Source organism: Rhinolophus hipposideros, assembly GCF_964194185.1.
Source record: "Rhinolophus hipposideros genome assembly, chromosome: 5".
In the NCBI taxonomy this organism is placed as follows: Eukaryota; Metazoa; Chordata; class Mammalia; order Chiroptera; family Rhinolophidae; genus Rhinolophus; species Rhinolophus hipposideros.
In genome coordinates this window covers 59,922,564-59,994,652 of record NC_138051.1, presented here as the reverse complement: position 1 = coordinate 59,994,652, position 72,089 = coordinate 59,922,564, and positions in this window count along the sequence as shown.

The following is a 72,089-nucleotide window of genomic DNA, read 5'->3' as shown; positions in this document are numbered from 1 at the left end:
AATATGGCTGCTCGCGACCAAGGAATAGGGTCATCCAGGTCGCTCTCCCTTGCTTTCCACAACTAGTTTTGCTTCTTAGATGGATGACCTTAGAACCCAACGCTCTAAACTTTTCTGCCTCTTGAATGACTGTCTCGGCTGCACATGGCAAGATTCAACAGGATGCAGTGGTTCTGTGCCTGTTTTTTATTTATTTTGACTGGAGGGTAGAAATGTGACTAGATATAAGCATCAGAGTTTCTAAGTTGGGAGCTTATAGGTCTCCTATCCCTTGTACCCATTTTCTGGATATAGGGAGATATCTTAGCGCTGAGCCTGGGTTGCTGCTAGGAGATCTGAGCTCTGGCTCTTTTATTTATTTAAACTTAGGACAGAAGTGTTCTGTCCTAGACAAGTCACTACCCTTTCTGTTTTTTAGTTTATTAATCTATAACAATGAGACAGTTGGACTAGATAATATCTAAAGCGCCTTGCAATGAAATTTTATGAATCTGAGCCTGAAGCCCAGAGAAGTTAAGAAACTTTCTCTAAATTATGGAGAACAAAGACTAGAGTAAAAATCTGACCTCAATTCCAGTGCTTTGTCCATCACTCTAACCCATTTCACCAACCAGAGGCACTCCTCTAGTGCCTTCCACGTGTTAGGAGGATCTCAAACAGGTACAAGTCAGGGACCCAGTTCTCACGGAACGTACGAGAACACAGACACAAACAGAAAATTCAAGCCTGTTAGGTGGGTCCCCAATACCCGTTCTCCCCTTTCGCACATATGGCCAATAGAACTCCCAATTTGAACTGGGCCTGTAGTCACACAGAATAAAGCTGAATCTCTCAATCTTCTTTGCATCAAAGCATGGCCACATGATTGGGTCTGGACAGTGGAATGTGATCAGAACTGTTCTGTGCGACTCCTGCCACTGCCGTCCCTCACCTTATGTTCCCTTTTCCCCTTAGCTGGAATGTGAACATGGTAAGGAGCCATCTTGGGCCATGTGAGCGAAGACACTACCTTAGAGTTGAGCAACAAGACAGCAGCAGCCTGGGTCCCTGATGCCTGGAGCCAGGGCACTGTTTGAATGGTTATTCTTGCACTGTTTGGGAAGATGTAAATGTATTTCTAGGTGTTCAGTGAGGCAAAACTATTTTGGGGGTCTCTGTCACAGCTTCTAAACTCATTTCCTAACTAACATATGTGCCAGTTGAGGGCCAAAGGTATTCACGGAATAGAGGTGAGGTGAGGTGGCCATTCCTGTAAGCTGAGGTGATCAAGGTTCTTGTAGATGAAGTATGAGCTGGGTTAAGAGAAGAATGGGTGGAAGCAGAGAAAATCCAATCTAAGTGAAGCTCGTGGCGTTGAGCCAAGTCACAGAAATTGGGTATAAGTGGTCATTTGGAAAAGATTAAAGAGAAGATTTGTGTAGGATGATGGTTTCCAAACCCACTGATCATCATATCACTCGGGAGACTTAAAAACAGATTCTTGGGTCCCAGCACCAACTAACATGATTGCAATAAACCCAGGGTGGGATCCAAGAATCTGTATTTTAAAGCTTACAGATGATTCTGATGATGGAAAGCACTGTGTCTGCAATAAGAAGAAGCTAGAATGGGACCTGATCGTGGAGGGCTTTAAAAAACTAACTAAGAATCTATTGCTCCCCAAGACTGTGCTTGGCTCCATTCGAACTTTTAGATTGTGCTTTTAAAATTGTCAGGTAAAAGAAATTCTAAGAGAAAGCCCATGTGGTATCCTAGAAATAAGTCAGACCTAGGCTCTTATTCTGACTCTGCCCTTTGCCAACTATGTAACCTAGAGCATGAGCCTCAATTTCTTTACCAGGAAAAATAGAGAAAATAAGCGTTGCTGTGGAGATGAAATGGGGAAATGGATGTACAAATATCTAGCTCAGCGTAAACACCCAATGTCACTGAAATGGTAGTTGCCCTCCAGGCACGGTGTTCTTGCTCTGCCTGCTGTGTGGGAGGTGGAATGATTCGGGGGGTGAAGGTGGGAGTGGGGCTGGGGGTGGCAGTCTACAGACCAGGATGGCAGACCTGCCTCTGGCATCCACTGACCTTACACTTTGGGATCCTGGCACTCTGCTAGAAGTGGACTATGCCATCACGTGTCATTGGCCCCTGGATAAATAATTCAACCTTGTTATTATTTAGCACTCTGCGGTCACTGCTGGAGGCACGCCAAAGTCAGGCCAGGCCTCTGTAATGCTGAAGGGCTCTTGTGGACTCAGCCTTCAGCCTTGATTTCCATTAGTTCAGGATGGAGGAGAAAGGGCACATTTTGGAAGCTCGCAGGGTTCTGCATTGGGACTTGGTGAAAATAAAAGGGCCTAATTACTTTGGACTAAAGTACACAGGCATTTGACATTTTGAAAAATGGTTTTATGACATTTCTTTGATAGATCTGGACCAAAGGCAGCTACTTATACGTTAGGGAGATAACAGAAAGGAGAAGGAGAGAGCAAGCAAGGAACATCAGTATTTTAATAATATTCCCTTATATTTACAGAGTGCTTTATACCTTTCAAAGTAGCTTTATAGTCCTTACTAAATTATTTGATATTTACAATTACTCAACAAGAGAATGCAGGGGGTAAATAAATTCTGTCACTTACTAACTGGTTGCGCCCTGACAAATTAACTTCTCTGTCCTCAGTTTTCTCTTCTTTGAAATGGGGATACTGCCATTTCAAAGGCTTGTGGTGACAATTAAAATGAAATGCAAATGATAAACAAAAACCCTAGCAATAGCTACTACCACAGAGAAGAGTTTCCCTATCCTCTCAATATATAGATGAGAAACTGAGGAGAGAGAAATACTGTGAGTCCATACAGTGATAGGAACCAGTGTTTGGGAGATGCCTGGTCCAGGGGTTTTTCTCACTACAACATATAGACTCTTGAGAAAGGCTAGTTCACAAAATATTAATAAATCAAATACTGCTTGTCATATTTCCCCCCAACTTTCATACTGGGAGCAGGATCTGAAATGGATTTGTGAGGCTCCTAATAAACAGGTTGAGAGGCAAGTAGGAGGAGAGAGACCCACTGTGGAAGGCAACAGCCAGGCAGATGGGTGTGGGGAGAAGGAAGCTCATGGTGAGTCTGGCTGCAAGCAGTGTGTTCTCTGCCAAGCTTCCAGTGGGATACACTGGCGGGGGGCACAGAACGAAAAGCATCCAGAGCTAGAAGTTCCAGCACAAGGCTGAGAGAACCTGTCACAGCAATGCATCACTAAATCAAGGCTGGTAATGATCTTGACAGATTGAATGAAATGAATAAGATGAAATCCAAAAGAGCTAAACCCAAGGTCATGCATTGAGTTCCAAAACCCAATAGCACAAAAGAATGAATGAGAAAAACTGACTTGAAAGCAGAAGATACTTTCTACTTCCTCTCGGAAATGGCAGCCAATTAAAAGGCAACCTGACGTAGTAGAAAGAGTACTGGATCAGGAGTCAGGAGTCCCTACTCTGCCCCATTCTACATATGCTGTGAGTCACTTGACCTCTCTGGGCCTCAGTTTCCTTTCCTGGAAAATTAGTGGATTGGACTACTAGGTAATTCTCACGGTTTATTTTAACTGTAACACATAACTGTATCCCATTTTATCCAAGTCAAGAAGACTTGGCAGTTTCAGTTGGCTATAAGTTCAATAAGAAACACTAGTGTGCAAATAGTAGTTGTACAAACTTAGGGGGCACAGGTAGGACTACAGTGGTCACTTAAGACAAGGTAGTAGCCCAGCTGACCTCAATTGGCTGGGCAGACCTCTTTATAGTAGCCCATTTGGGGATAGGGCACACTTTGAGGGGTCTGAAGGAAAACTAGGGTCTGTCCAGAGAAAGCGCTTCAGGATTGCGAGAGATCATATTTGAATTTAGAAAAGTTGAGAAACTGGAAATATTTACTCTCAAGAAGAAAATTCTGAAAAGGAACACAATAGCTATAATTCCGATATCTGACAGGCTACAGCTCAAAAGATGAATCAGGATGATCCTGAGCTCTAACTTCTGCCAGACAAAGTGGGTCAACTTGAGCCCAACATGTGAATCTCCATACTGGAGCTGGGGCTAGGCGATCCATTATGCGGGGAAGGCAGGCTGTTACTGCAGGTGTGGCCAGCACCCAGGGACCAGGCTCCGGGAGGTGCACGCTGAAACCAGATGCACTCCAAGATCTCTTCTACGTCTGAGACCTGAGGATTCAAATCAAGGAAGGAGCCAAAGGACTGAAGACGAGGCCACTAGAAAAATGAGAGGAGCAAGGTGAAGGGAGGTAAAGAGGAGAGGGGGTTTGGCTGCCTCTGTAAGTGCCACATTAATTAAGTGGCCACAGCAGGCAGTGACATTAGACCAATTAGCAAGTGGGCAAGACACAAAGTAACATGGCCAATGGACTGCCCTGCACAACATGAATGTAGGACAACTGGTTAGGGTGGCAGCGATGGGTCAGCAAAGCTCAGTGGCTTCCAGTTTCTGCCAGCTTTGTCTTTTAGGTTGTTGGACCCCCAGAAAGCCGGGGTCTTATTTAGATCTTTCTGCTTCCCCATCAGTTAGCTCCTGGCACGACTTCAGGCACACCCCTGGTGCTCAATAAACACCTTGTCAAATGTCTGCATGAATGGACAAAGGAACAGCTGGGGCTCAATAAACAGTTCTTGACTTGATTAATTAATTAATTAATTAATGGAAAATTGACTCAGGCTTTCATTCTGATCTCAGGAGGGTGAAACTATGCGAGAGTAAGCTCACAATGGAGACAAAGATGGAAGTGATGAAAACTAAGGAAGAAAGAAACATGTTGGAGGAAAGAAAAGAGAGAGAGGTGAGGAAGAAAAACAAAATGCAAGTAAAGATCAGTGATAGAGGCCACCAATACTGGCTTCCAGGGCTGGCACTCCATCCATCCATCCACCCATCTATCCACCCATCCATCCATCCACCCATCTATCCACCCACCCATCCATCCATCCATCCATCCATCCACCCATCTATCCACCCATCCATCCATCCATCCACCCACCCATCCATCCACCCATCTATCCACCCACCCATCCATCCATTAATTCATTCCATTATTCCTTAATTCATTCCATTATTCCTCTATTCATTCCTTTGACCAGCCCTTTTCAAGGGCCTACTATCGTTCCAGCTTGTTTTAGAGACTACCTAAGACACTATGAAGCATAAAATTCAGCTACTGCTTCTAGTGTCTGTACCAGAGGCTCATGGGAAAAAATATTTTTCTTTTTTCAAAAAAGTACATACGATGCATGATGGCTCAGGATCAGATGCCAACTCCATAGTTTCCTAGGCCACCAGGGGTGGATTGGAGGGGAGCGCTAAGAATACTATTTAAAAAATGTTTCTCTAGCTGCCTCTTATTCATTCCGTGGCACCTCAAATTTCTCCCCATGTAGTTCTGAAGGTTTGCAATGTTTATGGGGGTCTCAGGGCACCTAATACCAGCCTGCTCATCGGCTCTACCTTGCTGAGCTGAGGTCTTCGGTCAACACCAATGGTATATGCAGTACCCACAGAGGGTGCCTGCCAAAGCCTGGCACACTGGGGTACCCCCAAGGGTCTTGCTGCTGCTGGTGCTCTCCTAGACTCGTGCTGAAGTCATTCATGCCCCACAACTGCCCAAGCCCCACATCTACCCGTGCCCCACACCTGCCCGTGCCCCACACCTGGCATAGGTATCCAGAGAGGCACTTCCCCGCCCAGGCAGCAGCTATCTTAGACCATTAGCAACTACAACCATCATTGTGAAGGTGATCTTTTATAATTTTTTTTTGTAGCCCTTTCCACCAATAAGGGCTCAGACAACAGTCCAATGGGGCTGAGCTAGGTCATTCTAGGCAACACTCCCCACCATGGGCCATTATTGTTCAATCTAACTTCTGTGATTCCTTTCTCTCTTCTCTTAGAATACATTATTTTCCAGAGTGTTTCTTGGTTCCTCATCTAAATAGACCCCTACTGGGCCTCCCAACAATCCACCAAACTGGAACAGCCCCACTCTCAAGGGATGAATCAAATGGGTTGCAGAAGAAGTGGTCTAGGTCCTAACTGATATGCAACCTGGATCACTGGTTTGAAGGTTCTGGGGCCTCAATTAAGCTTAGCAGGACAGAGCACAATGCAGTGATTAATTAGTGATGTCACACATATTGGAAGGACAGGGACACCACGTGTGCCACCGCGACACCTTCCCTGACCTAGGTTACTGCTTTCCTTAGAAGAATAATTACTGGATAGGAAGGGAAGGGATTTAAGATTTGTTTATACAAATATTTAATAGTGGATATCTCATTACATCATACAACAACCCTGAGAAAGAGATATTATTCAAAACCTCTTTTACAGAAAACAATCTATAACTCAGAGAAGACAGGTAATTTACTTAAAGCCAGACAGCTACCAAATGGCATAGTCAGAATCCATACTCAGATTTACTGGACTCTGGAAGCCACGCTCTATACACTCCCACCCCCCTACCCCCCGTGGATGGACCACAAGATCACTGAGAGCAGTGACGAGGACTTGGGTCTTATCCTACACATAGCTTTATCCAAGCACCGTACATAGACAGGCATTTTAGTAACTCCCCCTGGCAACGATGACTGGTAATGATGAAGACTGTGTGGACGGTGCCCAGGTCCCCATCGTCATAAAGGGTTGGACTTCACAGCAGTAGAGAAAGGGCTAGTTGCCCCCTAAGGCATCTTTATACGTAACAGATTCTGAGACTGACTCCTGATCATTTCAAAATGCACATATTCAGCAGCATTATCCAAGCCCCACAGGAGAACTCCACCAGGAGATTCACCCAAATGCTTTTTCTACATGCAGACTCTGGCTTGGTCCTCCTTGCTGACACCAACCACAGAGGACTGGTCACCTTTGACAGCTGGCTTTCTCTGGCCATTGAGATGTTTGTACAGAGTGGCTGGATTTTATGCCTACAGCTTCCCCGTGGCATTTTCCAGTTTAACAAAATATGACACACATATGCTCCAATTCCATATTTATGTACCTTCAAGTCTAGCCACTCCGATTAAAGAGTGTTAAATTTCCACGACAGGCAGGTAGTGTGTGTTCCTGTGACACTCACGTGTGCCCTACTCCATGACACACACCAGGCAATTCCCCCTTCCCTTATTCCAAGTTTCTCTGGGTGCAGGAAGGGGAGTTACAGACCAGGTGGCTACTTTTTTTGACCAATGGATCATCTCTGATGTACTGAGCACTCATCCCATGCTGATTACTGTGGAGAACACAAGAAAAGATGTAATTCGCAGGCGCTGCCCTATGAGAAATGATAAACCAGCCAGGCATGGAGCATAAAATTAAGTGCTGGATTTTGAGGGGAGGAAAAAAAAGAAAAGAAATGGAAAAGTCAGAGGTAAATGTTGACCTGGCATTTTCAGGTAAGGCTTCATTAAAAGTGGCGAGGGGTAAGGGTAGAGGTGGTGATTAAATCTGTGCCTTAAAAGACGCTAGGATTAGAATTTGGAGACAAATCTGGGCTTGGGTCTGGGCTCTGTCCTTCACTAGCTGGGTAACCTTCGCTGTGTGCTTTCTCTGAGTCTGTTTCCTAATCTATCAAATAGGGTAATCATATTGCCTCCTAGGACTGTGGTCCTGGCCATGCCCCCACCTCCAGTGCCCAGCGAATATTAGAATTACAACCCGATTCCTTGGTGGCTATTCTGATAACCCTAGTACTCTGAGAACCAAAAGTGATTTTTTTGTAAGTCATTTGGCAGTCGCATCTGCTGTGCCCTGAAGTATTTGGTGGTAGAAGCTGGCCTGAATTGATGAAAACCTGTTGAGGATCTTATTTGTCCCACGTAATGGGAATTGTTACAGATTTCACTACAGAAAACAATGAATGTGTTTGATTATGGCATGCTGCCTCAGACCCCATGGGTGTGACATACAATATACTATATATTATGTATTCCTATACTAAAATCTGAAGAGTTCTGAGTTCTGAAACACATCTGGCCATAAGAGATCTGTGTTACTGTATAGCCTTGGCTAAAAGGAGAGCAGCAGGCATTTCCAACCCACCAGCCTCTATGACCGTGGCATTAGCTGTGGAGAGCAAGCCTCACAGACTTCCTTCTGTAAAGGGCCAGGTAGCACACGTTTTGGGCCTTGTGGGCTACATATGGTCTCTGCTGTAACTATTCAACTCGATAACATAAAAGCAACTACCACACATGGGCATGGCTCTGTTCCAATAAAACTTTATTTACAAGAACAGACAGCTGGTTTTGGCCCATGGTCTGTGGTGAGCCAACCCCGATGTGAAAGAATGGGTCTGAGAAGTGGAAAGAGCTCCAGATGTCACCTACTCCATCCCATCCCCATTTCACATTCTGGTCTCCAAGAGCGGTAGGAAAAAGCAGAACCAGGTTCAGGGGCTAGGCCTGTGGCTCTCGCAATATCGTGTCATTCTGGTAAGTCCCTGTGTTAAGTCCCTGAAGTGAACTCTGCCCTGCTGCCTGGGCCTTCTGACACCTGGGAGCAGGGCAGAGGGCCAGAGAGCCTCTTTTGGATCCTGATCCAGTGCCAGAAGAGAATCTGAATTTCCTCATGTGCCAAAATGAAAATGCCAACTCAAAAATCAAAAGCGATGAGAAGCAGGAAACCAAGTCTCAGTGCTCTTCATCTATCAAGGCCATTTGGCTGACTGACTGGGCTGCAGGGTGGGTTCTGCCAGCCAAGAAAGACCAGAGCCAGAGTGAGTTGAGAGTGGCAGATGACAGCCACCTAGGGCCCGGGAGCAGGAGCAGCTCTGCTCACCATCTGCCATGCTCCTTCTCCCTCCTTAGCCAGGTGGGGGAAGAGCCCTGCCTTTTGGCCAGGAACCACAGGCTGCTGCTCCTCCTCAAACTTCACACCAAAAAGCAGGAAACAGATGCTCACTGAAGGCCCTGGGGTGGGGTGGAGTGGGAGGGCACAGCTTGAGTGGAAGCCATAAGTCTGTGTCTGCTCAGAGAAGGGCAGCTGTGGCAGGAGCCAGCCTGGGCCTGGGACACTGTGGAAAGGCAAGGCCCGGGAGGCAGCATCGGAATCATAGAGCATTAGAAGAAAGGAGCTTCAACAATGCTGTCTTTCAACCCCTGCTCCTATTTTACAGGTGAGAAGACCGAGACCCAATAACATACACTCATTAGCAGCAAAGTGGGAGCTATAAGCCATGTGCCCTGATTTTTCAGCCCAAGCCTCTTTCTAGTAACAAATACATGTCTTATCTAAAAGGCTTTTGTCCAGGGGAAATGTGTCAATCAGTGAAAATAGATATAATAGTAGTACTTATGTCACAGGGTTGTTTTAAAGGTTAAATGCATAACTACACAGTATAAGCTTTCCCAGAAGTGGGTTTCATCACTTGGGCCATCCTGTTGCTCCTCTTTGTTTGTTCAGACTGACTAATTGATTTTTTTCACGGATGAAAAGAGTGCTCTGACTGGTCATTGATCAGTTCAGCATAAAGACCTCTGCCTTTGTTTTAGCCAAGAGAAAAGGAATGATGTTATGCTGCTGGATATATATATATATATATTCTTGGACATATATATATATTCTCTGGATATATATATATATATATATATATATATATATATGTATTCCATACTCCATCTATATCCATTCTCTTTCTATATCCTCTGTCTTCTTTTCATATGTATATCTGAACAGTAAACTTCCAATGCCTTTCACACCCCTAAGAAGAGTGTAGGCAGATGGCACCCTAGCTCTCAGGAGCCATCACCAATTACCTGGTGGTTGCTTCCACCTCAATGCAACAGGTCCCAACCTGAAAGCATTGTATTCCTCACACATTGGAACCCTTTCTCAATTATACTGATGGAGACAGGATCAAACCGTGGCTAAGAATTCAGGATCTGGGAGCCAGGATCCTGGGTTCACATTTCAGCTCATTATTTACTTGTAGGAGACTTTGGACTAGTTGCTTAATCTCTCTGTACCTCATTTTCCCTGTCTGTAAAATGGCTACCATAATAATACTTGCCTTATAGAATTGTTGTGAGAATACACCAGTTAATACCCTACATATACATGTTAAATACCACACAAATGTGAGCTATTAGCATTCCAACGGCACCATTCTTACTTTTCCCAGGCCCAAAATGCAGGGCAGGTGTGGCTGCAAGTCAGACTGGGCCTTGACTCTGTGCCCCAAACGTGCTTTAACCTTCCACCTTTGCCTTTGTTTATGCCATAGCCTCCATCTTCCTTTCCATCCCACTTCCCTTTGAGTGGTCTCTTTTGACCTTTGCTGAGAGTGGGCTTTCCCTTCTCTCAAGTTTTACAGCACATCAACACTGCTTTTCTCAGAGGCCATCTCGGCATGACCTTGCATTGCTGGTTTCCTTCTGTTTCTGATAAAGAGGAAGAGTTAGCTTTCCAAAATAGTTATTTCAGGACTCTTGAATTTAACTTCTTACGCTTGAGTCAGCTCTGCTAATAAGGTCAGTCAATGTAGACAGTCACGCCCTGTTCCTATTTCCTCCCTTTAATGTTTAAAGTCACTGGTCATCTTTCAAGAGTGGCTCACTTTTTAAAATGAATGAAAACAACCTAGCAAAGGTCAAGCATCTGAGTTTAGTGGCATTTCCCAGGACACCTTGAGAATTGTTCAATACAGACAGACCTGTTGGTCAATTGATTGGCTGGGTGACTGACAGCCCTTCCAATAAACTGGGCCAGCTCACAGGGCAGGGGGGCTTGGTGTCCGGCCTGCAGCATACAGAGAAAGCAAATCTCAATTTCTCTAAGCCATCTACCCTAGTTTCTTTGATCTTCCTTCAGTTTCCTCTCTCCTTGGGGCACACTTAGCCCCAATCTGGCTCCTGCAAAGAACCGGTTGGGGTCCTTTTTCCATCAGGGCTGGAAAACCAGCTCCCAGGATTGCTACTGCAGCCTTGATGGATTCTGCCTGGCAGGGGGACTGTGGCCCAGTTCCCCAATCGATACTGCTCAGAGGAGGTCTTTTCAGAACAAAGCCAAAGAAAAATAGAAAGGGTTGTTTGCTTAGTAAATGAACCTTGCTAGATAGGGACTATATTTTCTTTTCCTTCTCTTAGCTACTTGTCAGTTACTCTAGTTTCTCTTTCCTCCTTTTTTCCTCCTCCTCTCTCCTCTTCACTCTCAAGACAGTAAAGGTATGGTATGTCCTTCAGTAACGAAGTAATAGCTTTTAGCCTGCTTCAAATCATTTTTGGAAGAAGATGTGAAAAATAAATGAATGGATGAATGGACGGAAGGGTGAGTGTGGGGACAGAGCCAGGAGTGCAGTTTCCAGGCTCTCAGCCTCACATGGAAAGGTGCTGGCTCAGGTAGTAAATGGCCATCATCTGTGATTGGATGGCCATGAGCTGTGGCTAGTTGGACGTCAGCAGTAACCAGTGAGTCATTGTCCACTAATATAACTGCCGTGGCTACACTAGCAGCAAATGGGGGGCTAGCAAGAAGATGGTGGCTGAGCCTGCAAGCGGTGGAGTAAAGGTTGTGGATTGTGTGGCTCCTGTTTCCTGTGTCTCCAACCCAGCTGGCAGCGAGAATATAGTGGTATGACTCCCCTATCTATGGCTCGTGGGTGTTCCTTTTTGGCCTCACTGTATCCTGCGTTCTTATGTGGGGAGTGGGACCCCGCAGGCTGCCCCACACAACAAACGGCACAGCAAGCAGGGTCTCCCACATGACACATGGCGCAGCGAGCAGGGTCTCCCGCATGACCGTGAGTCACAGCAAAGAAAGCATATGGCACTTGAGCTTGTCTGACCATTCTTGCAAGGGATTCTTTTTTCACCTGGTTTCCTAAAGTCATTAGGACAGGGACACATTAAATGCTGACCAAACTTCTGACAATGCTTTTTTCTTTAAATTGGGGGTTTCCTCATTCATATTTATGGGTTGGGTTTGACTGGCTTTTATATCCTTTCCGGGTACTTTATGTAGGTATGCTGTCATCAGGTGACAGGTCAGTTGTACCCCTTTGTGGCCTGTTATCCAAATGTCTGGTATTTCCATAGTCAAAGCTAAGAAACACAAAGTCAACTTATTCTATTCAACTCCTTTGTTTAACAATTGGGGGAAACTAAGGATTAGTGGGATTAGGTGACTGGTCCAAGGTTTTACAATGAGTATAACAGAGCCAAGGTTAAGGGGGGACAAACAGAATGAGTTTCCTGGAGGCTAGAGCAGGGTTATTTGGGATTAATCAAGGGCTTTCTGCAGTTGGAAGGGTAGAGGAAATTCCAATGATTGGAATCTCCAAGGAGCTCCAAAACTTAAGCCACTTTCCTCCCAGATCTCTAATTTCTAGTTTGCTAACATTTATGGGAAAGGATAGAGTGGAGGTTTCTCTTTCAGAAACCTTCTTTTTTTTTCAATAAAAGGGAAAAGAAACAGAAGATTTTCTTCTGTTTATTCCTACAGAAAAAAGGAGCTGGTTTGTAGGAACTGGGAGATAAAGAAGCTAACATCTTTGGGCAGCCCAGGCAACCACTGGAGTGCGAGAGAGCGTGGATCTGGATTGTTGAGGAGATGGAAACTAGGTCCTGACTGGTCCCTGGCCAGAATGCCTGCCTCTACCACCTCCAATGGCCTGGGCCTAAGCCATAGGCCTCCCTGGGCACTTAGAAATTACCCCACCCAATATAAATCACCTACCTGTAGCCTTAGTTCTGTTCTGAGTTGCTTTCCATTTGCTGGGCCCTTAAACGATCTCTCAGACCAGGACAGGCAATTTGAGGAGTTCCCGGAAAAACATCCCTAAAGCCGCCCTGAGTTCTGAAAATTGCCCTATTAGAGACTCATTTCTTTGCCTAAAGTCAACAACAGCACGCATTAGAATCATCTGGAGGACTGTTAAAACACAGATTGTTGTGCCCCAGCTGGTCTGGGGTGGAGCCAGAGAATTTGCATTTCTGAAACTTCCTGGATAATGCTGATGCCACAAGTCCTCTCATTCAGAACATCCTTGCCACTGGCTCCATCTTTCAGAAGTGGTGTGGTGAGGTAATAAGACCTGATTTGGAATTAGACATACCTTTAATGTAGGTATGCTGTCATCAGGTGGCAGGTCAGTTGTGCCCCTTTGTGGCTATCCAAACAAGAGTCAGGTGCCTTTGCGAAAGTCACTTGACCTTTCTGGGTCTGTTTTCTCACCTGTAAAGTGAAAGGTCTACTGAATAGGATATCCTTTCTCTGAATTTTGTCTTAAACACATTGTGAAATTGATGTGTGTTTGTTTGTTTGTTCCAGGGCTCTTGTTCCTACTGCATTAGAATCACCCAGAGACTTGTTAGAAATGCACAATCTTTATTCAACCATCATTTTGAGTAGAGACTGTTAGTTTTTCTTCCAAATACCATTCTCTCCTTTTTCCTTTTGTACTGGATTCATGAATATAGCTGGTCATATTCTTATAGCAACCAGAATGAAGACTACATTTTCCAGCCTCCTTTGCAGTCAAATGTGACCATGTGACTAAATCCTTCTACTGGGATGTGAATGGATACAATGTTTGCCGCTTTCAGTTTACGGCCCTTACACAGAAAGCCTGTTTCCTGCCAGTAGAGAAAGTAGTGAGCCAACTTCAGTCAAAAAAACATTTATTGAGCATCTACCACGTGCCTGACACTCATCTACGCACTTGGAATACATCGGTGAACAAGCAAGACAAAGATCCCTGCCCCAGTGGAGTTTATAGTCTAGCAGGTGGCGACATACGGTAAACATACCCTTTAACCAGCTACAGACACCAAGAAGCATGCAATATACATGGGATACTTGAAAGTGTGTGCTTGACCACAGTGCCCAGCAAGTCAGCTGGATTCTTCCAGTCTTCAGGGTGGTTTTCTGTGAAGTGGACCAACTGGCTTTGGCTGAACACACGTTGTGAGCTGAGCTCTAGCCCTGCACATGTGCCAGTGTAGACTAATGGCTAAACAGAGCCCCCCCTGTGCCACTTCACTCTTTACTAAATGGGTTCACCTCTTTTACCTCATCTGTCTGAAGTTAACCCACAAGGGAGACAGACGTAAAACCACATGGAGATCTAAGAGTATTTAAAAAGCAGCATACAAACAAGGCACCAACCTCAATGGCTCAGCTGTCAATAGAGGAAACAAGAGGTGGTGTGAAAGTGTGAACAAGGATAAATTTTAGCTGGGCTTTGACTGGGGAAAACAAACTTGGGAGGCCAAATGCTGTGAAGTATGAGGATTATAAAAAATTACCATTTCTCTGATATCCCAGGTATAATGTACTGGGTGCCACAGATACATTATCTTGCATCACCACAGCCAAGGATAATACTGAAATATTCAATGACCAGAAAGGCCTAGACACTGGCCTGTCAGAGTTGACCCTGGCCACAGCTCTGGCACCAGGTCTGCAGGCTCCTGCTGGGTCAGACATCGCCCTCAGGCTACTGATTCTGCAGCTGTCTGGGGGCTCCACAGGAGGCTGGCTGGAGTGTTTGGGGGTGAGGGAAATCCAGGGGCTTAGGGCAGTGGCTTTTTACCAACTGCTGTGGATACATTTGAACATTCTAACCACCAGAATACCTCCACCGATGTATACCAGCTGAGTAACATCCTTGCAAGGTAGGTGTTGATACCGCATCTCATAGATGAGCGTGCGAAGGCTCAAGGGCTGAGATTTCCCTGAGTGCCCATGGCCAGTCTGTGAAATACTTGGCGGAGAAGGAAAGGATGTCAGCTTTGCTGGGAGTGTATGAGAGTGGAGGGAGCAAAGGATTTCAGCTAGGAAATCTCCCCTGACAGTTTTCATCCGAGGAGCTTAGAGAAAAGCAGCCACTCATCAGATAGCTTATAAGGGGGATCTCAAAGCAGCTTCTTTCTCCCCAGAGAGCCCTAAGTCTCACATTAAATACGATGAAAACTCATCAGCCGTGCCCGGACATAGAGGCCTCCCTCCCCACGAGGGACAGCGCAGCGTTCTAGCTGCCCAGCTGGGCAGCCGTGTGTGCAAGGAACAGAATGGAATGGAATGTCCAGATATCATCAGGCAGAGAGCCATGGAACAGAACAGTTCAACGTGGCGGCAGGAAAAGCCTGGCAGAAATCAAACCAATTGGCCAACCGTGAGTATTTATGAAACACTTGGCATGTAGAGCATTACCCGGTGTAAGAGGTCAACTGGGAGTCCTTTCACTGGGTTTCGAATCACACAGCCAGTGAGGAGAAGGGGAAGCTGAGTGTCCCACCCCTGCTTCAGCCGCAGTACCTCTCTTTCGTTTGGTTTATACATTAGGGTACTGATTCCAATTGCACAAAATGGTCCCATTGCTGAATTTTTTTTTTAAGTTGGTAAACCACTAACCTCGTTCACTCACCACATTTCACTAAGGGAACAGAAGCACAGAGTTGGAATGCCTGGCTGTCACACGGTGTGAGTGGTCTCCTGATGGCCAGTCCAACACTCCGTCCATTTGGCCTCCCATCTCCATCATGTGCCCAACACTCTGCTAGGCTGAGGGGTGGAGGAAGAAGAAAATGATGATTGCCCTCACAGAGTGGGCAAAGTTCGCTGTGGAGAAAAGATAGAAATACCCAGGCTGTCATCCCTGGATGGATTATGTCTGGCAGGCAGTCCAGGCTGCAGACGCTCAGTGAGGGAGTGGTGAGTTGTTCTGGAATGTTGGTGATGAGGGGGTGACTTAAGCTGAGCCCCAAAGATTGAGCAGGAGCTGGAGGAGCAAAAAGGAGCAGGGAAGATATCGGGCAGGACCCTGTGAGAAAACCGTGTGGCAGTGGGAGGGTGGAAAGACCTTGAGTTGAGGACACCTGGGAAGTTAGTGTTGCCTCTGTGCCAGTAACTTACTGTCTCAGACCACAATTGTTCTTCAATCTTCAATCATGTAACAGAGAGTTAGATCAGAGCAAGTGTTCCCAAACTCTACTGGCCATGAGAATCACCTGGAGGCTTTTTGATAATGCAGGGTCATGCGTTCTGCCAGAGCTGAGGGAGGTGGTTCAAGTACTACTTTGAGAATCTTGAGACTCCCTGAGTTCCCTTCTGGCTCTGAAATAGTGCAACTTTGTGGTGCTTTCACTGACATTAGAATCTGTTCCCACAAAACTCAAAACAGATACTATTCTCTTATAGAGAGCAGGTCCTTGGCAGATGTGCCTGTCCAGAGCCTCCAGGAACGAGAGTTGCAACTTGCAAGGAGGGAAGTAGGTTCCACTGTCTCCTGATCCCTCCAGGCTCTGCAAGATGCGTATATATCTTTTCCTGGTAGTGATGCTTTTGCTCTTGGTGTTTATCCAAAACATCATAACTGTTGTTTGAAGGCTTCCATGCTTGGGGCTTCTCCTTGATTCCAACCATTCCTTCTCACCCCAAAAGCCTCACAGCCTCTCACTTTCACCCCATCTCCAGGGTGTGTAGACTCTTAACAGCTGGCTGATGCTTTAGGTTCAGCACTAGGACATATATTTTTTTCAAGTTGAAAATTATTTTTATTGGATATTTAATCCAAGCTCATTGGAAGAAAATTAAGAATTATATTTTAGAAAAAAAGAAAGAAGAGAAATCACCCCAAATCTCATTTTAATGATAACCACTATTAAGATTCTGAGATAGATTCTTCTATCTCAGACTTTTTCTATCTGGATGAAATCCTACCATATTTCTTTAGTAAATTCACTTTCCCATACTTCTCACCTCGTATGTCTTTGAACGAATAGACGCCCTTAGACAGGAACTCTCTTATTTTCTCACGAGAAGGCCTATGAATTTACCCCCATCGGTACATACACTCGCACCTGCCCTCCTCTTGCAATGGAAGTGGATTTTCTCATATCAAAAACCATCCCCTCCACCCACCAGGGCACTGGATGCCATCCTCTCTCTTCTCCCCATGACTCCACTCTGGAGATTACCCCAGCTCTCTTCCTTCTCCGGGTTCTCATTCTCTGGGTCATTCCCAGTAGAATTCGAACTTGCTCTAATATCGCCTTTATTTAAAAATCCTTGCCTTGACTGCTGTATTAGTTTCCTATGGCTGCTGTAAAAAAAATCCCCCACACTGGGTTGCTTCAAGCAATAGAAATATATGCTCTCACAGTTCTGGAACCTAGACACGCAAAATCAAGGTGTTGGCAGGGCCACGAACACTCTGAAACTTGTAGGGGAGAATTCTTCCTTGCCTGTTTCTAGCTTCTGCTGGTGGCTGTCAATCCTTTGCATTTCTTGGCTTGCACCTGCCTCTCTGCTGTTTCTAACCTCTGTCCTCGCATGCTTTTGCTCTTGGTGTTTATCCAAAACATGATGTGTGTCTCTGAGTCTATTCTCTCTTGTAAGGACATCAGTTGTTTTGGATTAAGGGCCAACCCTACTCCAGTATGACCTTATCTTAATTACATCTACAAAGACCCTATTTCCAAATAAGGCCATAATCACAGGTACCAGATGTTAGGACTTCAACATACCTTCTAAAGGGGGGGAGGGGGCAGAGTTCAACCCACAACAACCACTTCTTTTCTGTGCCTAGCCATCTGTTTCCCTCCCCATCGATACTCATCCAAATGGGTTCCATTTCACTATCTCCACCTCTGTATCTCCCGGTCTCACTCTTCATCCCGCCATAATCCCACTTGTCCCATGGCACCACTGAACTCCTTACATGGCCTGCAAGGTTCTTCTTCATCTGCCCCTGCCTACTTCTATGTCTTTATCTCCCCCATGCTCCCCTTCACTCACTGATCACTGTTTATAGTTACATTTCTTCCTTCTTTAGGGTCTCTGCCCTCCCCTAGAATGTGATCTCCAGGAGAGCAGACGACTTGGCTCTCTTTTTATGCGTGTACCCTCAGTGTGGTGCCACTAGGGTCTGAAGCTTTGCAGGCACTCCAAAACCATGTATTGAATGAGTACGAACACTGTGCTAGAGGCTCCGAGATCGTCCCAATGACCCCTGCCTCTAGTATTAATGCTATTGTATCGTCCCCTCCCACACTGAGTAGAGCTGATTTGCATTGTCACTAGAATATTGCAGAAGTAACAAAGTGTGACTTTTGACGTAGATTATGAAAGACACTGATCTTTGTCTTGTTCTCTAGGATCACTTTGCTCTGGGGGGAATTCAGCTGCCAGGTCCTGAGGATCCTCAAGCTGTCCTATGGAGAGGTCCTGTGATGAGAATCCATGGGGTGAGAAACTGAGGCCTCCTGCCAACAGCCACGTGAATGATATTCGTCTTAGAAACAATTTCATAGCCCCATCAAGACTTCTGGTGACCATCAGTAGCTCAGCTGACATTTTGACTATAACCTCATGAGACTGTGAGCCAGAAGCCACTTCTGAATTCCTGATTCACAGAAACTGGGAAGTAAATTGTTGTTTTAAGGCACAAAGTTATGGGGGTAATTTGTTATGCAGTAATAGATAATAAATATACTTATAAATATATTTTATTTAAAAGGTAGGATCATAATAAACATACTGTTCAGAAAATAACTTTTTTCATTTAAATAGTATATCATGAACATCTTCCATGACAATAAATCCATATCTAAAATCATTTTTAATAGGTGTTCAGAATTTCATTGAATAAATGTACCACAATTTAGTTAACTACTATTCTAAGTCTCAAAATTTTAACTATTATAATAAAAATTGTAATAGCCATTTTTGTAAGTAATTCTTTATGACATTCCTGATTTTCTCAGGATAAATTCTTAGAAGTGGAATAACTGGGTCAAATCATATATTTTGGGTTACATATTTTCAAACTGTATCTCCAGAAAGCCTGTATGATTCTTCTAGTAGAATTTGAGGGCACCTGTTTAATAGGCAAACTCTTCAAAAATTTTTATTGTTTTGCCCATCTGATAAGTTCTTTAAATGGTCTTTGATTATTTGAACATATATTTCTTTGATTCTTAATTACAGGAGCTTTGAAACAGTGAGCAAGAAGCCATGGGTGGGGAGGTCTCAGAGGTAGAGAGGGCTCTGCCAGGCCATTCTTTGGCCCAGGCTCCACCCCCACCCCAAACAGCCATTGGGAATGCCTGGACTTCTTTGGTTCTAAGGGATCCCCTTCTTTTTCTCTCCCCAGTGGTGGACAGAGCAGGAGTAAGGAGTTTCCTTCTTGAGGCCAGGCTGGGGTCTTGGTTTGCCCCTGCAGATGAAGGTGCTGGCATTGCTGGGCCCCCAGCCTGCCCACCCTGTCCTGCAGGCTGGCAGAGTGAGGGCCAGCTGTCTGATGTGGAGAGAGCTGAGTGGGAAGACGCCTGTTCTCACAGACTGAAGATAAACCACTGCCTCCATTTCCTCACTGCCGATCCATTCTACCAAAGTACTTGGGGAAAAGAAAACATATTTAAATTAGTAGTGCCACTGACAAAAACCTGGGTTAGCTTCAGGGTCACACTAATCCAGTTAGAGTTCCACTCATCATAAAGAAGATGGATGCCTCTATTCTCAGGGCGGCTTCCTGACCCTCCTGCCTGGGGTTTCCACAGTTGGGAGATCTCCAGTGGGCACGCTTCCCTCTACTTTCTGGGGTATAGGGAGAAAGCAGAGGAAAAGGGGAGAAGGGGATGAGTAGGGAGCCAGAGGGGAGGAAGGGTGAAAAGGAAAGGGAGAGGGGAGTAAAAAGGAAAAGGGAAATAGAGGGGAGGGAGGAGGAAAGCAGAAAAGAATAAAAAGGGAGGAAAAAGGAAAAGCAGTGAGGCAGATGAGTTATTGGAACATACACCCAATTTGTTTTCCAGTTAGTGTTATCGTCAGAACATACAACTCAACTCCCAGAGCTGGGGTGAATAATATTGGTTTTATGGTGGTGATTCCTTCAGGAGAAGGAACAGGTTTCATCATGCCCCAGAATAGCAGACTCTAATCGAACTGCCTCATTTTCCTCTCCCCTAACTTGCCCAAAGCCTATTTTTGAAAAATCCCTTCAATTTCCAGAGCGCTTCTGATCTTCAGCTCAGCCTGGGTACCCCAAGGAGCAGGAAGACAACTTGGTCTGTAGGATGGCTGGGCATCTCACACCTGGAGTCTCTCCCTCCTCCCTCTCCATCTCCATGCTCCCTTGGGTTATTCCAGAAGCCAGCTCAGCACTGTGGCCAGAGCTGTGCAGTTCTGTGAAGGCTTCTGTGTTCCTGGAGTCCCACAAACCCTCAAAGGCCCGACTCGTGCATCCAGACTCTCCCTAACTTATTTTCTTCTCAGGAATGGGACAGAGGGTGACTGTCTGATGGATGTTAGCATGTTGTGGAAACATTCCTCTGTCTTGGAGCTGTCCATTTCTGGAGCATGTGGGTCTCCACCTTCCCTCTAGGTAATGAGAATCTGACCACTTATATACCCAATGCCTCTTTACACATGTTCACACAGCTCACAGCTGTCTCCTTAGAGTTGTGACTGAGAGGAAGGGCAGAGGAGGTGCCCTCCACCCTCTTCTGCCTTGTTGGATGCTGGACCACAAGAAAACCACAACCCCAGATGAATGATTTGCTCAAGGTCAACAGGGTCGGACATGGGACCACCGCTCTGCCACCAGACCCCGTTCAAATCTTTGCCAGACCCCATGCTCAGGGCTGCGTTACGCTTTCCCTGGGTCCTAGGCACTTACACCTTTGTGGGCCCCTTCACCATAAAAATATATATATTAAAAATTATACTTTATGATTGCATTGGGATAAAGACAAATAAAATCCCAGCTGGATTCATTATTCTATATACATTCTTATGTTCATTTTCCCTTTTGATTTGAAAAGAAACTAAAATCAAAATCTTATCATGGCCCCTCAGCATCCCATGGGCCCCTCAGAGTCCCATGAGACTGACTGCTATCCTAAGGGGCCAGTGGGCCTGCCCTGGCGTCTCGCATGGAACACCTCCGCAGATACACCTCTGCCGCTTTTCAAAGTGCTTCCTCAGAGGTGGAGGGAGAGGAGATTATTATGAAAAAAAGATCTAGCTGATTAATAATGTAAACCAAATGTGCACCTCACAGATCTACAGCTGGGAAACACAAAAGCTACAGCTGATCCCCTGAGTAGCCACGGGGCTGGGGTTCAGGTACCACTGGGAGTTTGGGGCCTCTGCGTCTCACCCACCCCTTAGTCTCTACCTCCTCACCCGACCTGACAAAACTGGCATCAGGATCTGTGCAGTTCACCCCACATCTGTCTCGTGCCACTACAGAGAGAGCACTCTCCTCAGCAGTCCACATCAAGGACTTTTATCATGCAGATCAAGAAGACGTGCGTTGTGACTGGGGACAGCTCGAACCTCCCAAAATGAGACAGTGTTCCATTAAGAGACTAAGTTACTCTTTCAGTGCAAGCCTTTGAAGATCCCAGGTAATGGCGTCTATAATTCTACTGCAGATAATTGCAAGAGTCACAGCCTGTCTTTTTGCCTTCAGGGAGGAGACAACGAAAGCAGAGATGGCAAATGTGGGTTGCACATGCTCCCAGGTCCCCTGCCCAGATTGGAGCAGACATTTCCGCTCAGCCATGCACTGACTGCTGAGAGGAGTCGTCTTAGAATCCTTCACAACCCTGACAGTACAGTGTGTCCACCCAAGTTAGCTGCAGACCTATCGGCCATCTCTGATCACAGCCATTCACTTCAGTCCTTACTCCTTCCACTCTTTTTGTAACTTTCAAAAAATATGTTCATAAAAAACATATATGATCGTAAGGAATACAAACAGCACTGCATATTTTTCACCCTTGAAATAATTATAAGTATATATGTATATATATGTATAGACACACAGTATATACTTAAATATATAATTACTGTCCCTATTTTACAAAGGCAGAAAGTGAGACTCAAAGAGGTTAAATATTTAACCCATAACATAACTAACAAATGGTAGAACTGGGGTTTGAATCCAGTCTGACTAACCCAAGCCCAGAACATAGTTTAATAGAGATGTGAATTCTAGTAGGGATAAATTAATAATGAAACATTGATTCTGGAATTCCTGGTGATGGGGAGCTAGGGAAATCGACGTATCGTTACCCCAGAACTATGTCATGTGAACCTGCCTAGTGAGACTGAGATCTTACTTCGTTCTACATCCAAGGCTCAAGATGCTTGTGCCAGCTTTAAAAGAAAGGGGAGCAGGCTGCTATGGGACATGCTTCTCCAGAGGCATATCTGCCTCTCGGGAGATGCTCTCAGCTGCCTGCCTTTGGGCTTCTTGGGAGACCCTTTTAGAGTCTGGGTAAGAATCAGGTCTCCAGGGTGACAACTGTCAACAGTTGGCTCTCTTCTTAACCATAAGTACCCAGAGTTACAGGAAAGCTCACCACTTCTCTATTTCCACCAGTCATCTCCCTGCAGGAAACCTTTAGACCTGTAAGTCATGCACAAAAAAAGAGGTGAGAATGAAGTAGGGGAAAGGGAAGCAAAGGATCAGCCCCACTCAGCATCTGGGCTGGAGGTATGACCCTGCACTGCAGGGCCAGCCCTTACAAAACAGAGGAAACAAGAAGAGCAGAGTTAGGGGAGATTGTATTCTCATTTCTGCACCTCTTTCTCTGTCTCGGCATCTCATCCACATTCACAAATCTCCATCTGTGAGACCCTCTGCCCACTATGCCATTCCACTCAGACTTCTTTATGAGAAACAAGGTGGAGGTGAATTGGGGAGAGGATATTAGCACTAATTAAGCACCTGTTATTTGCAAGTACTTAATATATCTTATTTCATCTTTGGCCCTTTGGATTGGTTGTACAATATGAAGTTTACAATGGTGCAAACCAAGCTGAAGAGATTGAGTAATTTGCCCAGGGCCACACAGAGAGAAGGCAGTTAGGAGTCTGACCCAGATCCATCTGACTACACAAGCCAAACAAGGCCTTCCCTCCCCTCTCCCTGTCCCTGTCCCAGTCTCCTAACAGCCCATCGAATTAAGTATTCCCTCAGAGCTATGGCGTTGATGAGTTTTACCCTCCTAGGTAACATCCTCCCTTCCGTGGGTTTACCAATGCATCAGAATCAGCTGCAGGGCGTGTTAAACACAGTGCTCCCTACCCCAGATCCTGATTTGGAAAGTCTGTGGTGTGGCCTGAGAATTTGCATTTCTAAGAAGCTCCCAGCTGCTGCTGCTGCTGCTGCTTCTGCTGGTGGGGGAACCACACTCTAAGAACTGCTGCTCCAAACGATAAGATTGGGTCTCTAACGGTGGAGGTTCAACCTTATAAGCAAGAAAGTATCTGGGGCTTGAGGGATTTCCCCAGCCTCCCTGGAATCACACCAAGTGGACAGCTGCCTCCTCATCCCCAGAGAGGCTGCTTTTTCTCAAGCCTTTGATGTTCTCCAAGGTGGAGCCAGAAAACGTGCTGTGTAACCTGATCTTCGGGGAAGAAAACCTCAGTGCCCTGGTTGTGCTGAAGGCTGGAACTGCCAAAGCACACGGGAAACAAGAGGAAAAACCAAGACAGCAGCTGAGGAGCTGCTCCAGAGGCTGCGCTGAGCCTTTCATTAGCTGGAGTCCTATTTGTCCTCAGGGTGAGTCTGGCAGGGGGCTGACAGGCCAGACCAGCTGCGGCCCTGTCATAGCAGCTGCCCTGACCTGTCTAGGAATTGACTCAAAGCAACGAGGAGTTTAAAAGGCAGAGCAACTGCTCACCTCCAGGCAACCCTGCCAAGGGCTTGGGTGAACTCCCTCATTGACCCACTCAGGGCTCAGGAAGGAGCCACATGCTCACCCGTGTCCTAGGAACACTCTTCTTAAAAAGGTGGGAAAGCCAGGCTTGAGGCAAGTACAGAGGGGTTAGGTGAGGAGGACAACATCTGAATGACCAAGAGGCTCTAAAACCATCCCCATGCCCATTCTAAGAGCTGACATTTATTGGGCACCATGTCCCAGGCTCCAAGCAAAGCACATTAGATGGATTATATCATGTCCTCCTTACAATCACGCTATCAGGAATTTACTATCCTCATTTTGCAGATAAGGAAAGGGGGTGTCACGCGGGGTGTCCGGTGGGGTCTCAGCTACCACTCCCCACACAAGAACACAGGACATGGTGAGGCCAAAAAAAAACACCCACGGAGCCATAGATGGGGGAGTCATATCACTACATTCTCTCTGGCGGCATCTGCCTCACTGCAATCTGCTCTTGCTAGCTCAGCCACCATCTTCTTGCTAGCCCCCATTTTCTTCTAGCGTAGCTACGGCAGTTGTATTAGTGGCCAATGGCTCACTGGTTACAGCTGACAGCCAACTAGCCACAGCTGATGGCCATCCAATCACAGTTGATGGCCATTTACTACCTGAGCCAGGACCTTTCCACGTGAGGCCAAGAGCCTGGAAACTGCACTTCTGGCTCTATCCCCACAGGGGGGTTCAGAGAGACTGCGTAACCTGCTTAAAGCAGCTCAGCTACTAAAGTAGTAGAATTGTGATCTGAGTTCAAATGTGTCTTCTCCAGATCCCATACTCTCTGTGATACTGCCTCCCTTCTGAGATTGGCTTCCCACTGTTCATTCGTTTATCCATTCATTCATTCACACATACATGTATACATGCGTTCCCTCACTTAAACATTTTAGGCACTGGGAGTAAGACAGTTTTTACTCTCAAGAAATTCACAGATGTGAAGAAACACAAGCGATTTGAAGAGTGACAAGTTCCAAGAAAGGTTAAATAAGGGGGCTGTGGGTGTTAGATGAGGGCACCTCACTCATTTGGGCAGGGAAAGAGTCCCGCAGGCATGTTAGAAGCAATAATACTTGAATAAATGAATGAATGGGCTAATCTCCTGACCCCTAGTTAAGGGCAGGGTTAGTCTGGATTCCACCTGGGGGAGGGCAGCTCCTAAATCCTACTTAGGAGGCTGGGGAGCTTCCTGTTTTAGTGGCTCAGCTTTGTTGCACCTTGGAGTCAACTGGGGAGTTTTTAAAAATGCCTGTGTCCTGGCAATCAATCAATCAGAATTCTGGGTCAGGACTGCCCAGGTGACTCCAATGTGTAGCAGAGTTTGGGAGTGACTGTCCTGCAAGCTCTGCGGAGTGCTCCGATGGAGAACATAGCAAGCTCTTACCCACTTCTTGCTCCTGTTTCCAACGGAATGTGCCGGGGTTTAAGGGGAACTAAAGTGGGCTTCTGGTGATTCTGGAGTTGCAAGCAGAAGCATTTTAAAGGCCTGGGAACACTGGTTATGCCTCTGTAACTTCTTCCAGCTGCAGGTTGGGACTTCAGAGGAGGAAACGTGATTGTGAGAAGGAAATAGCTGGATAGATATGCAGAGCAAGATTGTAACTCCAGATCTACGTATATTTATCTTTAGTTCTCCATGCACACACAATTGTGTAGTCAGCTCTCTGGGTCTGGTATTATGGAAAATGGCTTATGCAAAAGAAATGCTTGGCTCCCAGCAAGGGAATCAGTGCATCTCAGGAAGACTTGGAAGAATCTTTTCAGGAAAAGAATGGAAATGACAACAGTGGCCATTTTTGAGCTCTTACTCAGTGCTGCACCAGGCTCAACACTATTTTTTTAATCCTCACACCAAATCCAGGAGGTAAGTATTAATAGTATTTCCATTTTGGAGATGAGGAAGTGGAGGCGTAGAGAGACCACCCAGCCAAAAAATGGGAGAAGCAAGATTTGAACCCAATTCCAAAGCTCTTCCTACTGTACCACCTGCCTCTTTTGGGTCAAAGGGAGTCACTGACATGGATAAGGGGAAACAACCTAACATTAGGGGGGATGAAGGAGGCCAGATACAACTGCAAAACCAGCAGCACCATCTGAGATGTGGTCATTACTCAGACTTCACTCTCCCAGGTACAGTTACGTTCTGGGTTATTTATGTGAGATCTGAAAGAAACCAACATTGGCGGGAAACCCACAATATGCTAGATGTTTAACGTACTTTATTTCATTTACACCTCACGTAACGAAGTAGGGAACAATATCTTCATTTTACAGAGGAAGAAACTGAGGCACAGAAAGATTAAAGTCCTTTACTGAGGCATCAGTACATGTTAAGCAAGAACTTCAATTCCAGAAAGGGCCGGGAAGAGTGGGCCTGCTGTCTCTATCTCAGAGTGGAGCCCAAGGAGTAAGTGGGCTGGGGGAGAAGGCAGCTCAGTCATCGCAGTGACTTGAGACCCCCCCACCCCAGACCCTCATTTTGTGCCTTGGTGCCCTTGGAGGTGGCCCAAATGCTGGGTCAGCTCCCGGGGAACAAGGCCTGGTGATCACCAAATCCACACATTTCATAAGTACACATCAGCAGGAGCACCTAATGCCGTCATTTCAAACAGGCTGTAAAGAAACAAGTGAGGAATAGTTTGGGCAACCTCATGATCGAGGCAGTTTGGGGGGAGGCTTCCCAGAGGAGACCGTGTTTCAGAACTGCTTTGCGGGGGGCAGGGGGGGTGATCGGGTCAGCGTGGTGGTTGGAAGAGGGGATTTAGACAGCTTGGTTTCTGACCTGGCTATGTTTACCAGCTGCATTTGCTAACTTTTCCCAACCTCAGACTTCCCATCCCTAAAATGGGAACGACCTTTCTTCATAGGGTTGCTATGAGAATTAAATGAGATAAATAGGTAGGGCATTTGGCCCAGCTTCTGGCTCATAAATGGTAGCTTACTGAGCAGTAGCAGGCTGATATAGAAATAAATGGTTTGGCTTCTGGACGTGAAGGAAGGGGCGCTATAGCTCAGAGATAAATGAGGCTGTTTCTGCCCACAGAGCTGAGAGGGGACGAATTCAGCACTAGGCTACCCCCGTCAGGATTCTTGGAGAAGAATCTCAAGAATTCATGGTGCTTATCCTCAGAGCCCTGAGAATTCTGCTCCCAGGTTCTAAAGGATAGATTCCTAATTTCCAAATGTGACCATTTCCCTGGGGCTCCTCATGAAGGGAGGCTGTGAGGCTGTGTCTGTCTGCCTTAGAGCTGCCGCCCACTCCCCACCTCCTGCAGAAGCGGGGGCAGCTATTACGCCACAGGATGGGATGGGGTGAGGGAGGGGGGTCTGTACCAGCCAGGGTGTGGTTCAGTACCAAGACTGTCTCAGGTGCAGCTGACATGAGGCAGCTTTCCAGAGCAAGCAGCTTGTCCACATACGGTGGTGCTGGTCCTGCCTTCCTCACCGAAATCCTGGCCTGCCCACCAAGCACCGCGGCAAGGCCCAGGCTGCCTGCTCTCACCACAGCAGAGTTATCCACCTCAAGCCTGCCCTGAATGTGAGATGAAAGAAACTGGTGTTGTCCTTTTTCAGAGAAGGCTTGGAAATGGCCTTCCTCATTAAGTAAGACCGTCTGCAAGAAGCAGGGACCACAAGGCATGACCTTGCTTTCAAAGAATGCAGTATTCCACTGAGAGCACAGAGGAAAATCACAAAGCATGTTATTAAGAATCAAAGGGAACATCCCAGACAATAAGCGCTTGAGCCATTTGAAGGAAACCAATCTCCAGAGACTGGGGTGCGGCCGGGAAGGTTTAATGGCAGATGTGGCATTTGGCCTAGGCCTTAGGTAAGAAGGACTTTATAAAGAGAGAAATGGAAACGTTTGTTTTGGTTTTTCCCAGATGGAGTGGCTGGCATAAGCAAAGGTGGAAGGGCAGGAAAGTGCAGAGTCTGTTTGGAGGCAAGCAGATCAATTTGAAGGGCAACTGAGGACAGGCAGGGAGGGGAGGCAGGTGAAGTGGCTGAGGTGGTGCCCACCAGGCCGTGCTGGGTGATTGAAGGGTGGTCTGGGATGATGGCAGCTTTGGGCTTGATTCTGTGGGCAGTGGAGAGTGCTGGCAAAGTGGTGAGTCTGAGAATGGTCTATTAAAGCTTGGCAGAAGTCCGCAGGGTAGCTTGTGGGGTAGGGGCAAGGATGGGACAACGCAGTGGAACAAAAAGGGAGTGTAGAGGAGGACCCAGGCTGCTTGTGCCAGTCACAGGCACACACAGCAGGAGAAAGTGGCAGTTGCCAGTGGAAGAACACCTGAGGGGTGACATGCCTCACTGCCCATGGGAGCTGAGGCAGAGGCAGGAGTCTGCGGGGACCCCAGCTTTCCAGCTAGAATGATTAGCTCAAAGGTGTCCTAGAATCATGAAAGGAAATAAAGTAGTGGGGGAGAGGGCTGAGTTTTCCAAGGAATAGGCAGGAAATGTGGAATGAAAACCACTGGGTTGTGGACAGGGAATGAGGATTCTGGAGTGTGAGATGGGTCTTGAGAAGGTTTCTCTGAGAATCAGAGGAAATGGGGCCACATCAGATGCTTGCTGGGGAAGCCTCAGCTCGCGTGCACTCCCGCCCCACCTCCTGGACTCCTCCCCCACCCCTCAGCCAGAAGGAGAAGCCCCAGAGACAGTGCCAGGACTTCCTGATGCCTTCCTTTTGCCCAAGTCGTCAAATTATTTCACTCCCAAACAATAGGAGCCATGTAATAATGACATTGTTGCACCTAACAACAATTGAACAGTAAAAAGGTTAATTACATTTATTTTTTTAAAGAATCTGTGCAAAACGAAGATGTTCACTTGGGCAGACTAATTGAAAGTTAATGTCACTAAATTGAATTTCAAATGAATTTTGCATCCATAGTTCACTTTGCTAATTTCATTCTCTGCATCCTGTAATTTGTTGACAGTGATTGATTTTTTAAGTGAATAATATCCATGTACCAGGATAATTTAGTATAGAAAATGCCACACATGATCATAACTTTAATGAATATTGTTTACTTAAATTTTCACCACCTACTTAGTTTGCAGGCAGCATTGGGTGATCAGAGCTAGCCCCAAGATTCAGGGGACCAGAATGACTGTGGGGACTCAGGAGCACTGGGTGATCTTTACACCAGAGGCCAGATGGGTTCCTGTACCTTTAAGACACCAGGTCACAGCTTCACATCATTCGTGGGCCATGGATCACTATTTTTATTTCCCCAGCATAAAGAAATCAGAAACACACACACAGATTTCTGAGTTTGGAATCTAGGAATTGCTTTTGCATAGATTACTGGCTATGTGGGTGATGAGAAAAACACCAGGCCATGGTGGATAATTGGAGGATGGTCTGGGTAGACCCTTGTATGTGGGGAGTCTACATACAAGGAGGGAAGGTAAAGAGAGGTTTTTGATAGAACCACAGCAGTGCTATCTGGATAAAGCTACAGCAAACACATACACACACACACACACACACACAAATCCTAGGACCTGAAATTCTCAAATTTCAATGTGTATCAGAATCACCTGGGTGCCAGTTTAAAATGTAGATCCCCAGGCTCCACTCCTGAAGAATCTTGGAAGGGGCCCTGGGCTCTGCATGTTAAATAAGCACCCAAAGTGATGCTAATGTGGGTGGCCCTTGATGACACTTTGAGAAACACTGTTCTTCCCTAAACATTCACCGTGACCTGCCTTGTGGGCTTATATTCTGGTGGGAGAAGAGCAGTAAACATAATAAATGAAGTATAGAGCACCCTGGAAGAGGATAGATGCTATGAGGGAAATAAAGCAAAGGAAGCACAGTGGGAGAGCAGGGGTCCATTTTTAACAGCGTGATCAGGTAGGCCTCTCTGAGATGGCGAGAATGGAACAGAGACTCACGGGAGGCACAGAAGTGAGCACAGACACCTGCGGAAGAGACTTCCAGGTGAGAGAACGGCCAGGGCAGGGCTCTAAGGGGGAGAACACATGCATGTTCAAGGACTAGAGAGGAGGCCATTGTGGCTGACTGGGTGGGCAAAAGATGAGAGAAGCAGGAGAAGGGGTCAGAGATAGAACGTGGGCAGGGAGGGGGCAGATCAGATAGGGCTTTTTAGGCCATGGTAAAGAATTTAGCTCTAATTTTGAGTTAAGTTGGGAGCCACTGAAAGTTTAGAGTAGGATGATCTGACTTATGTTTTAAAGGATTGCTTCAGTTTGTGTATTGAGAAAGGACTATAGGGAGGTAAGGAATGAAACAGGAAGACCAATTAGGAGTCTATTACAATAATCCAGGTGAGAGGTAACAGTGATTATATCAGTTTCCTAGGGCTCCCTTAACAAATTATCACAAACGAGATGGCTTGAAATGATAGAAATTTATTCTCCACAGTTCTAGAGTTCAGAAGTCCCAGATCAAGGTGTGAGCGGGGCTGTGCCCTCCCCAAAGGCTCCAGAAGAGAATCCTCTTTGCCTCTTCCAGCTTCAGGTGGTTCCAGGCATCCCTTGGCTTGGGAGTACAAATTTCTGATCTTGTGGCCTTCTCCCTGTGTCCCTATGTCTCTGATCTCCCTCTGCCTTTCTCTTATAAGGAGTCTTGTCATTGGATTTAGGGTCCACCATGAATCCAGGATGTTCTCATCTCAAGATTCTTAATTACGTCTACGAAGACCCTTCTTCCAAGTAAAGCCACATTCACAGGTTCCAGGCGTTAGGATTTGGACATATCTTTGCGGGGGTGGGGGGCATAATTCAACCCACTACAGTGACTTAGAACCAGGATGATAGCACTGAAGGTACTGAAAAGATTCTTGATATGTTTTGAAGGTAGAGCCAACAGGATTTGAGAAGCAGGAGAATTAGGAGTCAAGAATGACACCACGGTTTTTGGCTGAGCCACTGGCTGGATAGACTTGCCACCAATTGAAATTGGAAGGCTGTGGGTGGATCAGACTGGGCGGAGAGAATACATCAGAAGTTCAGTTTTGAACATCTTAAGTTTGAGATGAGTATTGGGCATCTAGGTGGAGGTGCCAGGTAAGCAGATGGATATAAACACTAGAAATAAGGAGAAAGTTCTAAGCTAGAGATGTAAATTTGTAAGTTACCAGCCTATAGATGGTACTTAAAATCATAAACTGGATGAAATTGTTTCAACAGTGAGTGTATCAGGATGAGAGAAGAGGCTCTGTGCCCAGGACACATGCTGGGCTGTGGACAGACATGAATTTAATGGTTCCTGCTCCCAAGTAATCCACGGTCCAGGGAGGGAGACAGATAGGTACAAAGATCAATGCCGAGAAGTGTCCCAACTGCCAGCCACCCTTTCTCCCAAACCAGCACACAGGCCACCATGGGGAATGACCACTCTTCCTCCAAGTGGCTGACAGGTCCTGGCTTCTGTTTTTGTAGACTTCCTTTAATGACTGGTTCTCTTGCCCATCCATACATATAAAAGAGTAAGAGCAAGAAGAGGGAAGGCCAAGCCCCTGGGAGTTGGGGAATTCCCTTATACTCTCTAGGAAGGACCTGGCTGTGTCACCTCAGGTTCATCTCCACTACAGAAGACAGTTCCCATTTCTGACTTTTCTTCTAAACAAAAGGCCAGTCCGATGCATCAACTCAGATCAAAATAACTCTGCTTACCTGAGCGACAATGTCAACCTCTGTCCATTTCTGCAGTCCCCATTCCTATTTGTTGAAAGATGAGAAGACAAATCTATTGACATGTTATCATGAAATATTTTCTCCCCAAATCCAATATACTGTGTGTAGTTCAAATCTATTTATACTTTTTAAAAATTAAAATCAATACTTCTGTTTGTAGCATAGCTGTTTGTTCTTATTGAGTTTGCCTTCACAATAAAGAGACTAACATGCGGTGTGAGCTTTCTCCATTCAGGAAACGTGTGTTTCTGCAAGTGGCTGGAGGGGGCCAAGGTTTTGGAATAGGCCAGAGCAAAGCCAAGGTCAAGAGTGTCATATTTTGTGGACTGTCAGTTCAGTTTTGTTCTATGGCCACAGAATGTAAGTCCTTGAAATTATGCATTTGGGGAGAAGGAAGATAGGAATTTGCCTACACTGCTGGAGTTTCTATTGGTACAACTAATTCATACATTTTTAAAAGATATGCATATGCTCATATGTGAACAGAGCCGACAGATCCTCACATATGTGCAAAAAGCATATTCCAAGAATACTACCTGCAGCACTTTAGTAATAGCATAAAACTACAAATAACCTAAACTTAACAATAAACACATTTTTGTACCATCTATAAAATGGAATACTATGTGTCTTATGAAAATCTGGATATATTAGTCATCTAGGCTGCTATAACAAACACCACAAGCTGAGTGGCTTAAAAAACAGAAATTTCTTTTCTCCAAGTTTTGGAGGCTGGAAGTCTGAGATCAAGGTGTCAGCAAGCTGTTTTTTCCTTCTGAAGCTTCTCTCCTTGGCCTGCAGTTGGTCGCCTTTTTGCTGTGTGTTTATGTAGTCATCTCTCTGTTTGTACATGTGTCTGTCTCTGTCTGCTGTCTCTTGTTAAAAGGACACCAGTCATATGGGATGAGAGCCTACACAAATGACCCACTTTAACTTAATTACCTCCTTTTAAAAAGATTTTTATTAAAAATATAGCTAACATACAATACTATATTAGTTTCAAGGGTACACAATAGTTATTCAACATTTATATACCTAAGGAAGTGACCACCATGAGTCCATCAAACATCTGACACTGTACTATGCTGTCACAATATTATTGACTACATTCCCTATGCTATATATTACATTCCCATGACTTACTTGTTTTATGCCTAGAAATTTGGACCTCTTATTCCCCTTCATCTTTTCCCCCCTTTTTTAATTTTTCAATTATAACTGACATTCAGTACTAGTCTATATTAATCTCAGGTGTGCAGCGTAGTGGTTAGACATTTATATAACTTAAGAAATGATCCCCCTGACTAGTCTAGTACCCACCTGGCACTATACATAGTTATTATCATATCATTGACTATATTCCCCTATGTTTTACTTTACATCCCCATGACTATTCTGTAACTACAAATTTGTACTTCTTAATCCCTTCACCTTTTCTACCCTGCTTCCCAACTACCTCCCATCTATCACCCCAACATATCTGGTACCTACCGTGTTTCTCCGAAAATAAGACCTAACCGGAAAATAAGCCCTAGCATGATTTTTCAGGATGACATCCCCTGAACATAAGCCCTAATGCATCTTTTGGAGCAAAAATTAATATAAGACCTGGTCTTATTTTCGGGGAAATACAGTATCCGACACCATACATAGTTATTACAATATTATTGACTATATTCTTTCTGCTATACCCTACATCCCTGTATGGTAGATGTTGAGGAAAATTTGCCTTCATTGGTTGATGTGAGCTTTTGTCTATTAGCTTTTGTCTGTTCCTGTATGGGAGGTGATTTCTGTGCTGTGATCCGGGGTTGAGTAAATTCCCCCTTTGGTCTCATCCTCCCGAGCAGGGGAGACATGAGATGATGTTTGCTGTTTTGTCTGTGCTGTGAGGTGACGGTTAGCTTAGGGTTAAAGAAATTCTTGATGAGAGGTTGAGAGAAGTCCCTCTTTGTTCTGTCTGTTTCGCCCACATCAACAGATAAAGTGAAGAAGTAGCTAAGTTATATCAGGACAACGAGACAGGCACGTTGCCAGGCTTTGGAAGACCTTGGGCTGATGGTCCCAAGCAAGAACAGTAGATATTGCTTGTCCAGATGAACTAGCCCTTCAGCTGGATAAGTAATATATTCTTTTTTTTATCGTTGACTGCCGGACCCTCCCGGAACTGGCTATTCCTTGAGAGGGGAGGCAGGAACACAAAACTTGGCTCTGGGGTGCATCTGAAGAGATGTATAAGACTGACTTCAGGTGGATTGGTTGATTGATTGCTGTTTCAAGTGGTTGCTATTCAGAAGATTTGCTGTTTCAGGACTGCTTTTCAGGATTGGATTGTTTCGGAGTAAGAGATGGGAACTTGCCTCAATGGACAGTAGAAACTTCTTTTGTTGGTGAATCGTCAACAACGATTCTCAATGGACAGTAGAAACTTCTTTTGTTGGTGAATCGCATCTTTGGGGACCTGTATGCAGTTTGCAGCTTGCAGTATTAGAAAACTTCTTAACTTCCAACAACAACAGCAGCAGCAGCAGCAGCAGCAGCAGCATTCTTGGGAACTAACAAGCAGCAGAGTGGGAGACACCTGAGTTTCTCTCAGCTACAGACCTGGCAAGGTTTGGGTTTATGACTTTTCCAGTGCTGTTCTCCCCCAGTTTGGTGAGCTTTTGACATCTACCGTAATAGTTACTGTGGGGACAAAACCCCAAAAAAACAGTTTCCAGGCTCTCGGCCTCACATAGAAAGGTGCTGGCTCGGGTAGTAAATGGCCATCAACTGTGATCAGATGCCAGCAGCTGTGGCTAGTTGGCCGTCAGCTGTAACCCGTAAGCCATTGGCCACTAATATAACGGCTGTGGCTACGCTAGCAGAGAAAAGGAATGGGGGCTAGCAAGAAGATGGTGGCTGGCAAGCGCGGACTGCTGTTAGGCAGATTATGTAGATCCTGCTTCCTGTGTCTCCAGCCCAGCCGCCAGCGAGAATATATTGGTTTGACTCCCCTATCTATGGCTCCGTGGGTGTTCCTTTTTGGCCTTACCGTGTCCTGCGTTCTTGGGCGGGGAGTGGGAGCTGAGACCCTGCACGACAGTTACTATCCTATAGAGCTTATTACGGCTTTTGGATACTCCTTACTGATGTTATTTGTGTATTTAGCCAAGTGACTTTTGATCAATAGTAAACATGTGTTGGGATCTCTTAAACTTATATGTGTGTGTACTCCTCTGACATAACATTGTTAGCAATGTATATAATTTAGTTTTTACCTTTATTTTCTGTCATTAGCACATTCGATTAATTGCTTTTGTCTTTTGCTATTAGATATTGCTAAATAAATTCATTAGCTCCACTCTAGCATGTGTCCCTCCTCCGTCTTTTCCCCAGTTGTCATTACAATCCCCATAACTACTTTTTAACAACTAATATGTACTTCCTAATCCCTTCACCGTTCTTACCCACACCTCCAAACTGCCTCCCATATAGCGGCCCTCAAAAGGTTTTCTGTATCTATGAGTTTATTTCTGTTCTTTTGTTTATTTTGTTCTTTATATTCCACATACAGGCAAAATCACATTGCATCTGTCTTTCTCTTTCTGACACTCCACTCAGCACAATACCCTCCAGGTCCATTCGTGCCACCCCCCATATGGCAAGAATCCATTCCCTTCCATGGCTGAGCAATATTCCAATATATAAGTACCACCTCCTCTTTATCCACTCTTCTATCAACACCAGGCCGCCTCCACATCTTGGGTATTGAACGTGTAAACAATGTTCCTGTGAACATATGGATGCACACGTCCCCTTGAAGCAGCATTTTGGGTTCTTCAGAAAAAATACCCAGAAGAGGAATTACTGAGTCCTCCTTTATCCCTTGTTATAGTCGTTGTTGTAAAGGCTATTTTGTCTGGTATAAGTATTGCTATCACAGCTTTTTTTGTTTTGTTTTGTTTTTTTCATTTCCATTTTCATGAAATAATTTTTTCCATTCCTTTATTTTCCATCTGTGTGTGTCTTTCAATCTAAATTGAGTCTTTTGTAGGCAGCATATGTAAGGGTTTTCTTTTCTCATCCATTCAGCTCTTCTATGTCTTTTGATTGGAGCATTCAATACATTTACATTGAAAGTAATTATTGATAGATATGTAGCTATTGCCATTTTATTATAATTTTGATCTTTTTTTTCATCTTTAAGAAGTCTCTCTAACATTCCTTGTAATACTCATTTGGTGGTGATGAACTAACTCCTTCAGCTTTTTTTTGTCTGGGAAGTTTTTTGTTTTTTTCCAATATACATTTTTATAAGCACATTTGATACATATATTATGTGTGTGTGTGTATATATATATGTATATATATGTGTATATATATATATATATATATATACACATATATATGCTATAAAATTCTGTTTTCTTTTTTTGGTTGAAGTGGAAATTTTTTTTTTTAATTACAGTTTATTGGGGTGACAATTATTAGTAAAGTTACATAGATTTCAGGTGTACAATTCTGTATCACATCGTCTATAAATCCCATTATGTGTTCATCACCCAGAGTCAGTTCTCCTTCCATCACCATATATTTGATGGAAGTTTTTTATCTGTCCTTCAATTCTAAATGATAGCTTTGCTGGATAGACTACCCTTGGTTGTAAGCCATTGCTTTTCATTACATTGAGTATTTTATGACAATCCCTTCTGGCCTGCAAAGTTTCTGTTGAGAAATCAGCTGACAATCTTATAGGGGCTCCCTTTTAAGTTACTACTTGCCTTTCTCTTGCTGCTTTTAGGATTCTCTCTTTGTCTTTAACCTTGGCTATTCTCGTTATAATGTGACTTAGTGTGGTCTATTTGGGTTCATCTTGTTTGGGACTCTCTGCACTTCCTGGACTTATATGTCTATTTCCTTCACCAGGTTAGGAAAGTTTTCAGTCATTATTTCTTCAAATAGGTTCTTGATCTATTGCTTTCAGTTATTGTATTCTTCACTTCTGACTGGTTCTTTTTTGTGGTTTTCATGTCCTTTTTCATGCTTGGAATCTCTCTGTTGAAGTTCTCACAAAGTTCCTTGAGCATCTGACAACCAGTGTTTTGAACTCTGTCTCTGGTAGGTTGCTTGTCTCCATTTCATTCAGTCCTTTTCCTGGAGTTTTCTCCTGTTCTTTCATTTGTGATGTGTTTCTTTGTTTCCTCATTTTGGCTGCCTCTCTGTTTGTTTCTGTGTTAGTTAGATCTGCTATGAATCCCCGTTTTGGCCAGCTGGCCTTATGGTAGGTGCCCTGTGGGCCCTTGGCACAGTTTCCCTGGTCACCTGCTCTGGGTGCTCCAGGAGTGTCCCTTGTGTGGGTTGTGTGTGGCCTCCTGTTATAGTTGAGACTTGATAGCTATTGGCATGTCAGTGGGTGGGATTGACCCTCAGACTGATTGGCTATAGGGTTTAGCCATGTTCACAGTTTACGGGCTGCTGTGGTGGGGGCTTACTTCACTAAGTGGGATTTGTCCCAGTGGGCTCTGGTGCCACTTGAGATTGTCCGTTATGTGTGCCACTTGTAGGGCTAATTGGATGGTGCTCTGCTGTGGTCTGAAGTTCTCCTCCAAGTATGTTTGTTCTGAGGCCTCTTGGGAGGGGCTCCAGTGCAGGACCAGTTCACCCACTGCCTATGACTGGCTGGGGACTACCTGGTAGGAGCTATAAAGCTATCCATGGTTGTTCACTGCTTATGTTAAAATTGGAGGCACGTAGAAGAGGACATACTGCAAACCAAGGATGGCTATCACCAGTACTGGGCCTGGAGAGCTCTGCAAAAAGCCAGGACACCCTGAGGCCTGCTGCCACCTGCCAGCTCCCTTAAGGTTCAGCCATTGATAAAGCCTTGTGCAGTATGTGATTTGGGTGAGGCAGGAACTCAGGGAGTCACTAAAGTGGGAAGAGTGGCAGTTACCAGAGTTAATGTAGACTCTGATTTGGTGCTATTGCTGAGTCTGAAGTTACTTAGCAAAAGACTCAGAGCACACTGAGGCCAATCACTGCCCACCTGGGGCCCTCTGACTTTGACAGATTTCCAAAAACAAGAGTATAATGTGGGCGGGCCTGGCTGCTGGGAGGTGAGTAGGGCAAATTCCCAGTGAGTCAGCATCAGCAGAGCTCACCAGACCAATCAGATTCAGATTTGGTGGTGTGGGGGGAGGGCTCAACACAAGAAAGATGTTGTCTGCCTGCTGGCTGCATGCAATACCCATACAGGGGTATTGGTGGCTGTCCTCCAGCCCTGCCCGAAGCTACACACCTCAGTCTGCTTCCATGCCTCTGATGCCTCCTGAGTCACCATCTCTCTGATGGAGCCCAGTGTGAGTTCTTGGGGGTGAGAGAGTCTGTGCACGTGCTGTTTAAGAGGATGTCTGGGTTTCCCTCAGCCTTTTGTCCCATCTGGATGGTCAGAATCCTCACTGTTTTTCACAGCCAGATATTATGGGGGATCCTCTTGTTGGCACCAGTACTCTGGGCTGGGGAAACTGGTCTGGGACTGGGGTCTGTTGCTCCTCTGGGGCAAATTTCCATGGCCAAGATATCCCTCCCAGTTCTCAACCACCAGTAGGAGGTTTGGGGACAGCCCATTTTGCATCTCCATTATTCCTAGCAGTCTTGATGTGACTTCTTCTTTATATTCTTAGTTATAAAACTTCTGTTCAGCTAGACTTCAGGTGGTTCTCCAGGTTGATCTGTAATTGAGTTGTAATTTTAATGTGTTCACAGAAGGAAGTAGGTACAGTGTTTATCTACTCTGCCATCTTGGATCTCTCCTTAATTACCTCTTTAAAGGACTTATCTTTAAACAGTCACATTCTGAGGTACTGGGGTTAAAGCTTCAATATATGAATTTTGGGGAACATAATTCAGCCTATAACACTAGACTAGCTCCATATATTCTGACTTGGAAAAATGGTCATGAAATTCTTCTTAGCAAAAGAAGCAAGTTGCAGAAGAGTATGTATGATCCTAATGTTGCTTTAAAAACAGTGTGTGTGTGTGTGTGTGTGTGTGTGTGTATGGAAAAACATCATCAAGGACACACACCAGTTAACAGTAGCTCTCTCTGGAGATTAGGACAGGAGTGCAGAGGACACTAACTTTTTATTTTATAAATGCCTGTATTATTTGTTTAAATTTTTTTTTATAACAACCAGGCAATAAGTTTGTAACTTAAGTTTTGCTAATCTAGCAGGAGAAAAAGAAGGCTTCTCTTTCTCACTAGGATGATCCAATGACAGTGTGCACCTCAGTACTTTCGTTATTATTATCATCACCATGTCAAGTGCCTACTATGTGCCGGATGTTTTACTACAAATCTCATTTGACCCCCACCATAATGCTGTAAGCTTCATATTAGCACCCCCATTTTACAGATGGAACACTTTGGGCTCAGAGAGGTTAAACAATTGGCCCAAAGACACACAACAAGTAATTGGCAGAATCAGGAGCCAGGCCTGAGTCTTTCAGAGACCATCCATTGGGCCACGTGGATGGCTTGAATCAAATATTTCCCTTTGTCAGAAAAACAAGTCAGTGCCTCCTGCTGAGCTTGTTGATGGCAAGGGATTTGTGACATTTCCTTTGAGAAGAGATATCTCCTCTTTAGCTAGTGGGGTCGCGACCAGGAGATGACCAGGATGAGTGCTCCAACTGCTACTCCTTCAAGCTAACATTCATGAGTGCCCACCATATGCCTGGCTCTGTTATAAACACTTAACATCTATAAATAGATCCTTCACAATAACCCCATTTTACAGATGAAAATACTGAACTATTTCACAAAGAGCTTACAAAAAGAGCAAGAATCTGAGTGAGCGTGTACCGCTGGCTTTATGCAGGTTGCTGACTAGTTTGGAGCCTTGCTCTCAAATACTCACAGGAAAAGCAGGAAAAGCATGAATGATACAAATACCTTGATAATCAAAAAGGATCAATTGACAAATGTGGGCCAGGTGGCAGTGGAAGTAATTGGAATCGCTCTTAAGATAATGTATGAAAAAAAAAAAAGAAAAGATAATGTATGGAACAGGGCCAAGGAATGTGCCTGGCACAGTGTGTATTGTATCCTCCTGGACAAGCAGGAGCTCAGTCTCAGACCACAGGCAAAGGGCCAGGTGCCTAGGATGGGCACTGGGCAAGGACCACACTGATCTTTGCTGCAGAAGGTGGGCTTACATCCAGAGGGGAAACTGAGATCCAGGGTCAAATATACAGTTCAATTAGGAATCAATCTGGGAATTCCAAACCAGAGCTGAGAGTTCAGATTTAAGGATCTGCAGTGAAGCCTGGGGGTTCTTCCTATTCAATGGGGCAGAGTTGCAGGAGGAGTCTGTGCAGTGGAAAGGAAGTTAGGATGATGGAGCTGGCAGGCTTGAGTTCATAGTAGCTCCGAACTAGTTCGGAACACAGACTGGTTTTCTTTCATTCTTAACTGAAGGAGTGTTATTAGTGCATTGGTGATATTTGAGGTGACTTGGAGCTCCATATATCCAGCCAACATTCTATTAATGCCCTCAGAGTATTGGGTCCAGCTGGTAATTTCATGGAAGAAGTATTGTTCAAAGCGATGCACAAAAGTAGGTCAGGGAGAAATAGACAAAATTCTCCAAGACAAAATGTGGAGCAACAGGGGTGAATGCAAAGTCATGCAGTGAGATTCAAAATATCATTACACAAGATGGCTGAAGGAGTCAGGCTTACAAGAAGATGAAGTTACTCACTTGGCCACAAGTTTCATGTGAACTTAAAGAATAATATGACACAGCTGCTAGGAAATCTATCACAAATTTAGTAAGCATTCCTACAAGCATGGTGTTTCGGTCAAGTGAGGTGAGGGTTCCACTGTCCTCAGGACTGGCAGGACTTCATCAGTTTATTGGGTCTGGCTGGTGAACAACAACAGTAGTTGTAAATCAGCATCCCAGGGGCTGGATCCAGCCTGCAGACATTTTATTTGGCTTACAGAATGCTGTAAACACCAAAAAAAAAAATTTTTTAACTCTGATAAAAATCAAAACTTTTCAACTAGAAACCCAGATTTCCAGCAACTTTGGAAAAGTTCAGCAGATCTAGCACCATCTTTTAGTGACAATTCTTGGTGGGATCTGAGTCATCTGCTTCCTTTAGGTCAAGCATGTGCTTGCCAGTTTGTCACAGCGCTCACCACTCCCTGTTGTCCGCCAGAAGCGAGACTGAAGGTTAGTTGCCTTTTATCATTGAGTTTGCTGAGAAAAGCATCTCTGTATCCATATCTCTATGAAAAGTGGAAAAATGAAAGAGTGAGAATGCCATGTGATGTTACTGTGCCTGTCGTCTATTTTCATTACTAGTCTCGTGTCTGTAGAAGTTTGCATGTGGGAAGGCTTGTTGGGGAAGGGTTACAATGGCCATAGATGTTTAGCTTGGAGAAGAAAGGCTCAGAGATGCATGATTGAGGAGTGCAGATATTGGAAGGACTATCCAATATCCTATCCAATTGGAAGGACTATAGAGCAGAGGGACTGACTGACCTATGTGTTACTCCAGTGCGCAGACCAGATAACAAGAGTTCCAGAAAAGCAAACGCTAGCTTACTATATGGATGAGTTTTTTCAGCAACCAAGCTTTACGAATAGGAATGAGTTGTCTAGGGAAGTGGAGAGCTAGGAGAAGTGAGGCAGAAGTTGTCACTGGATAGGATAGAAAGAACTAAGGAAGAAGCTGTGCATGGTCCAGCCATTTATTCACTGTGACCTTGAATAAGTTACTTAAGTTAAAGTCTGTAAAACAGACATTAAAAATCATACTTCCTTCTAAAAATGTGAGGGTAAAATTAAAGAATGCGAGTAAATTATTTTGTATAATATTTGGCATGTAGTAAACACTCAATAAATGTTAGCTATTACTATTTGCAATTGGAAGGTTGGGTAATTTATTTCTAAGAGCATTACCAAGTCTAAGTTCTGTTACTTTATGTCTTATTCGTCTCCATTTCCTCCTTCCAAGAAGTTGCTGAAAAGAAAGAAAATGAGTGGATTTCAATCTCATTTCATTTTATTGCCTCTCTCCCACTCCCATCAAGGCACTTCTAACTCATGAAATGGCCACGGGCTAACTATGTAAACTGCAGACTTTCTTTTCAGCTCCTTCTATGGCCTCTTCTTTTGTGCCAAACATCCTGGAAGCTAAGGTCTGCAGAAGATATTTTCATTTAAAAATAGTTGCTCATCTCCATTGCTTCAAATTTAAAGTTGATTGCCCTAAGACCTTTTCTCAGTAGTGGTGACATCAATGGGCTGAATCGAGTTCAAGATCAATCAGCTTTTTATGAAATGAACCTGGAAGACGCAGACAGACAAATATGAAATGCTGAGCCATTATACTGAGACAGAGACCTCTCCCTTCAAGAATGGGATAAATGTGTGCTGGCTGTCAGGGCTTGCAGTTTTATTGCTAAATTTGATAGAGAAGGGGAAATCGTGAAAGGAACACAAGTTGTTTCTTTTTCTAGCAGAAACTGGTAGTGGCAGACACTGTGAAATACATACCCATTCCTCCTTCCTTCTTGCTAGTCAAAACCCCCATTTTGTTTGGGATGTAAATGTGTCTGGTTAATCACACTTCCCCAGCGCCCGTTGGTGGAGCTGGTTCTGACCAATGAAACAGGGTGATTTCTCATTACATAAGCATGATGAACCTCTTACTTGTTAAGTCACTATGTGTCAGATGTTCTGTTACTTCCAGCAAACAGAATCTCTACAGTTCTCTGTGTTTTCTGTAAGATATTATAAAAATATAGTTAACATACAATATTATATTAGTTTCAGGCGTACAGCATAGCTATTCAATGTTTACATGCCTAAAGAAATGATCACCATAAGTCCAGCAACCATTTGACACCTTACTATGCTATCACAATGTTATTGACTGTATTCCCCATGCTGTACATTGCATCCCCATGACTTACTTGCTTTATACCTGAAAATTTGAACCTGATATTCCCTTTCCCCTTTCCTCCCTTTAAAAATTTATCCATTACAGTTGACATTCAATATTATTTTATATTAATTTCAGGTGTACAGCATAGTGGTTAGACATTTATATAATTTAAGAAGTGATCACCTGACTAGTCTAGTACCCACCTGGCACTATACATAGTTATTACCATATCATTGACTTTATTCCCTTATGCTTTACTTTACATCCCCATGACTATTCTGTAACTACCAATTTGTACTTTTTGATCCCTTCACCTTTTTCACCCTGCCCCAACCCCTCCCATGTATTATCTCAACAACTCTAGTACCCGTCTGACAATATACATAGTTATTACAATATTATTGACTATATTCCTTACGGTATATCCTATATTCCCATAACTACTTTTTAACAACCAATTTGTACTTCTTACTTCCTTCCCCTTCTTTCACTCCCAGCCCCAAGTCCCCTCCCATCTGGCAACCATCAAAATGTTTCCTGTATCTATGAGTTTGTTTGTTTTGTTTGCTAATTTTATTCTTAAATTCTACATATAAGCAAAATTACGTTGCATCTGTCTGACACTCCACTCAGCACAACACCCTCCATGTTCATTGATGCTGCCACAGATGGCAAGAACCCATTCCCTTCCATGGCTGAGCAATATTCCACCGTATATACGAGTATGTACCACCTCCTCTTTATCTATTTTTCCGTCGACAGACACCCAGGCTGCCTCCACATCTAGGCCATTGTAAACAATGCTTCAATGAACATATGGAAGCACAAGTCCTTGCGAAGGAGCGGTTTGAGTTTCTTCAGATAAATACCCTGAAGTGGGATTACTGGGTTCTTCATTGTCTCTTCTTATAGCCTTTGTTTTAAAGTCTATTTTGTGTGGTATAAGTATTGCTACCCCAGCTTTTTTTTTCCATTTTCATTTTCATGAAATATGTTTTTCCCATCTCTTTATTTTCTGTCTGCGTGTGTCTTTCAATCTGAAGTGAGTCTGTTGTAGGCAGCATATGTAAGGGTTCTGTTTCCTTATCCATTCAGCCCTCCTATGTCTTTTGATTGGAACATTTAATACATTACATTGAAAGTAATTGTTGATAGATATGTAGCTATTGCCATTTTATTATTCATAATTTTGACCTTTTTTTCCATCTTAAAGAAGTCTCTCTAACATTCCATGTTTACTGGTTTGGTGGTAACGAACTCCTTTAGCTTTTTCTTGTCTGGGAAGTTCTTTATCTGTCCTTCGATTCTAAATGACAGCTTTGCTGGGTGCAGTACCCTATGGTTGTAGGCCATTGCTTTTCATTACATTGAATATTTTATGCCAATCCCTTCTAGCCTGCAAAGTTTCTGTTGAGAAATCAGCTGACAATCTTATAGGGGCTCCCTTTTAAGTTAGTACTTGCCTTTCTCTTGCTGCTTTTAGGATTCTCTCTTTGTCTTTAACTTTTGCCATTCTAATTATAATGTGTCTTAGTGTGGGCCTGCTTGGGTTCATCTTGTTTAGGATTCCCTGTGCTTCCTGGAGTTGTATATCTACTTCCTTTGCCAGGTTAGGAAAGTTTTCAGTCATTATTTCTTCAAATAGGTTCTCAACCTTTTGCTTTCTCTCTTCTCCTTGTGGTACCCACATGATGCAAATATTGTTGTGCTTGATGTTGTCCCAGAGATCTCTTAAACTATCCTTTTTTTTTTCTTTTCATTTTGCTCTTGTGATTGGGTGTTTTATGCTACCTTTTCTTCCAAATTCCAAATTCCAGATTCGATCCTCTGCTTCATCTAGTCTGCTGGTGATTCCTTCTAGTGCATTTTTCATTTCAGTAATTGTACTCTTCACCTCTGACCGGTTCTTTTTTATGGTTTCTATGTCCTTTTTTATGCTTGCTATCTCTCTGTTGAAGTTCTCACTAGGTTCCTTGAGCATCCTTATAACCATTTATTTGAACTCTGTCCCTGGTAAGTTGCTTGCCTCCATTTCATTTAGTTCTTTTTCTGGAGTTCTCTCCTGTTCTTTCATTTGGGATGCATTTCTTTGTTTCCTCATTTTGGCTGCCTCTCTGTTTGTTTCTATGCATTAGGTAGATCTGCTACATCTCCCAGTCTTGGCCAGGTGGCCTTATGTAGTAGGTGCCCTGTGGGGCCCTGGCACAGTCTCCATGCTCACCTATTCTGGGTACTCCAAGAGTTTTCCTTGTGTGGATTGTATGTGCCCTCCTGTTATAGTTGAGCCTTGATTGCTGTTGGCATGTCAGTGATTGGGAATGACCCTCAGTCTGACTGGCTGTGGGGTCTGGCCACATCTACAGTTTATGGGCTGCTGTGTGGGTGCCTACCCCACTGAGTGGGATTCACAGCAGCAGACTCTGGTGCCTGTTGAGATCACTCTTTGTGTGTGCCACAGTAGGGCTAATTGTGCGGTGATTGCTGGGGTCTGAAGCCAAACTCTAAGTATGTTGATTCTGGAGCCTCTTGGGAGGGGCTCTGGGGAAGACCCAGGTCACCCACTGCCTGTGACCAGCCGGGGGCCACCTGGAGGGCTACAAAATGATCCACAGTTGTTTGCTGCCTGTGCTAAACTTAGAGGCATAGGAGAGAAGCCACACTGCAAACCAAGCATGGCTGCCGCCAGTACCAGGCGTGGGGTAACTCCACAGAAAGCCAGGACATCAAGAGGCCTGCTGCTACCTGCCGGCTCCCTTAAGGTTCAGCCACTGGTAAAGCCACATGTAGTATGTGAGTTGGGTGTGGCATGGTCACAAGGAGTCACTAGAGTGGGAAGAGTTATGGTCACCAGGTTAATGTGGACTCTGGTTTGGTGCCGGTGCTGAGCCTGGAGCAACTCAGCCAAAGTCTCAGAGCACACTGAGGCCAGATGCTGCCTGCCTGGGGTCCGTGGGCTCTGATAGCTTTCCAAGAGTGCAATGTAGGAGGGGCTGGCTGCTCACAGAGAAAATGCCTCCCGCTGTGTGTGTGTTGGGTATGGTGAGTTCCCAGTGAGTCAGCTGGGCAGAGCAGCGGAGCTCACGAGGCCAATCAGATTCAGAGTTGGATTGTGGGGGCGGGCTCAACAGAGGAAAGATGGCGCCTGCTTGCTGGCTACACAGGAGAACTCCTCACAGAGAGAATGTTGACTGTCCTCCAGTCCTCCCCCGAAGCCACACTCCTCAGTCTGCCCCTGTATGTCTTCGAGGCCCTCCAAATCACCCTCCCTCTGCTGGAGCCCAAGGTGAGTGCCTGTGAGCGAGTGAGTCTGTGCGCGGGCTGTTTAAGAGGATGTCTGGGTTTCCCACAGCCGTCTGTCCCACCCAAATGGTTGGAATCCCCACTGGTTTTTAAAGCCACATGTTATGGGGGCTCTTCCTCCCGGCAACAGTACTCTGGGCTGGGGAGCCTGGTGTGGGGCCTGGTTTCTCTCACTCCTCCTGGGGAATCTCCGGGGCCGAGATATCCATCCTGATTCTCAAGTGCCACAGAGGGGTTTGGGCTGGTTCAGTGTCTTTGCCCCTCCTACCAGTCTCGACATGGCTTCTTTATAATTTTAGTTATAGGACTTCTGTTCAGCTAGACTTCAGGTGGTTCTCCAGGTTAATTGTTCTAGAATTTAGTTGTAATTTTAATGTGTTCATGGAAGGACACAGGCACAGTGTTTATCTACTCCCCCATCTTGGATCTCTCCTCTATAGTTCTCAAATCCTTAACTGTGTGTCCAACAATTCAATTCAAATCTGATACTATCTACCTAAAGTTAGCATCAGACATCACAAGTTGAGGGCTCAGTCTCACAAGACTGTATGCACGTCAGACTCCGGTCACGTGTACTTTTGACCAACCAGCTCTAAATCAGGGATTCTCATGAGCCCCTCCTCAGGCTTGCTAATTTGCTAGAATGGCTCACAGAATTCAGGAAAACACTTTACTTATATTTACCGATTTATCATAAAAGCTATAACTCTGGAACAGCTAAAGAGAAGAGATGTATAAGGCAAGGTATAGGTGTGTATGTGGAACATTTATTCCCTCTCCAGGTGCCACCCTGCCAGTATTTCCTGTGATCACCAACCTAGAAGCACCTCGAACCCTACTGTTTAGAGGTGTTTATGGAGATTTCATTACATAGGCATGATTAACTAAATTATTGGCCACTGGTGATTGAACTCAATCTTCAGTCCCTCTCTCCTCCCTGGAGGTGGGGTGATATAGGGCTGAAAGTTCCAACCCTGTAATTATGCCTTGGTCTTTCTGGTGACCACCCCCATCCTAAAGCTATCTAGGGCTCCCTCACCACCAGTCATCTCATTGGCACATACAAAAGACAGTATCGTTCAGGAGATGCCAAGGGTTTTAGGCATTCTGTGCCAGGAATCAAGGACAAAGACCAAAGATTTATTTTTCATTATACCACAGAATCCTATCTCATTCATAGGCCAACAATTTGTTACGTATTTCCATTAATTTTCACTGTGTAACAAAGTATCCCAAAACTTAATAACTGAAAACAACCACCAGTTTATTATTTCTCTTGACTCTATGGGTTGACTGAGGCTCAGTTGGCTGATTCTTCTGCTCATCTCTCTTCGGGTCTCATGTGGTTGCAGTCAGACAATCCAAGATGGCTTCACTCACAGGCCTGGCACCTTAGTAGGGACAGCTAAAAGACAGGGACCACTCTTTTTGTATATATGGTCTTTCCACATGGCTAGACTTTTTACATGGCCGCTGGATCCCAAAAGTAAGCATTCCAAGAGGGCACATTCCAATGTGCAAAGATTTAATTAAGCCTTTGCTTGCCATCTCACTTGCTAAAGACCCATTGACCAAGCCCAGAGTCACTGTGGGAGGGGACTCCACAAGGACCACCAAATTAATAGTCTACCACCCAGGATGTTGTAGAAGTGATATATTTTTTATGTAGAGGGTAGGTCTATATAAACCCCCACATCCCTTCTAAATGATGGATTCTTTTTACAATGTTTTTACATGATTTCACGCTTCTTCCCTTTCTTACTCTTTTTGTTTTCCTTTCTTAATAACTAACCTTCACCCTCCAAAAGCAAAAAAAAATGTGCCAAATTCCTATAGAAGTATCCCAGTGAATTAGGATCTAGGAAGCAGGATCTGAACTCTTTAGTGTTACAAACTGATCGCCTATTTTGATTGGGGCTCAGTTTTTAAAAGTAGGGACATTTCATATTAGAATTCAGATTTCCAGTTTCTCTTGAAAATTGAAAGAACAAGCAATTCCTGGGCCCACATTCTTCTGCGACAACAATAGGCAAGAGCTAAGTTGACGCTCGCTCCCTTTTTAGAAGGGCCAGGTCTCTCCAGTTTATCATAATCCCTACTACTCCATATTGTCTTGCTCAAATTGGAGCCACACGTTCTAATTTGACTTGTCTGCCTCACTTATTTCTATTATCTAACCTCTGAGGTTTTTGAGTTGCAATCCCTGATTTAAGTTTACTCTGAATTTTCTTTTACCACTCTCCCTCCCCAATTTATCTCCTCTCTATAAACTGTGCTCATTGTTATTTTCCATTCACTCACTATAATTCCATTATTGCACCTTATCTAAAGCATTTCCCAGTTTGAGCTTAGCTCATCAAATAACTTGTGTTTCATTTAAGCAGTGCCAAAAATCCCACCTTCTTTTAAAAGACCTGTTTGATGTAATAATGATAAAGCAGTAGTGGATTCATCTGGATTCAACTGTGTTTAAATCCAGGACCCCAAATTCTACTCCTCCTTCATAATGTCTCAGGTCAAAGTTTCGTTACTGGATTCTGGATTATAGAAAGACGCCTAAGACACAAGGACAGAGTCTTCATGTAAAGCAGTACTCTATGATGTGAGGACCAAGAAACAACTGAGTCCTTTTCAAAGAGACGCATTTGGTCCAAATTTGGAGACTCACCGAGGGTGGTGGTTCTCAAACTGTAGTCCTTAGGGCAGCAGCATCTGCTAGCTTGTTAAAAATGCAAAGTTTTGGGCCCCACCCCTACCTAATGGATCAGATACTCCTAGGAATGGAGCCCAGCAGTCTGTGTTTTAACAAGCTTTCCAGATTGTTCTGAAGCACACTGCAGTTTGAGAATTACTGACCTAGAGCCATCCACACCATTAGGACTTGTGGTTCCCATTTGAGCGAAGCAAAGTGGACAGCTCCCCAGGGGGCAGCTGGTTCTGCTGCCTTTTTTATGTTTTCGGAAGTCCTCCTGGCGGCAAGTTAGTGATTCCTGAAGTGGCTCAGCATCAGCACAAGCTGAGGAGCAGTGTTTATCCTGTATTTCCCCTTACCCCCATTCTGAATCAATAGGTTTGGGCTGGAGCCTGGAGGTGTGCTGCTCCCAGGTGATGCTAGAGTACACTTAGGTTTGGGAACCACTTGTAGAAAGTACCTGCTCATGGGTTCATCTCTTTCTGCCTCCCACTAAGCACAGGTTGGGGCAATCTGACACTCAAGTTCCTAGAAAACCCCTTTCAAAGCCTGTGGATTCTGCCACTGATTTTGGAGGGCCACTGAGTGACACCCGGGCATCTGCGGAGGGACACACCTGCCTGCACACTGCACCACTTCCGCATGCAAACTGCAGCTCTTCCGCCCACATGCCCACATGGCAAAACTATTTGGTCCGCCTGCCCTTTGGGGCTTTCTTGTAATATCATCTGACCCATAATATGCTTTCTGCCTGGCCACAGGGGATTATTTGCAGACCTTCTGGAGGGTTAATAAATAAATGATGGGCTTCTTTCTGGCCACAGGAAACCATCTCAAGGTCAACAATGTTGCAGAGCAGGGCTTTATTGAGCTTGCTAAGATTTGAAAAACCATCAGCTTCCACTAACCACATCACTTCTTTTCTGAAACTTTGAAGCTTTGCTGCTGCAGAAAGGAGTGCAATTAAGCCTCGATAAAATTTTAATAGTGGGAATTATGCACTCTGCAACCAGCCTACAATTAGCCGTTGCTATGCTACGGGCAGAACCCAATCATGATAATGAGGCAAACAAAGGGAGGGAATTAATCAGGGCTGTAAGGTTAGTGCACAGCCAGTTCCATCTCAGAGCACTGATTTCTGAAACAGCAGCTGGGCCCCTGGGAAATCTCAGTCCTATGCAAGGTTAGATTAGCTGGTGTGGGGTGGGTGTGTGTGTGTGTCACCTAAGTAAGAAAGGCTATGTGCTGTCTCACTCTTAACCACCACCATGAGGACGCGTTCATTTAAAAAAGTGATGATGCCCTTACTCTGTGCAGGAAACCATGCTAGATTCTGTGAGAGACACAAGCCCTGCCCTCTAGGTCTTTGCTTTCCCAAGTGTTGTCCTTGGACAAGCAGCATGAGAAGCCCCTGGGAGCTTGTTAGAAATGCAGAATCTCAGGCCCACCCCAGACCATCTGAATCACAGCTGGATTTTAGCAAGATCTCAGGTGATCTGTGGACACACTGGGGTTGAGACACCCTGGTGCAGGAGATTTCAACCTAGTAATAATATCAGTTGTTGTTATTACAATTATAATTATATAATATATAATTACTATTTCTTCTGCCAGGTTCTGTGAGAAGCATTCTACATGTGTGATTATCTCATTTAATCCTCGCCATAACCCGGTGAGGTTCCCCCCATTATGTACGTGAAGAAATTGAGGCTCAGTGAAGTTAAGAAACTTGCCCAAGGTCACTGAACTAGTAAGAGGAAACAATGATAATTCCAGGGTTTCCTGGTTATAAAGCTGGATCTTCAGTCCCTGGTCCAGAATGCTCCCAGTCACGCACATAGTTGGAGGGTGAATAATTCAGATCAGTGTATGACAAATGGTCGTGAGTTAAAACAAGAGGATAGTTTTAACAGATTATAAAGGGGTCATGGTCCCTCTTGGCTGGGGTGATCAAAGAAAAGAGAGGGCCATGTGCTGATAGCAGCAGAGATTGGAGTGATGCTGGCAGCTTCTAGAAGCTGGAAGAGTAAAGGAACAGATTCTACTGTAGAGCCTTCAGTATTTATTGAGAGGGACAGCAAAATGAACAAGGCCCTGAGCAAGCAAGTGATAGCTCATATTACCTGAGGCCCACGTGGCGGGCCCGAGCTCAGTGCTGTACCCGCGCTGCCCTTCTGACCCACTACAGCCTCGGTCGGAAGTGACGAGTCCCCCAGTCCCTCAAAACCCACCCTGTACATTATAATCACTGGGGGAGCTTGGGAAAGAAGAATAGGACCTGCCCCCCTCAAAAAACACAGTGTGCACTATTACTGAGTTGAGGGGGGGTCCTGGTCCAAGGCAGTGAGCGTCTCAGATGAATCTGGGCGGAACCTCCCATTTTGTTGAGGACCTTCAGCCAAACACCACCAGGAACACTTCTGTAGTTAAATGAGTGGGACTATTTTTCATTGCAGAGAGGGAGAACGCACCGTGTGGGGGAATTACAGGTGCATTCTCCCCACCAGAGGGTATTAGAAAGAACCCCTTATAGCACATGGGCTTTGATGGGGGATCTGGGGGAGGGTCGAAGGAAGTGGGGGTTGCTCTAGATTGGATAGCTTCAGAAAGCAGGACAATTCTGACTGGATATGTCAATAAATATCATCGCTAGAGAGGAGAGATTAGAATGAAGACCAAGTTGAAATTGGTGGAAGTAGCAGTCACTCATCTTGGCCAAGAGAAGGGTGTAGTTGGTATTTGGTGGGCGGTAGAGTGACCTTGTTTTTGTCTGTGCTTAGACAAAATCATTAAGTAGTCTTGCATCGTTTCATTTTATGTTGGTTTCAGAGTAAACTTGGCTGAGGTTGGTCTTCTGTGAAACTGTTTATATCTAATAGGAGCATAACCTGGCTTAGCAGTGTCAGGCCAGCTTCCGAGTGTCAGGGGTTGCCATTTTTCTCTTCACCATTCCTCATACCCTCCTTGCCATCCCCCAGCCCCCATCCTCCCCCACCACCAGCAAAGGAAAGAAGACAGAGTAGAGGGGGAAAGGAAAAGTGACAAAGCTTCAAAATTAGGGAAGTGAAAAGAAGAGGAAAGAGAAGGAAATGATAAGTGTGGATGTGGGGGGAGTGAGCCTTATGGATTCTGCTTCCCAGTTCCATGCTGAACCATATCTAAGCTGAATGTAGGTGGTAGGACAGGAGGGCCCTGTAGCCCAGCCCTCACCTGTCAGCATTGAACTTGCTGCCTGTCTCCCCTCCCCTCTCAGAGGGAGCGCTCTTTCCTGTGTGGCATTGGGGAACTGGTGACACTCAACTCGGTCTGAAGGGACACTGCTTGTGGAGGGGGAGGTCGGTGGGCAGAGTGAGGATCCGGGGAGCTAGGCCTGCAGGTGTGTGTGTGTGTGTGTGTGTGTGTGTTCACTCTGGCTTAGAGAAATCGTGGCCAGTCTGTTTCCTGGGCAGGATGATACCCAAGGTGTGCGTGCGGGCGTCTCCCTCTGAATCTGGAGCCTGGTTCCAGAACAGGTGTCTGCAGCCTCCGGCCTCCACTCCAACTTACCAAGAGGAGGAGGAGCGGGCTTGCTCGGGAGCCTTTAGCATCCCTACCTGGCTCAGGGGCTGCTGCCTGGGAGGTTGGTGCCCTTCCTCCACTCTGGGGCTGGCTCTGTGGAACTCTGATGACTCCAGGAGCTTGCAGGCAGCAGTGTCCAGGTGGCATCAAACACCTTTCTGTTGCTGTACCTTTCTGGTCTTGGCTCAGGCTTTCCCTCTTCCTGGAAAGCCTACTCCGCCCTATTCAGCCTTCAAGACTGAATGCAAATGCCTGCCTCCCAGACAGAATCAATGGTCCCCTCCTCCATGCTCCCAGAGGGAGGCCTCTGCCAGACTCTCCTGAAATACTTCTCATGGTGTAGTCATTACTATGTGTTCCTTACCAGAGTGTCTTTCTTACTGGACAGGAAGCTGGCTTATTTATTGCTTGGTTCCCAGCACCTGGAACTTGGCCAGACCATAGCAGACATTTGGTAAATAAGTGTTTGGGAAGGGAAGGGAGGAGAAAGGACTTGGTTGCCATTCTGAATACCCAGCTATGTCCTAGGAGGCATGAGGGCTGCAGAAGCCCTCCCTCTGTCAGCTAAGTGTGGGCCTGATTGCTGTTGAAGACAGACAAGGGTTCATCATCTGGGTCACGCTGCAGCTGGTCCCCCTGCCTGCCCCTTTCTCTTCCCATCTTACTGGAGCTTTGATGCTGGAGTCAGGAGGGAAAGAGGTAGACGTGGGAGACACCTAAACGCAGAAGGAATCTAGGCCGCAGAAAGTGGCAAGTGTCTTGGGGTTAATTCAGAAAGGCGTCAAAGGAAGGAGTGATTGGCAGGTGGCTCCCCTGTTAATACAATGTAATCCGCAACTCCTGTTGCTCTCTAGAACCAGCTTCTCATTGAAGCCACAGAGAAACAAAACTAAACCAAAACCTAAAGAAAAGTTCCCAGGGCAGTAAGATGGGGAAATTGGGGATGAGGGAACGTATTACTCACCCCCTGAGCTCCTGTGGGCAGAAGCAGAGCTATTTCAGCACTGGCGTGGGGCAGCTGGCTGCTGGGGCGCATGCGGGCTGTGGCCTCCTGGCCCTTGTCTGCGCCCTGCAGGGAGCGCTGTGTGCAGTGACATTTAAGCAGAGCTGGGTCTCCTCTTTGCAAACTGGAGTTGTGCAACGTTTCCGTGACGCAGTTTAGCACCTGGAGGTTCAGTGGAGATGCTAAATGGAAAGGACGCTCAGCATACGGGTAATGGCTCACAGCACTTATCGTTGGTGAGACGCATACAGAGAAGGGGGAGAGGCAGCTAAGGGAGGAGGGATTTCTTTTCTCATTTTTTCAGCTCGAGATGAATGCAGTGGTCCTCTGGCCATGTCGGGAATCACAGAGGCCTCATTTCAAGAATTCAGAGCTGCCACCACGGGGAGCGGGAGCAGGGAGAAAGTTGGGAATAACACTTGAAGTGTCCCCCTGAGTCCACCCCTGAGGGGCATCAAAAGGCATCCAGGGGCAAGCCTTGGCCCTCAAGCTTTCAAAGAGGCGTCTCAGAATAGCGGAGGGAGCGGAGACTTGGAAGTGAGACAGGCCAGGGTTCAAACACCGGGTCCCTGGCCTACTGGTTCTGGGATCTTAGACCAAGCACTTGACATTCCCAAGCTTCTGTTAGAAGAGATCCTGGCCCTCCTCCAAGGCTGTTTGCATTGGGATTCAATTAGCACAGATGGCCTATGAGAAAGGACGGAGCAGAGACCTGCCATGTGGGAGAATATGGAGAGGCCCAAGAAGGGAAGTCCCCTTCCCTTCACCCCCACCCTTTCTCAGGAGCGGAGCATGCCCTCCCAGCACCCTCCCTGCCAACACACCAGACAGCCTAGTTTCTCACAAAGTTAAATATCCAGGGATTCACCTGTATCTAACCACTCTGTGGGTGTGACCTTGGCAAAGAGGAAGCAGCTGGCTGGAGGTGGTGGTTGGTCAGTGAGTTCTAAATATTGACTCTCTTATGTGTACAGCAGGACTTCTAATTTATCCTAAAGAATAGCCACCCCACTGCAGGGAAGCCCTTGAGCTGGTGCAGGCTGGGATTGGTGAGTCTCTCCTTCCTCTTCACGATTTTATCTACCCTAATTGCCTCTGTCCAGACTTCCAGCCTCCAAGTTTTCAGCTTCAAGTGATTCATCTCAAAGGCCACCCCCATGAGCCCCTCATCTGCTATTTAATTGGAGAAGGGGCTGCTGGAGGCCCAGTGCCTTAATTGCATTTGTTAATGGGTAGGTGCAATTATCCCCGCCACACTCCTGCACACTGCCAGGCAGCCTGAAGATGATTAAGGGGATCTTTGAAACTCCAGCTCCCCACAGCCATCTCCACTAATTGAGCAGTGAAGGAAATGATATTGAGCTCCCCCACTCCTTTCTTTAAATTAACTCCTGGCTCCAAAGCCCCCCTTGGAGCACTGTGTTGGCCACATGGCTCAGAGTTTCCATTCCAATCCCATCCGTCACCCATCACTTAGGCCCAGGGCCCAGGCAGACCGTCAGTGGGTCTATCCATCACCCACAGACTGGGAGTGGGCCAGGAGAAGGGGGGGGTACCTTCACAGTCCCCCGGAGGGTGATATCATTCAGCCTGACTGTAGCACCTGATTTAACTGAAAGGTGCCCTGAAGGTATCCCACTGTCCTCTGACTGTGGCCACCTGGTCTCAGCCCCAGTCTGGGCTGCCATAATCACTGACTGGCCTTCTGTTGCCTGATTTAGTATGTTCTCCACCTGAAAGCCAGGGTGATCTGCTTGACTCATAAATGGGGTCAAGCACGAATGTTAAAAACCCTTCAACAGCTTCCCAATTTATCCAGAATGCAATTCAAGCCCCATGCCCTAGCCTGCAAGGCCCCAGGTGTCCTGGCACCTGGTGCACTCTCTGTCCTCAATCTGTATCCCTTTAGCCCTTGCTTCCTAAGCTCCAGCTACACTAATCTTCTCATTCCAGTTCCCAAACATAGCTCTTTCCAGCCTCAGGGCCTTTGCACATGTTCTTTCCTCTGCTTGGAGAATTTGCCCTCGTATTTTTCATGGTCAGCCCTCCTTCTCATCCTTCGGGTGTCCATTTAAATGTTGCTTGAGAGAGGACTTCTGTCCTGTGACTGTCATATCTTAGGTAATTTTCTATCTTAGTTTAAAAACAAAAACAAAAACACTTGTTTGTTTCATTCAAAACCTATGTCACATTTTCTCATTATTTTAGTTTTGTTCTTTTGCTGTATATTTTTGTGGTTGTTTCTGTCTCTCTAGACTATATGTAAGCTCCACGAGGTCGGGATCCTTCTTTTAGTTCACTGTTGTAACCCAAGTGTCTGTTGGAGTATTTGGTACATCCTTATTCAGCAAATTTTAATTAAGCACTTACTATATGCCGGGCACTTTTTTAGGTACTGGGGATACTGCAATGAAAAAAACAGGAGAAAAATCTCTGCTCTCCTGGATCTTACATTCTAGAGGGGACAGAAGAGGCAGGCAATAGACAATGGAGATAATAAGTAAATCATATAGAATTTAGGAGGTGACTAGAGCTCTATCTACTAACCAAGGCTAGGGACGAATAATCTCTAAAGAGCAAAAGAGAACGGGAGTGTGTGTGTGTGTGTGTGTGTGTGTGTGTGTGTGTGTGTGTGTGTGGAAGGTCAGTGAAGAGGGTAGATCATATTGAGACATGGGTGCATTTTGTACCCATGAAAATGAAGACTGAACTTACAGCTTCCTTCTTCTTGGTGTCTGTCTCCTACCTGCTGCTGCCCTTAAGTTGGCTCTCACTTCTCTAGGTAGCACCTCCCCTTTCAAGCTTCTCAAGTTTCCTTCCTCATTCCCCACAGAAACTCCCACCATGCATCCCATCACGGCATGGTGCAGTTAGGTGAGCTTGGCTTTTGATCTCTCTGGCATTCAGTCCCCTTTCTTCTGGAAACAGCATCCCAGGGTTTCCTTGGAGACCATTCCCTCTTCCATGGGCTATAGGTTTGGTAGGACTCTCTGTGCCCTCTCCCAGCCTACAGGTTTCACTGGACCCAGGCCCTCCCGAACCTGAGTCCTAAGTGGAGAGACAAAAAGATTTAAAAACAGAAGTTTGTTCATCCTGATGAAATGATTGTCCATTCATTCCTGCCACCCAGACCCTCCATGCTGCTCTGCTTCCTGTCCTTCCCAATCAGGAATCTCACTTTTCCTTTCCTTCCAGAGCTGCACCACAGCCCTTTGATACATTCTTTCAAGGTTAAGAAGGTGGGTGCTGGTTTCTGTTTCTGGCAGCCAGCTTCCCACGCTGACCCGGCAGTACTCACTGATCCAGACGGGTTCTCTTGTTCCTCAGTGGGTGAAACTGGGCTAGACACCCATGTTTTTGGGCCTCAACTACCTTGTCAGTAAAATAAGGACAACAATAACATGCTTCTCTTGGGGTTATTGTGAGGATTAAAGGACTTGAAATGTTTGTGTATGAAATGCCTGGTAGTCCTGCCCCTTGCCCTCCCTTCTCTTCCTCACCCCCTCACACAAGTCCAGGAGGAATTGTGGTGAAGGAGAGACAGCAGGTCCCACAGTGGTTGCTATGGGAACCCCCGCTACAGGGGCAGCATCCTGGAGGGTGCCCGCAGATGCTGGGGGCCGACTGCAATGACTCTATCTTTTGGAGCAGAAAGACCCAGCTGTTCCTGTCTCCCCGGGTCCCAGCGCAGCTCAGTTCACAGAACTCCAAACAGAGCAGCTGTTCAGCCTGGGGAGATGGGAGGAAGAATGTACTCTGTGCAGCTCTCTGCTTCCAGTCTCAGGGGAGGCTGGGGGAAGAACAGCACTTAGCTCATAAGTCTCAGACTGGAAACAGCCTTCAGGAGCCATGATGAAGTCAATCGAACCAACAACAAACCTTCAGTACATCAATTCTGGGAGCCCAGCCCTGAACTGGGTAGGCAGTGAGAGTGTCAGAGAATCAGAAAACCTTAGTGGAGGACCTCAGTGGAAATAAAAATTGAATCAAAACAGCAACTGTGATGATCGTTTGTGGAGTGCCTACCCTTGGTAAGCACTCAGCTGAGTTTTACATACATCTCTATAGCCCATACCATAAACTCTGCCAGAATGTAGCAGTACGCCCTCTTACTCACGTGGAGGCGGAGGGAGAGAAGTTACAGCGCATGCCCGGCTGTCACCTAGCCAGGAAAGATCACCTAGTATGATCTGATCATCTTACACCCTGTTCATTTATTCACTCAGACCCAGAACTCGGTTGAGCACCCAGTATGTTTTGGGCTCGGCACTAGACATGCTTGGAGTTGAGTAGGAGAAGCTCATGTGCATACAGGTGGCGATGATACCGGTGCGAGCCCTGGGGCAGGGCAATGGCAACGCCTTGAATGTCAGGGTGAAGTGTGGTGACGTTGGCAATGCTGGGCTTTGAAGTCTGGAAGAGTGGTCGTTTAGCGCAGGAAATATGGAAGGGGGGAGGAGGGAATTTCACACGGTGAGCCCAGGGTGCGCAAAAGCATTAGGTGTGGGGCAGGGCGGCTTCCTCCAGGAGGCCTGGGGCTCTGTGCCAGGGGCTGAGGCCAGACCACGAGCTGAAGCCAGATAGCCAAAGGCCTTATATTGGATGCCAAACGACTTGAACTTCATCCTGTAGGAAAGCGGAGGCTTCTGAAGGGTTTTAAGCAGGGTTTTAAGCAGTGGTCAGATTTGCCTGATACCCCAACAACCCCTGCTCTTGTGTGTTGGAGGGACTGAAGGGTGGGCCCAAACAGAGGCAGGGAGCCAGCCAGGAGACTATTACTGCTGTCCAGTGGTCCAGGTGGGCATTAAAAGGACTGGGGCTGTGGCAGGGCTGGGGAAGAGGGACAATTGGGAGAGATATTCCAGAGATGAAATCAGTAGACTTACTGGCAGGAAACTAAGGACAAAAATACGTTTCTTGCCAGAAACCTCTGGGTGTGTCTCTCTATGTTTGTGTAAATAGGTGTGTGTCTGTGTACATACGTGTCACGTGCATGCATGCCTGTGCATACATGCCTGTGAGGCTGCTTGCTGCCTGGTTACACATTGGGGCTACGCCTGCATCCGTGCATGTGAGTCCGTGCGTGCGCAGGCACACCCGCACGACTGTACTTGCGTGTCCATGCCTGTGGCCTGTGTGTCTGTCTGCTGCTCCCAGGCCAGCTGTGAAGCCCCCACCTCCTGCTGTGCTGGGGGCTCCGCGCAGGATTCTGTGTGCCAGGCACCCCGAGGGACGTCAGCTGCTTTAGAGGCTCCCACTGCTGACCCGAGATGCATCTTCCACGCCTGTTTGATGCTGCAGCGTGAACCGTCAGGCTGTTCTTCACAGAGAGCAACTGGGTGTGGGAAGAAGGAAACTCAACATCAGGATTCAGACTGGGAACTAACTCTGCCCCTGCTCCAGCCCTGGCCCAGGGACCTGCCCCCATACACACAGGCTTTGATTTGTCAAGTGCGTTTCCACCCACCAGGCCAGGATGAGGGGCAGCCTGAAGGGGTTCTGGGAACAGAGAGATGGGCATGGCTCAGGGCCGGGCCAGGCTGGGGAGCTGTCCCCTCTCAGGCAGCAGGTTCCCACAGCTGGAGGTGACCCTTGAGCTACGTAATAAGCTGCCAATGGGCCTACCCTGATGGACAGAGGAGCCCTCCCTCCTTTCTGTCCTTTCTTCCCTCTTTACTTCCCTCCCTTCTCTCTCCTTTCCTTCCTTCTTCCTGCTCTCTTCCCTTCCCTTTCTCCTTCCCTAACCACCATTTCCAGAGGACTCCGAGGCTGCAAACTGACTCCCATGAGTACTGACTGTGATATTTTGTGATTATGCGATTGTAGGCAAGTGTGCCCCTGTTTTCAAAGGTTATTCGTTAGGATTAAGTACATTGAGGCATATGAGTACACAGCAGTCCCAGGCCCATCGGAGGAACTCAATACATGGGAGCCACCAGAAGTATTGTGATGGTTGTTCAGTGATCAGTAAGGCATCTTCCCATCTCACATCGCTTCCACTAGTGGGAGACGCAGGCAGATAAACAAATAGTGCAGTAAACGTTTTATAAAAGGTGGGATGCTAAGGTGCCTGGAGGGGCTCAAAAAAGTAAGGGCCCACTTTTCCTAGGAGAGGAGTAGGATCACGGAGAGCTTCCTGAAAGAGGTGACTCCTGAGACTCAAAGGTCAGCTGAATTTCACCGAGTCTGGGGAATGAGGGCATCCAGGCCATAGAGGATTTTGCTGAGGTGTGAGATGGGACTGCAAAGACCCCGCAGTGTGTCCGGCCTCAGCTTCTATGTGGGAAGCCTGCCACAGGCAGCCATGCCAGGCAGGGCCTACGGGTGATGCGTACCACCGGAAGAATTTAATCAGACTAGAAGTGCTGGGGCTGAGAGACCTCAGAAAATCGTTCTAGGCCAAAAGATCTTCTCCACTCATGTGGCAGGCTGCCTGTGGTGACTGCCCAGATGCCCCTTCAATGAGAGTCTTGTTGGGCGGGTGGTAGCAGGTACCACAGTCAGCCCTTTCAGGATTACCTTAGCTGTCGAGGCAGCCACGCCCCAGGTCACACCGCGTCCCCTGGTGGCCCACATCCGGTGACTGACTAATGCCAGAGTATAAAGATCTGGCCACTGCAGCCCCAGTCAGGACGACTCTGAAGGGCTAATCTTGGCCTAGGACTTCTCCGAGGGGGCAGCTGAGGCTATCCTGAGCCTGTGCTGTGGCACACCGCTCCCTCTGCCCCTCCTCTTCCTCCTCTTCCGCCCCACCGGTGTGCACCCCAGGTGCTCTGCTTCCTGACTCCATCCAACTCCCTCTCAGAGCCCAGTGCTTAACCTTTGGGCTGAGCATTGTTTCTCCCGACTCCCCTTCCAATACCCCTACCTCTTTTTATTTTTTCCCCTACCTCTTTTTAAAGTTAACTTCATTTTTATTGAAGTAGAACATGCATATAGAAAGGTGCACAACTCACCGAATTATGTATCACTCACATCTTTGCAGCGACCATGCCCTGTAACTGTCACCCAGATCAGGAACTCCCTTTGCGCCCCCCTCCTGCGCACAGGTAACCAGTGTCCTGACTCCTACACCACAGATTTAAGGCTTGCTTGTTTTTGAACTTTGAATTAATGGAATCTTTCGTGTCTGGCTTCTCTCACTCAGCATCGTGTTGGTGAGATTCATGCATGTTGCTCAGGGAGCCACAGCTCATTCTTCCTCACTGCTATCCACATTTCCACCGTCTAAATTACTATATTTTATTTACCTATGCACTGCTGAGGGGCATTTGCGTAGTTTCCAGTTTGCGTCTATTACAAGCAGCTCTCCTATGAACATTCTTGTACATGACTTTTGGTGCATTGATAAAAATATCTCTGGTAGATATACACCTAGGTTTGGGGTTTGGGGGCTAGGTATGACTATGCTCACCCTCAGTGACACTTCTGAATTGTTTTCCAAGAGGGCTGTACCAATTTACCCTTTTACCAGTGTGGGTGAGAGTTCTAGCTGCTCACATCCTCACCAGCACTCGATATTGTCAGTCTTTTCACTTTTAGCTATTCTGATGCAGTTCTAATTTTCCGATTGGCTAAGAAGGTTGAGCATCTTTTCATACTTATTGGCCAAAGGGACATCCTCCTTTGTGAAGTGGCTGCTCTGTTTTTTGACTTATTGATTTGTAGGAACTCTTTATATATACTGAATACAGTCCTTTGTTAGGCCCCCCTTCTCCCTTGTTGAGATTCAAGTATCCCCAGGGGAGTGGGGATGAGGCTCAGCATCATGAACACCCGAGGGATACCTACCAAATTGCTTTCTCCCCTTTCTGGGCCTGGGAAGCCCTTCCAGAAAGGAGGCCTCCTCAGTGAGGCTGCATTTCCCTTCCTCTTACCAGTCTTCTTTTACCTGAGAGAAACTGAAATACAAAAGAAGAGACACAAAGAAGACCCTGGAGCAAAGTTCTGGAGTTCTCACAGAAGGAAAGTGGAGTCAGGGGAAGAGTTTAGGCATGAACAAGCCCTTCTGGGCACAAGTGGTGAATGTCTGCAGTTTGCCTCTGAGTAGAAAGGATAGCAGAAAGGATATCAGCAGAAAGGATAGCAGGAGCTCCCAGGCTCCGCATGCCTGGCAGGCAACCGAAGGAGATGGAAACACCTTTCCCCCTTCCAGAGAGACAGAGTCCTCAGCCCAGATGGCATTGGAGGAGACAATGAGAAGGAGAAACCATGGGGCCACACTGTCTTGGGGGAGATGTGACCCTGCTGTAGACAGTTCTCTCTCTTCTTTATCCCCAGATCCCTGGCCCTCAGCAAAGTAAGTGCCCCAAATTTGGCCAGCAGAAAGTAGGGGACATGTGGAACTTTCTGAAAGTAAGCTCTGTGAGAGGAGGGTATAGATGCCATTGGTATGGGTTGAATGGATGGGATTCAACAAGCCATGTAAATAGTAATAGCTTCATTTCTTGACCATCTACTATTTGCCAGGTGCATTTACATACTACCAGTTCCTTAAGAACAATAAATAGCTCCATTTTGCAGATGAGAATAGGTAACTTGACCAAGGTCACTGAGCTGGAATTCATACCCAGCTCTGCCTGAATCCAAAGCCAATGTGCTTTCCCCTGGAGCCACACAGCTGCTCATCAGGGGAGCCATAGAGGGCAGCTTACCAAGGCATTCCATGGGCAGGAGGAACCCTCGCCTCGCTTCCCAATGTGAGGGCAGAGGGGCGCTGAGAAAAGGAGGGAGGCGACAGGTGAAATCATAGGCAGTCCTCTTACCCTGCCCATAACCTCCCTCAGGCTCTACATCACTTCCTTCCTTCCTTTCTTCTTTCCTTCCTTCCACAAACACAGGATATATATGTGATCACAGGCACCATGCTAAGGGGTTTGCGATTTCTTCCAGCAGGCCCTGTGCTAGGGCCAAAGTGAATAAAACAGATGCAAAAATGCTGCCTTCCTGCAGCTTATGCTCAAGTGGTGAACTCAGGAGACAGTCATTAATCAAATGAATCTGTAATTACAAACAGAAGTGGGGGGTGGAGGCATTCGCTTGGGTTTGCTCTTCCTCCCACAGATATTCCCTCAGAACTGGAGGCAGCCCAGCATTGGTCTGTTCCCAGAAGCTTTGTGTTGCTGGGTGAGCTGGGAGCTACAGGCTGCCTTTCATTGCCAAGCACCCAGTAGACACCCACCCCTTCCGGGCTTTTGTTCTGTGAAAAAACAGTTTTCAGGGGAATTATGCTGCATTGTCTGAGAGAGGGAGATCTTGCAGGGGGTGAGATGGAAGCAGCTGGAGCAGAGAATTGGGGAGCTTCTCCTAACCAGAAAAGGGGAAGGCTTGCGAGGCGGGGACCGTGACCTGGGGGGATCTTGGAGCAGAGTGGCCATTGAGGACCCTATTTATATCACACAGGCTCCCAACCTGGGCAAAGATACAGTCACACACACACAGGCACACACACACACAGGCACGTGCTTGGCAGGGGCACCCTAGAGGCTCCAGTCTTTGAGGTCTAGGAACTATGCGCACAGTCGTTACCTGTGGCTTCCAGGGTAAAACATAGACCAGAGGCCCTAGCCCGAACGCTGTGGATTCTATAAGGCCCCTGAGACCCTTGCTTGCGTGGGGAAGAGCACTGGTGTCAACTGAGACAGTGTTTTCTACCCTCGTGACCACCCGCCGGTCCTCATCTAGTTCTCCCCACTTCACGTTCATACGCTTTCTTGGCCTCTGAACACCGGGCCAGGGGTAAGTGATGATAGTAGTGCTACCCATTGGGAAGCTGTTAGGATTAAACGAGATTATTCACATACAGCATTTAATCCAGTGCTTGGCACGTGCAATGTGCCCAATAAACATTAGCTGTTGTTATGAATGACCTCTCCAAGCAGAGGGAAAGTGGGAACACAGACCCAGAGGTACAGAGGCATATGGCACATTCAAACAGTTTCATTATAAACAGTCGCTGCAGTGCTGGGCTCACGTGAACGTAGCTGAGGCGGGAAAGTGACCCAGGATCTAGAATACGTATTATTCGCCTCACATGCGCCATACTAAGGCGTTTGCAATTTCTTCCAGGAAGTACTGGTGTTTTTTTCAGCAGAAGTGTGTATTTTAGAGAACCCACTTGGCCACAGTGTGGAAGATGGATCTGAGTGGGGAGAAAGTCAAGGACGTGCTATTATTACATGCCATTGACCCTGGTTTATGAGAACGGACTTCAGTATCTGGCAGCCACATAAGGAGAAGGGGAGTCTAACCTATTTTCCAACACCTCATGTTTAGTGAGTAAGCAACATTAGAATCATGTTAATTATACTGTCAAGGCAGTGATACAGCAAGAGAGGGGGAAAAACTGTAAAAAGATTGCGAAGCAGAAAATCTGCCAATGTGGCTCTAGGTGACAATGATTCAGGAACACAGACGTGTCAAAGTTTCTGTAATCCTGACACCTCTCCTCCCATCCTATGTTCTTACCACTGACCCGAGGAAGTCTGTTTCTCAGCTTGTGTATTAATTAGGATTCTATTGCAAGGAGCAAAACAAGCAAACAAATAAAACCTCTGTTCAAATTGACTTCAACAGTAAAGGGAAGTTATTGACTTGCATAACTGAAAAGCCCAGAGGTAAACCAGCTTCGGGTGAAGTTTGATCTAGTGGCTGAAACAATGTTCATCTAAAACCTGGTTTCTCTCTGTCCTGCCCTCTACAATTTAGGCTCCATCCTCAGGTCTCACTTAGAGCACCTTCAACAGTGCCAGGCCTTCCCCTCACAGGTATAAATGGCTGCACTGGTGCCTGACTTCACATCCTTACTTTACTCTTTTCCAGCCAAGGGGGAGTCTCTCTTCTGGTAGAAGAATTCCTCTTTCCCAGAATAGCCACCCTTTCTTCCCCTCACTCGCACCCAGGTCTCCTAGCTTCCCATTCAAACAACATGAAAGACAAAAGAGAAAGGGTGGCTTCCCAAAGAAAACTGCCCTCAAAACATGGGGTACGGGACACAGGGCTACCATGACATCACATTCTGTGTGTCCTCTTTACTGTCCATGACCACTTTTAGACGTTGGGGCTCCTCTCCTTTTCAGATGCTTTAAGTACAGGGTCCTCATGGTGCTATCTTAGGTCTTTCTCTCTAGAGCAGTCTCGCTCTCTTCTGCCTTCTCTGACTACCCATTTGTTGATGACTCCTGAATCCACGCTGCCAGTCCAGAAGTCACTCCTGTGTCGTGAAACCATAGCTCCAACTGCCTGCAGGACCTGTCCACTCTGACATGCCACTGGGGCCTGAAACCCCACGTATCTATAACCCAACTCAGACTCACTTCCCCAAACCACATGGCTCCAAACCTGCTTTCCTGCGTGTGTTCTCACCGTTACCACTGGGCTGGAAACCTGCGTGTCTTTGACCCTTTCCTCTCCCTCCCCCAAGTCTAATGGAGACCCAGGCCATCAATCTCCCCGGAATCCATCTTCCTCTTAGCCCTACCACCCAGCTCGTGTTAGTGCTCAGGAGGTACTGGCTGACCGATGGTTTCTCTTTTAGCCAAGGCCCAATCCTGGTGCTGCAGGAACTCCTCACTGCCCCCCCACCACCACCCCCGCCAGCTGACGGGCCTTGTCCTGAGGGCTTCTGTATGTTGTCACAGCTGCACTGACCAGAGCCCAGGATAGGGCCTGGTATTTAACACCTTCCACAAAAATGTGTGGAATGAACAAGTGAATGAATGAGAAAGAAAAGAGGAAGAGAATTATTCTTGGGAAGAAGAACCAACCTGTCTGAAGGTGGGGGAGAGCAGGAGGAGCCTCACTGCACCCCTGCTGGCCTGGGGCGTTTGACCCCTCCTCATCCCACGCTCATGTTGCTGAGGGTTCCCACCACCAGGCGTGGGGGCTACAGCGAGGCTTCCGGCGGGAGGCAACCCTTAGAACATAGGGTTCCTAAAGACACTTCAGATCTCTAGATCCTGCAATTCCAAGAGTTTGGTTTTTCCTTTAAGCTCAGTGCAGTTAGCCCCAGTTACCACCTGAAGCAGCAAAAAGTGGAATTGCTCCATTTCTTGTTGAAATTCACAAGAAAACTAGCACATCGCAGCAGGGGCTCTGGAGACAAAGTGGGCTTGTTCTTCCCCCATCCTGGTCACGGGTGGTGGGCATGTGGGCTAAGGACACCTAGGATTTCAGCTACTGCAGTGACATTCAAATGTATATCACTGCGGAGGCAAAATGTGCCTGTTTGGCTATAAAAGGCTCACAAACTTTATTAACATTCTGTGACTTGGCAGAGATGGCAAACTGGTGGCCGACACACAAATGTGGAAATAGATATGTGTCTGCGTGACTTTGGTTTTCTCTATGAGGATTCCGTGCTTTTGTAGACAAACACTCGCTCTTACCTCTCTCCTGTTAAACAAGGGCCTCCTTTAGCCCTTGACAGGATTGGAAAGAAAGGTAAAGAGGGAGAAGAAAGCTCTGTTTTCTTGTGTTCCTGCCCAGGCCAGTTGCGTGCCAGGCACTTCACAAACATTATTTTATTTAAGACTCACAGTAATCCCAAAGACAAATATCCTCACCATCCCTGTTTGTACAGAGGAAAAGACAAAGACCCAGAGAAGTGCCCTGATGTACCAGGGGTTGAATGGTTGCTGAGTGGCAAACTGGGGCCTGAAATGCAAATCTGTTCTCCCCATAGCCCTGAAGGCACCAGGCTGATGACACAATCATGCTTAGATCTCAGGGCCTTGGTAGCTCGGGTCACAGACGCCAGGAGCCCAGGAGACTGGGAATTTATTACACTTCTTTTGGCTCTAGCCCCCAGGGAGAAGCTCGAGTAGTAAACTTTACAGAACAGCACAGAGCTGCCTGTTGGCAAGCAAATAATACATATACTATGTCACGATAGAGTCTCTGCCAGATTTGTACCTATATGGTCTACCTTTTATTATGCTGGTTGAACTTCTTTTTTCAATACAGAAAGATACCAAGAAGAAAGCCAAAAATGCGTCATAAAATCCCTGGTTAGATTAACTAGCCTTGGTTGACATTTTTTAAAAAATCTACTAATTATACTTATTGCGGTAATCATTTTGCAATATATACATATATCAAATCATCATGTTATGCACCTAAAACCAATACAGTGTGATATGTCAATTATATCTCAATGAAATTGGAAAACAATTTAAAATATAAGTTTAGAGAATTTAAACAGCAGGAAAATTTTAAAAATTAAATGCCATTCCCCTCTAACCCTCTCCTAAAGGCAATCTTTGCTATCATTTTTTTCACAAGAAATCTTTTCCAATAAAAAGGAACATGTATAATCCTAAATGTTTGACTCTATTTTGTTTTTTCACAGAAATGGGGTCATACGATTCCCCCTAGATGTTCTGTGGCTTGATGTTTTTCACTCAGTAACATATCTGTCAGGATCTTTCCACTTTAGCACAAAGCCTTCCGCCGTTCTTTTCCTGAGCACACAGTGTTCATGTTCTTTGCTCGTTTAAAAATCTGGTTTGGGTTTTTTTTCTTATCAAATGCTTTATAAGTTAAAGAAATCAGTTCTTGGTCAACTTTATGTGTTATAAATATGTTTGCCCTGTTTTTCACTTCTTGACTTCAAATAAATATTGGCATTTCTTGTTTCTAGAGGTAGCTCAAATGATTTCCTCACAAGGGTCAGAGGAAGGGAAGAGGGTTGTATTAATGATCTTGTGCTGCAATAACAGAGCATCACAAACGTAGCGACTTAAAACAAGTCACATTCATTGTCTACACTCTGGCTCGTGGTCCTATTCCCTGTCTTCAACACCAGCAGTGTAGTATCTTATCTCCTCTCTGGCTTCTGTTTCCACCCTCACATCTCCTCTCTCTGTCTGAAGCTCCTGATTCCCTCTTATGAGGATTCATGTGATTACATTGGCCCATCCAGATAATCCAGGATAATCTCTCCTCTCAAAATCTTTAATCACATCGCCAAAAACCCCTTTGCCATGTAAGGTGACATTCCCAAATCCCAGGGAGTAGGATATGGACTTTGGGAGGCCATTATTTAGGGAGGACAGGAGAGGGAATGGGAGGGAGAGGTCGTAGTATTGCTCCAAAGCATAGCCACCCCCCCATCTCTGAAACTCCACGTGGTGTAACCTAAGCCTCAAGGCAGACCTCTTCTTCCAACTCCCACCCAAAAGGCAACTCCTTGCTCTTCAGGAGTTATCACATCACCATGTGTGTTTCTTGTTCACCATACCTCCCTCCTTGGGCACAAGGACAACTTATGGAAATTAAGCACCTGTGCTAGGAAGTTAACTCCCAGCTGGGCTTACCTCCTCCCTAGGTTGGAAGCTAGAAGCCAGAGACCAGGTCTCAAGCTGTTGCTGTATCCTATACAATATGCCTGGCACAGCACCTCATGCCATTAGAGGGAAAGGAAGGAAGGAGAAAAGGACGAGAGGGAGGTGGCTGCTTCTCTGCAGACCCACCAGCTCTCCTTGCACAGTCCTGCATGAACGCACTCCCCTCCCTGTTCCCCAAGGGTCTCCCCTCACCTTGAGGAACTCAACTTGACTTCTTTCCCCTTGGGTGACTGGATCTTTTTAGAGGACACTGCCCACAGGCAGGTCCTAGAGCCACCTGAGAGCAAAGACTTTGCAGGAAGATCATGCCCTATTTCCCATCTAGCCTTCAGTGCCCTATTTTCTGTTTAGCAGAACACTGGAACCACGAGAGCAATAAGGACACTTTGCATGAAGTCTGTTTCTTTGGGGATTCTGCTGGGAGCGGAAGAGTGTGGAGGCAGGGAGCAGTATTTGACACGGGGAAAGAGGTTCAGATATGGCGTCCTGTTTCGGTACTTTGTCTCAGAGGCAGGGGATGGACTGAATGACCTCTCACTATCCCTTTCAGTCTGACCTGGTCATAACCAGTGTCCCATCCCCATAACTCCGCCTCTGACCTCGTACTCAGGAACCTCCAGCCTTAGGGCCTCCCTGGGCAGACAGCCGGGAGTTTACCCCTCTTGACTATAAAAATAGCACATGTCTGTTATTACCAAAAAATTGACAAATTCAGAAAAGTATAAAGAAGCAGGAAAATATAATATCCATTATCCAGATATCTGGAGAGAACCATGGTTAACATTTTAGCCTATTCTAGTCTTTTTTCCATGCGTATATATTTGTAACTCCTGTAAGCAGCTCCTTTCGAGGGTCTTCTGGGGAGGGGGTGTCAGGAGATCAACTGAGTACCTCCAGGTGTCCCCAGAGAGTGGACGCTGTTCATGCCCAGTGGCTCTCAATGAGGGTGCTGTTAGGCCCACCCCACCAGGGAGGAGGTCGGAGAACCTTTCTGTGCAGTGACCTTGGACTACAAAGAAGATTCTAGTTCTGTATTGAGTGAGAACAGAAAACCATCTCCAAGTCTTACATAACTGGAGTTCTATTTGGTGGGGATGGAAAGGTGGAGTAGGTATCATGATATCCTGTGGATCTCCACAAGGTCTCCTACTGGGATCTCTTTCTTCCTCTCCTCTCCTCCTGTTGCGTCTCACTCTTCACCATTTTCTGCTCAGAAATCCAGCCCATCTCCTTCTAAAACAAATGAAAAACTCTTGAATCCAATCCTGTGCCTCCCACATTCCCAGGTGCTGGCTTTAAATGACCATGTCTTTTCTCCACTGCTGCCAATTGCTCCTGCTCCAGAAGAGAAATCGGTTTCCCTGGGAGGTAGGATGTGGGGACCAGGGGAGCAGAGCTCTGTTCTCCGGGGTACAGGGGTGGGAGGTAGGAGATGGGGGATCTCCACTTAAACTGTAGCTGCTTCACCCAACAGTGCATCTAAAATAAAACATATCTCGGGCCGGCCCGGTGGCTCAGGGGGTTGGAGCTCCGTGCTCCTAACTCTGAAGGCTGCCGGTTCGATTCCCACTGGGGCCAGTGGGCTCTCAACCAACTCCTGGGCTCTCAACCAGGAGTTGCCAGTTCAACTCCTTGAGTCCCGCAAGGGATGGTGGGCTGCGCCCCCTGCAACTAGAAAACAGCAACTGGACCTGGAGCTGAGCTGCGCCCTCCACAACTAAGACTGAAAGGACAACAACTTGAAGCTGAATGGCACCCTCCACAACTAAGATTAAAAGGACAACAACTTGACTTGGAAAAAAGGCCTGGACGTACACACTGTTCCCCAATAAAGTCCTGTTCCCCTTCCCCAATAAAATCTTTTTTAAAAAAATTAGCTCCTATCATTAAAAAAATAAAATAAAACACATATCTCATTACTCCAAAATTCATTTCTTTCAGGAAAAAAACCATGCAAATAGTATTTGACCCACATAAGAAATTAATATCCTTCTTATTACTATACTTGTTACTCTATTTCCTGTGAGCCAACACTCTGACCTCATTAGCCCAAGAGAACATTTACCTCTTCTTTGTCAAGGTTAGATGACAAGATATCCTTCATTAACTTGACAAAAAAGCATATCGCTTTAATTGCTTGGAAGGGAAATAGGAGTGGGTGTGGGATGGCATTGAGGACAGAGTGAGAAGTCTCTTTTTACTCATCACACGTATTTTTAACATACTTGAAATTATACAATTTTATATCCTGCCTTTTTCACAATATGATAAACATCCTCCCAAGTGTTTAAAAAAAACAACACCCTAAACACCCTGTTTTATATAAGCACTGTTTGAAATTACTGTATAGCATTCCATTGTAGAGCCCAGCCATGGGTTTTTAGGGGAGAAAGTCAACATCCCGGGATTAGTTGCTAAAGTGAATCTTTAGGAGGCCTAATAACTAGTTTAGGAATTGCTGGAGACTTTCCAAAGAAATCACTAATAAGGAACAGCTTATATTAGACTGGAAATGCTGTTCTAGCTTATCGAAACTGTGTGCAGAAGCCATCAAGGCCGTACCTGCAGTAACCATGTGTCTGGGTCAAGAAACACATCGTAGGAGGAGCCAAGGTAGAAGTATATCAAAACAGACACAAAAGACACTGCAAAGGTGATTGTGTTAGCAGCCATCAATCTGTCCCCAGGGAGTAGAATGGAAGCCATTTCATCATGGACACAATAGACTGCTGTATTATAGGATAGAAAGGGATAGGCCTGAGGCCAGCAAATTCCTAACTTTGAATTCTGACCATCTCTGAGATTGTGTAGACCTCAGCTCTCAACCCTGACTGCACCCTAAAGAGGAAAAAAAAACAAAACAAAACAACAAAGGAAATGCCCAGGACTTATTACTGATTAAAGAAAAAAATCAGATTTATTTATTTTTTCTCTGAAGAAAGACAAAGCTCTCTATTCAATTTTTGCAGTTTAGCTACCTAGAAAACCTTTCTGGAGATAAGAAGATAAGAAGTGAGCTACATGACCTCTAATAGGTACACACACACACACTCACCCAGGAGGTTATGAATCTGTGGTCTGTAGTCAGGACTTGGCAGGAAACACTGGGATATCACAATTTTATGGAGCATTTTGTGCTCAGTTTTGTTTTGTTTTTTAAATCTTACAAACCCTATTTTCAGGTCTCATCATCAGGAGACTTGATTAATAAGACAGAAATTCTGGGTGACAGCTTCTGGCTGCCTCAGGTCGTCTCAGTTGTTTCCAGGACTATCATCCAGATATCTGCAGGGGAACTTCCAGGGAAGTGATGGGAAGTTCATTGCCCACTGGGACTCTCCCATACCCTTCCCAGAGGGTTCAGACTTAGAACTAGGCAGGAAGCTGCAGAAGAGAAAGCCCAGCTCCATGCGACAACACAAGCAGCTTCCAGCAGCCGGTTCTACAGTGTTCCACCTTCTCCTGATCCACACCCCCACCCCTACTCAGACATCTCATCCGCCAATAAGAGTTATCAGCATTTCCTCCTAAGTCTGTCTTGGACCCACTTCTTTGGGTCCAACACCACCTCCCCAATGCAGGATCAGCTCTCCTCACGTGTCTACCGACTACGTGTCTTTCTTCGTGAGTCTGTTCTCCACGCTGCAGCTGACTTTGCTGCAGTGATTTTTCCAATGTGAGAACTTCTGATTTGAAGATGATATCAAATTAGCAATCCTCCCTTCTTTTACTGTAAATAATCCAAAACCAAAAAGGACTTGAGAAATAAGTACGCAAACTCCATTTTTATTGAGAGTGAGAGGCACTCAAAACACGAAATAGGTGGAAGAGTTGCCCCAAACAATGGATCTTCAGCAGAGGCACTTGTAGTAGGAAGTAGAGTGAGGACACCGCGGCAGAGTTTCAGGGACAGCCTGAGAAACACCCATCCAGAAGGTGAAGGGCACACCTGGAGGAGGAATACAGAAAGCCTTCATCTGCAGCAGCAAGAGGTGGGTGCACGTGCTGGCGGCATGAGTCCTGGAATGGACCAGGACTAAGTGAGGCCTCACCCAGACATGCTGTATTTGTAGGAAGTGGTCTGTCTCCATGGCAACAGGGGAGGAGAGACTGCACTGGGAAAAGCCTCCCCATTGGCTGGAGAGAGGTCAAGGCTGAATGCACTTACAGTATTAACCTTGGGTCATAAGGAAAATTTAGCCTACCTGGAAGACAACCATGGCTGCTCTTAAACAGGAGTTATGAGGAAGGAAAAATCACCTGCTTCAATGATGAGTAATTTGTATAAAGATATGACAAGAAAAAAGAAGAACAAAAGAAAAAAAAACAGCAGGCAAAGAAGACACATCAAAAAATGTTGCCATGTAAGGAATATAGTCAGTAATATTGTAATAACTATATATGGTATCAGATGGGTACTAGATTTATTGGGGTGATCACTTCGTAAGTTATACAAATGTCTAATCACTGTTATACACCTGAAACTAACATACTATTGTATATCAACTGCAATTGAAAAATAAAACAATTATTTAAAAATAAATAAATAAATAAAAATAAATTAAAAAAAAATGTTGCCATGAAGCAGATGAAAATTCTAACCAGAAAACTTTAAAAACAGTGAAGTAATTGTCTCTGTGAAGAAAGTACACACATTAGAGATCAGGGAAGAGATAAACTTCATTCCTAATATAAAATCTAAAATCTGAGGGAGTAAAAGGGAGAATAAATACCACTAAAAACTCAGCGAGAGATAGAGTAATAAGAAAAGTCAGCAAGTTAAATAGAAATAAAGAAAGGATTAGAGAAAAAACAATAGTTATAAAAGACAAAGATCTGTTTGTATATGCATTAAATGTC